This window comes from Megalops cyprinoides, chromosome 3 (genome assembly GCF_013368585.1).
Source record: "Megalops cyprinoides isolate fMegCyp1 chromosome 3, fMegCyp1.pri, whole genome shotgun sequence".
Lineage (NCBI taxonomy): Eukaryota > Metazoa > Chordata > Actinopteri > Elopiformes > Megalopidae > Megalops > Megalops cyprinoides.
In genome coordinates, this window is record NC_050585.1 from 28,362,712 (window position 1) to 28,426,605 (window position 63,894).

A 63,894-nucleotide genomic window follows, 5' to 3' on the forward strand; every position below is an offset into this window, starting at 1 on the left:
TATATCAGGCAATGTGCTGTATTACGAGGGGTCTTACCCTGCTCCAATTCAGAGATAGCTTAGGGATTTTCATTACATTTGCATTAGTTATTCTGATATCTTGGCCCAGACCAGGACTGGTCTCCTTCAGCTCAATTTCTGATTGGATGCTCACTGGGGCCAAAAGTGGGTCAAGTCAAAGTAGGCATGTTTGTTGTAATGTTTTTTTTTTTTTTTTTACACGCCTCCCATAAGTAAACAGTAACAAGTATAGAAACTTCATTCTTTTAATTTTATTTTGAGAAACATTGCAAACTTGTGGAGGAGATACTGAAAATGCATTTGATAACTGCTGTTTTATTAGTCCAGAGTTGTAATGCAATGAGTGGTGTTTTTGGGACCAGGGGAGAATGCAGAAAGCCCCTTAACTAGATGTCTTTGCATAGTTAGCTACAGATGCTAAATTAAACAACTGTGGGTGTACTGCTTTGGGGTCTGGACAAGAGCTCAGCAAGAAGCACACTGTGTGTTTTATTACTTAGCAAAGGGATGTGCATTATCATGTGGTTGGGGAAGTGTAATTCATTAAAGTAGTATTATTGATAATTGCCTACTGTTAAACCCTTAACTTCCTTAAATGAGGAGATTTAAACACATATGAAAGGAAATTGCCACTGTCAAACCATACTGAAATACTAAACTCTACATTTTATTGCTCCCACCTGAACAAATTTTGTTGACTATAATGGCAGGGGTAATCGACAAAGACAAAATACTGTTTGTAAATGTATGCTAAAATTACAAATAGGAGTAGTAGCATGATTATTGTGTCTCCTTCAGTTTACAAGTTGAATTTTTGAAATCAGCATCCATGTGGATATTGTCAAAAAAACTTCTGAAATTTGCAAGCACTACAGTGGTGTAGCCATTGGTCTGAAGTAACGGGTATAAGTGAATAAGGGGCTTCCAGTGTGTGACTTTGCTTGGATGGATCCAGAGTCAGGTTTTTCTGCAGAAATTCAACAAGGTCATCACTTTGAACTATTATGAACCAGCATGATCTGAGTACATCTCAATCTAGCCTTTGAAAAGAAGGCATCATAGTACAGTGGCACCTTCAGTTATGCTCCTTTTTTGTATTTGTTATTAATGATGTTATTAACAGGCATCAGACATACCACGTCCCTGGGATATGTACCAAAAGATAAGCATCAAGTATATAAACCACCTCCAGTGAAGGGTAGGTTGTTGTTGGAGGTTGTGTTAGTGGAGCAACTACTTGTCACTGCAGGGCTTTTCTCCCCCTCATAAAATAATAAACCCAAAGTGAATGCAATGGGGACACTGGGCTGTCAAAGGTGCTGTGTTTAATACAAAGCATTAAGCCCCACCTGGACACAGTGGGATAAGGGAAAAGAAGAACTGGTGTTAGTCTGTATGGCCTTTTCATACAGCTCCCAGCTCCCTCTTGGATGAAACAAACCTTTAAATCTGACCCCCAGTGACACTCTGCTGGACATCAATGTGAAACAGAAAACAGTTCTGAGCTGGCCATTCTAAGGGTATATGAGTCAAATGAACCAAGGGTAGACTTTCACACCAAGAGAGTTAATCAGGGTCCTTTTTAATGTGCAATTGCAGTAATGATATATTAATTTGTACTTGAAAAATGTTCCACTAGAGGGAGTGCCAAGCCCATGGTAAAGAAGGTGCTGCAAGTTCTGAGAAGAGTGATATTCAGAGCAAAACAGACTCTTAGTACTCCACACTGTACTTACAGAAACTGATGAGAGGGCATGCTGGGATTTCCTGCTCTCCCTGCCGGAGGAAGAGGAGAAGGGTGAGGGAAGAGAGAAGGAAGGAGAGGAGAGGACCGGCGAGGACTGCTTCATGTTTGAGTTCTCTGCCGAGCCCCTGTTACCCTGCTACCATATCCAAGTGTCACTAACCCAAGGGTGAGCAAGTTGTTATGGTTACAGCTAAAGTATAGGCTTCACCATTAATGTAATCAGTTTATATTTGGGTGCTAATTTTCAGTTACCACTGAATTGTATTAACACAGACAGAACATGTGTATTTTCAGCTTTGAAGTACTTGGTGTTGTATTTTTTTTAACACTTAGTATATCAGTGGGTAATCAGAGCACCAGTGTAGCATAGTGGTAAGGAGCTGGATTTGTAACCAGAAGATTGCTGGTTCCATTCCCCACTGGGGCACTGCTGCTGTACCCTTGGGAAAGATACTTAATCCAGAATTGCCTCAGTAAATATCCAGCTGTATAAATAGTAACATGTAAAAACTGTAACCTCTGTAAGTCGCTCTGGATAAGAGTGTCTGCTAAATGACAAAAATGTAATTGATAATTGTTGATTATTACAGTTATTATGCCACATGATGTACCATCCTTGTACTCCTTGAGGATCATAGGTTATTCACTTCATCACAGATGGGCCTCAGATTTGATTTTGCTTAAAAGAATAACACTACTACTGAGAGGCAGTGGCAGCATCTTTTTCAAAGACTGTCTGACCTTCATCTTTGCTAACATTACTGTTTTTTTCATGTGAGTAATCAAGTTTGTGGCAGTAGAGAATTATCATGACATACAAGTTAAACTGAGAAAGAGAAACAGACAATTCAATGGCATACCAATCAGGCTTTTTAATGTGACTTGTAATGTAACAATCATCTCTTCTTGCTTTCAGAATTTTCCTTACAATTTTTGTATATCCAAATGGTGGACTTCATATTATACACAGATGAGCCAAAACATTATGACCACACAGGTGAACCGAATAACGTTGATCATCTCCAAACAAGGGCACATGTCAAGGTCTGGGTAGATTAGATGGTAAGCGAACGATCAGTTCTCGTAGTCAACATGTTGGATGCGGGCAGGAGTAACGACCTGAGTGACTTTGACAAGGGCCAAATTGTTACGGCCAGACGACTGGGTCAGAGCATCTCTGAAACGGCAAGGCTTGTGGGGTGCTCCCGGTCAGCAGTGGTGAGTACCTACCAACAGTGGTCCAAGGAGGGACAAACCACAAACCGGCCACAGGGGGTTGGGCACCCAAGGCTCATCGATGCGTGAGCGCAATGAAGGCTATCCCATCTGGTCTGAACCGGCAGAAGGTCTACTGTGGCACAAGTCACAGAAAATTTTAATGATGGTTACGGGAGGAGTGTGTCATAACACACAGTGCATCGCACCCTACGTATGGGGCTGCATAGCCGCAGACTGGTCAGAGTGCCCATGATGACCCCTGTCCACCATTGAAAGTGCCTACAATGGGCACGCGAGCATCAGAACTGGACCTTGGAGCAGTGGAAGAAGGTTGCCTGGTCCGATGAGTCCTGTTTTCTTTTAGATCACGTGGATGGCCGTGGATGTGTGCACCATTTACCTGGGGAACTGATGGCACCAGGATGCACTGTGGGAAGATGACAAGCCAGTGGAGGGAGTGCGCAATGGAGGGCAATGTTCTGCTGGGAAACCCTGTGTCCAGCCATTCATGTGGACATCAATTGTAGAGTCTTGTAGAGTCCATACTTTGGCGGGTCAGTGCTGTTTTGGCGGCACACAGAGGACCAAGAGCATATTAGGCAGGTGGTCATAATGTTTTGGCTCATCGGTGTGTACTACCTGAAAAAGATACCAGGAACGGACACCTGGTTGGGTTTTCAGTTCTAAATCGCACACTGTGCTCACTCTCGCAGCTTCTGCAACTGGTTCCTCCTGTCTGATGTCCTGAGGCGCCTCAAGATGTCCGCTCGGATATTCAGGGCACGGTATCCACACTTCGAGGTGGTGGGAATCTCCTGCGCGGAGCTGTACCGGCAGGTGTCCGTCAGCCAGGTGACGCCGGTGCCCGGGGAGCTTCAGTCGGCCGACGAGGAGGGGGAGGGGACGGTGGAGCTGGTGCGCTGCGTCCCGGACTTGCAGGGACTGCTGGGCTCCAGCGTGCAGCTTCTGGAGGAGGAGCCGTTGTCAGACGCAGCCAGGCCTTGCAGCCGGTAGCTGCTAACCCCCCTCCACTAACTCCCCTTTCCCACCTTCTGCCACACCAATGTCAGTTCCCTGTCAGAACTCTGCCTCCCACAGTGGCAGATCAAAATGGGATGTCGCGTCCCATGCAAAACAAACAGAACCAGCAATTTGAATCCTAAGAAGGTACAGTGTTGTCTTTTCTGATTTGTAGGTACCCTCTTTTCCAGTGTTAAAAGTGTTTTTTAAGGTACACACCACACGAGCAACCTGTGGCTTCCACAGCATAAGTCTCTACTTAATTGCTTCACTCCTGAGAGGAACAGAAGCGGAAGTCTCTATGCGTGAACCCATGTGGGAACTCAGTAGTCCATGGTTCACTGTATTTGTTTTTCAATGTCAAGCAAATGCTCTATACAATTTAACATGCACATAAAAAAATCATGTGTTCATCTTAATATCTGGGTTAACTCAGCTGTTGTTGTAAGGGTGAGAGGAATGCATTTTGGTTTGCTTTCTGCTTTCCTTCTGCTACATACTTTGTGAGAGAAACAGTATTTGCAGGCAGAGATAATCCAAGGCTTTTGTGTGGTGTCTTGGTGAACTCTCCTGTGCAGCTAAGAGGCTTACACTGGACCAGACAGTTCTGCTAGCCAGTGAACCTCTATTGCAGAATACCCAGTGGCCTGGAGAGAACAGAGGCCTTGCCACTACCAGTTGGTCCCCCCCTCCCCCGTGCAACTGGTTGACAGAGGCAGTGTTCATCCACAGAAACCTCCTCTGTTACATTTTGAACAACAGTCAGTATTGTCCTTGATTATATGTGGGGTTTGGGTTTCTGTACACAGTGGGAAAGAAATATTATGTCTTTATCACCAAAATGTCATAGTTCATTGTTTCAGCCAGTCTAATGTTCTCAGTAATTTTCGCTCTGGTTGAGCTGAAAGCCTTCTTTTTATTGGTTCATTTTTCTCCTGCCCAGACACCCTGAACATGGAATACCCCAACAAATTTTACCCGCTTTATTTTACAAAACAGTTTCACTGAACTACCGGCGCTTTGTCCTGTTTGAGAGCTTCCAAACTGACATGCACTGACTGGAATGATCAGCATTTCCAGACACTTTACATGTGTAGGTTCTGGCCATAAAATATTTCATTCTTCTATCACAAGTTCCTGTTATGAACTGCACCCCACCCTCACCTTATCCTGTGGAAGTCCGAGTGCTTTGATTTAGAGAAACTAGGAAAGAAAAGTCCCTGAAGAAAATAATGTATTGGGTGTGACCTGGATCTTGACCCGGGGTATTCATGGGAAGAATTACAGACCTCACTGTCCTTCAATGAAGTAACCTGTCCCTTGTCCTTCTGATGTAACGAATTCCCCATTCCGTGTTTTATTTACCGTGTTTGATTTGCGTCCTTGCTTAATTTAATAGATGTTATGATTAATATATTTTATCTGGTGTATTTGGCAATGATTTAATAAGATTTCTTTGTATGGTTGGTGCTTTGTTTGAAAATGTTGTATATTCCTTTATTCTAAGAGTTAATGGTTTGTTTTCTCTCCTTGCATATTTTAATACGCCAAAGTACAGTTTTATTGTACTGGTGCTACACTAGATTTTTGTGTTTGACAATCACTGAAGTTTCGTTTGAAGTTTAAACCAATAAATTCTATTTAAAAAATAAGTTTCGGAAATGTAAAGAATGGGAAGTCGAATTTTTCTGCCCAAGATGTAATTATGTTGAGTACAACAAAATATATGTAGAGGACTTACGGAAGGTAACTTTTTTTTATTTAATTCATTTATAAGAAAAGCAAACCGAATAAAGCTTGATTGTCCTCCTTGTGTTCATCACGATGTCTCACTAATACAAATTAATTTGTTTATCACTGTTTTTGTGTTATATGACAGACGTTAGTGCTCAGGGATAATATCGCACATGAAATGAATATTTGCGTTGGCGTGTTATGGACTCTGCCCAACAGAGGGAGCCAGGAAGTCATACTGTAGCCTGCTAATCGGCCTGTCTCGACACAAAATCAAAACTGAACCTATGTAAGCCGAATGCATGACAGAGTTAAACATGAATGACTTTTACATTTGCTTCCACGTATGCTTTTTGTTTAAAACCCGTACATGTGCGTCAGTAGAACGCGCAACGACCTTTGATGCATAGGCAGTTCAATTTGTATGCAATATTTTCAGTCAAACCATTTTGTGCAATTCACACGAATCGAAGACAGTGCACAGCCTTTATATGGCTTCCTGAAACATAAGATGGCAAAGAATTAGAAGAGTGGCAATGGGATAATAAAACGTGTCCTTTGTGATACTGAGGAGATGGTAGATTTGACACCATCCGCGCTCAGTTATGCATCCATCTGAAAGACAGCGAAGTCCCCATGGACCGACAGGATGATCCGGGACACCGACCTGTGCTGCAATGAATTGTATGGAATACCACCTTCTCGGCACAAACCTGCTTTTAACCTGTAAACTTTTCCAACAGGTACTAATGATGTGTCATTTTTTTTACAATCCATACATGAATGACTCAGTATCCACTATATGTGTATAACCAGCCAGCATTTTCCATTTCCTTTCAGTAGTGTGTGAAAGGTTTTGCTTTTTAATTCATTATAATTAATATTGGGATACACAGTAAAACAGAAAAACGGCGCAATCTGAGATTTTAAAATGAAAGTGTTTATTGTTAAATACCGAAGGTAGTGTTTTCAGCGAAACACCTGTGAGAGTCAATTACTTAACCATGTGCTGATGCCAAATCCCCAGGAACTTTACTCAGTGATTGGTGCAAGGCATAAAACCGAGACGTCCCTCTTTGGCTCCTGGTACCTCCGTATGGTCGAGCGAAGCCTGCGATTGGATGACATGGGCACAGTGCGTGCCCGATTCCTGCAGCTCCGAGGGGTTACTGCAGTTCACCGGGGCCTGCCGAAACAGCGCTTCGCATTGACCGGCTACAGAGCTTCTAGATTTACGGATCTGTGAAAACCAGGGCTGCGCCTGGCTTTGTTTCAGCAATGCTGCTTACTCATCACTGCCAGCGCTATTGTGTTACGGGGAAGTTAACCCATTAACTAAAGTAGTCCCTAATTGTAAAATAGTCTCAAGTCATCTTGAAACCAAAAGTATAAACACGCTCGTTAATTATTTTGATTTTATTATTTAGAGTTTGTTAACAGTGGCATTTAATAAATACATGATTTCCTCTGCAAAACGTGTGAAAACATGGTTAGAACAAGAGAAACTGTATCGGATAAATTTGATTGTGGAAATATTTGCATTTATGTTGATACTGATGCAGGTATATGATACATGAAAGTCGTGTGTCAAGTTGCACATATGCACACGTGTATTAGTACGTACATTAACTACGTGAAAAATCCTGAATCTCGTACAGAGTTGTGTCCTTGTAAGGATCATAGTTCTCCACCCAACAATTCAGAATAGCCCTGGACATTTTTTCCGTTACAGTTACCAACAGTCCTGCGGTGACATAATCCCTGGATTCAGGTTTCAGGACTGCCCCCAGCACCAAGCCTCCAAATTTCTACTCTACCCATTGGCTCTTAGCTACGAAGAAGTCAATTTTGATTGGCGAAGAATGAGGGCTGGTCTCCACTGTTACTCTGTCTAATTTTTGATGAAGAGGGCAAGAAGTTGACTTTTCAGATGTCAACGTTTCAAACGTTTCTGCCTCTTACATGTTGTACTGTTGAGCGGTGAATTACGTCTGAAATTCCTGTGGAATCCAGATGAAAACGGGAAAGATGGTAACAGGTGATAAATCTTGAGAGCAATAAAGTGACAGCAGACAGCTTTATCTGTGAAATTGCACCATAAAGTGTGTGTGTGTGATACATTGACCTTAAGACTGTAGTCAATCAAAAGTGAGATGTTTATGGTGCACTAATTATTTAATTAAATTGTGCCATTATCAGACAATTTTATGGATCCTTCTCAATTGGTACTGACACCCAGTTCATTTATTTATTAAAATTGCCAGATACTTTCCATGCCACACACATTTTTCACATGTAGTTTATCTTGCTGTTGTTTGTCCATAGGAGCCTTAAATTTAATGACAGGCTTTGTTCTTGAACAACAACAAAAAAAAAAAATTTCAGAGACAACTTTCCCCCTTTCGAAACTGGTTCTCTTGAAGCAGCCCTTTACCGAATGAGCATCATAATCCCACTTTGTGTTTCTTCAGACGCTGCATTTAATCCCAGAGATGCAAATACCTTCTTAGCACCTGGACAAATCCCGGCTGGAGATTTGTTAACCTCATTTCACAATTGGAAACCCTGTGCAAGGTGCAAGAGCCAGACCTAAGGCTTCTGGGATTCATGAAAGGAAGACGAAAGGAGAGAGAAAAGTACCCTAACATTTGGGGGCCCTCCGGCCCCTTTCTCGGTACAGTTTTTTTTTTTTTTTTAATTTGCCTACAGGCAAATGTGCTAGGGGATTTGGACAGTTACGTAATGGCCTTGTTTTAAATGCAAGGAAAGGGAAGCTCTGGTGTGCTTTTTTTGGGTCCCACACTGTTCAGTTCAGACACTTCCTTTTCAAAGCTTTCCTATTCACCCGCCCTGCAGTTTCACTCTGTTGAACTGGACTGAAAGGAACATTGTAGCCCCCACATCCTGTGAGGATTTCTCAGCAGCAACTCTAAAGATGAAAAGTATTTGGTAGCACTTTGACCCCTCATCATACACAACAGAGGTTGCAGAAAATTTTCCCATGAGGATCTTGAAGCACTTTGTAAATGGCTGTACACCTTTCATATAATAGTTGTGTTTTAATCATAAAAGAAAGTTTTAGCTCATGAGGAAAAATAGGGATAGGAATGCTACGCATAGTAGTTTTTGGCTCAGAAAAAAATGGCAGTTTTCTTGAACTGATTGGGGCTTATTTAATCAACCTTATCGCACACAGGCAAGTTTATGTGTGGTATTAATATAACTATATCAAACAGTGCCCTACATCGTGAGCTATCCACAGATGTACCACAAAACACATTTTGCAATGAGCACTATATGCACGACTGTAATGTAGAAACAGTTTTAGAAACAGATCCTATTCTCTGCATAAAGAGTGTCATGACAGATTGCTCAAATTGAGTGATGTCCGCCATAACATCCAAACAATAAACAAAACATTAATCATCCTGAAATTAGGGCAGATTTTTTTAGCACCTGAGATATCAGGCAGCACTCCCGGTATCCTGCCCTTTCAGGTATCATTCTAAACAGACACGCACAACACAGGCAAAATGGCTTTGTCACCATCCAGTGTTGCTAAATTAACTTCTTCCACAGTATTTATAGCCTAGTCACTTTCAATAGCCTTTAACGCCATGTAATCTGTCCTCATTTCTACCAGTACTCTTGTGCCAGGGACAAATATTCCACGCTTCTGAAGGTTAAATATAGCAGGGGTTGAGGGTGACTGCCAGGCAGACACAGTCACGTCCTATGCTTGACTGATTTCAGCTAGACAGATGCAATCTATCATGCTTTCCTCTCGTGAAAACAGACTGAGGAAACATCTGACCCTGCTGGGGCATCTGGATCTGTGCAGAACCTCCCACCTGAAGCCACTGGCCTGGGTACCTCCAGTTAGGTTACCAGTACAGCTTTGCAATCTGTAGAAGTTCTCTTCCCTGCCAAATTGATCTTCTGAAAATTATGAGGGTAATTACAACTACCTTCTCGCACAGTTTGTATGCAGAGCTGTCCCCCTGCCTTTTCGCGCAATGCATTTCGAGCATATGCATCCAGTTTGGAGAGATGTAGCTCTCTCACAGTAAATGCCCATAGAGTACTGTTGCTGAGTTTCTGAGTGGTGCAAGTGGATGCTACTGGACTGAGCTGCCTTTGTCTGACAGATAAGATAAAGGGAGCTTGTGCTGTGGGGAACGAATGCAGGCAGTGGCCTGTGGAGACTCTGCCGCTTTCACCGGTGCTGTGTTACACGGAAAGCAGCGCTCCCATGTATTGGGGTCAGTAGGGTATCAAAGTGGGTGGTTACCCTCTACCTGATCCAACAGCTGTATGATGCTTCCTGAAAAAAAATCAGTCAGACTGAAGGAGAATGAATTTGGCCTTTGTATGGAGAAAACAATGGGAAAATGTCTGTGAGTGCACGCATTGGCCAGGGCCTTTAAGAGAAAATCAACCACCCAGACACTGAGATGATGAGCACAAACACTAATCGTTGAACTGTAAATGTTTGGGCAGGGGGAAAACAAAAAAGAAAGCCAGAATAATGATGTAGGAAAAGCAAATGTAGAATGACCTAAATCAATAAACGGTGGCAGGGGTCTGGCTTACCGTGTTCCAGCAAAGGCAGGCCATGCAGAGGGGGGGTGGGTGAGTACTGCCAGGGTGGGGCTGGGAACTAGAAACCCACTGAACTGCTCTCACCGCAGGCAGCCAGCAGCTCCAGCCGGCTTCCCCGCCCACTCTGCTGTTATGTAACCGATGCTGGAGAGAACATTCCTTGGCTATTCAGCATGTAGGAGCCATGCTGATCATGTATACATTGAATACAGAGCAAACCTGGGGGGGGGTTGGGCAGGCTGCAGGCCATGAGGGGCCACGGTGTGGAAAATGTGGGCTGTTGTGTGCAGGATGGCAAAGAGCTCTGCAGAGACCAGTGATTTTTGTGTCTTCACTCCAGATGGTGTTTAAATGGCTTATGGCATACATTCTGCAGAATGTCATCCCCCTTTAATAAGGAGATACAGATGCTTGAAATGTCCTTTTTTTCGAGGGGGGGGGGGGGGGGGGGGGGCTGTCCAAGGAAGACACTGCACAAGTTAGATGTGTGATGCCGCATGTTGGTTATTGCACTGATTACTTGTTATTACGCTGAACGTAAGTGTGAGATCCGTTCCGTCTTTACCTCACACTAGTCCCTCAGGCTCGCGCCAAGCATGAGGGGCGAACGGCAGCACTTCAGAGCAAAGGCGTGAGACATGTCTCTCTGCTGTGCACAGCTCCGCACAGGAGGGACAGAAAAGGGGGGGGGGGGGGGCGCCACAGGGGCCCCTTTAAGCGCTAGAATTCCGGTGGGGAAGGCATCTACAGACATGGGGAGGAACACAGTGTTCCAGCAAGACCGGAGACTTCCAGCAGAATCTGAGACAGATTTATGAGCAATCTGAGACACATATTTTGGAGCAGCTGTTTCCAAGTTCTTTTTCTGGAGGAAGAATAAAAGTGCATGGACATGACTACATGCATATTGTAATAAGTTTTGATTGTAATGTCTTTATTCCGCACCTTTAAGAAACTATGCACTGTTGTGAAAAAATTATTACCACCTTATCTTTGGGAACTGCAATATCACATGGTTACTTGCAGTTACCTACATAAATAAATAAATAAATACTGGTACTAATTAATTAATTAATAATACTGGTACAAATATGACACATGGCACACATGCTCATCATGTCCTGCCTAAAATGTTATGGTCAGAAGTGGACAGTTCAGGCAGTACAAATGTACGGTGGCTCAAACTACAGCAAACGGCATGAAAACTTGGCACAGCCCCTCTATCTAGTAGCAAGCTGACATGTTATGTAACAACAGAGGTATTCCATAACTGCAGAGGTATTCAAGTGAAGGCAGGGGGCAGATGAAAGAAGGCACACTTCAGCACTAGGCAACATTAGATGCTGTTGTTAGCAGGCTTGCTGATTAATTGACTGCAGCTCTGAAACAGAATTGCTGCATGAAGTTCGTTAAAGTATGTTGCATACATCTAAGTACATGCATAAGCCATTTTGTGCAGTCTTGTGCCTGAGTCCTGAAAGCTTTATATAAACATCAAGAAGGAAAGCCATCTTTGAGAGATGAAGGATAAGGAAATCTACTCTGTACTCCACTTTTAGAAGCTCAATGATGGCAATTGGGGAGGCCATAGAGGGTGTCTGACTTCATCCTGAGGTCTGTGAAACCACTCTTGAATGTGTTTAGCAGTGTGTGTAGGGGTGTTAATATCTTGGAACATGGGAACAGCTTGAAGAAACAATGTTTGCACCATAGGGAGGACCTGGTCACCTAAAATGTCTTAATATTCCTTGGCCGTAATTCTACCATGTGGAGTAATAATTATTGGATCCAATGACTTCCGTGAAGTGGCTGGCCACACCATAACAGATCCAACACCATTTCTAAGGCAGGCAGTGTTGGTTGAAAGAGCTTATTTTGTTTATTTTGGTGTGCATCATTGAGTTTCGAATTGAGACCACTGTTCCTCTTTCCCTGATACAGATTTTGCTTATTTGGAATTTTCAACACTGTTCCCCTCAACACAATAAAGTGACATTTCTGTGACAGATGCACCTGCAACTGGAACAACGACTAAAATATTGATTTTAAAACGCCCTAAATCCAAATCTCCTTTCATTAAATATCTAATTCAATGTTAAATTCAATGTCTAAGTTTTCATCAAGGTAAAGGCTGTTGTCAGTGAAACTACTTTTACTGTCAATCATACTCATGCACAGGCTTTGGTAGGCACACTCTTTTTGATAAAGAGACACATGGGTGGTCAGGTTTGGCCTCGATTTTGCTGCATCCTCCACTATATAAGTAATTTGTAACTTTGGCAAAATTAATTATCTTTAACAAAGCGCAATTCATTACTTTGTTAATATTATGTCCAAGTAGAGATCATAATCGAGGGCAATTTGCAATATAATCTAGCTGGAGGACTCACAATGCACAGCAAACTCAGACTCAAAACCATGAATCACAGTCGGGTATTTTAGGAACAATCTCTGAGTAACTTTCACAGCCGCCAGCATTACCTGACCTTTCCTACGTTGCCCAGCTCCCTTCTCAGATAAAGGTGATGTGCTACCATACACAATAAATCATTTGGAGAGTGGCACCAGACTTTATGGCTTTTCCGTGCATTCTCAAGGGCAGGTTATCTTAACAGTCAGGGCCTGCATCCAGACGAACTGCCTTCAACAGCAGGCTCCTTGAGAGGATAGAGAACTGTACATGTAAAACGTGTGACCTCAGTGGTGCTGCTGTTTTTGTCTTACATGAAGTGTGTGAAATATTTGTTCCTATTTCTGTATACCCCCACTGCTTCTGCTGAATTGGACCAAAAACAGGTTTGTGTAAAATTTGGGAGTCAAATGTTACATCCCACTTCTAGTCAAGAATAAAAGAAAACAAATCAGTAGGATACATCAAGTTATTCTTAGTTTCTGATTTGCCATTCATAAGTTGTCCCAGGAAAGATCAGTAATCACTTTACTGAGCATGTGGGCCTTGATTAGGTTATGCAGCCTGATGTGTGCGGGAAGAACTTGTGAGGCAGAACTAAGGAATGATCCTCCCTGCTTCTCTCCCCCAACAGATTGCGTGTTACCACCAGTAATCACTTACGGTCAGGCAGCCCTCATTATCAGAAACACACAAACTGCGCCACAGACTTGGTTAAACTCCTTATTGGAAACACGTCAAGCTTGCTACACATCCGAAATTTCTCACCGGGGCTCGTGCAATGTATTTTCGAAATAGTTCGCACTGATCGTTCTCCTTTCTGCTGACTCTTTTTTCTTTTCCTCCAAGAGGAGCTGGAAAGTGGTTAGAGGGTGCGCCCATTTCTTGCTGCAGTTCTCCTCCCATATATTCGCCCCTTATGCAATGAACATGACCCCTGGAACAGGGACACAGATCTTGTTTGGTGGGTTCAGCCACCGGGCCACCGTTCATCACATCGGCAGATTGCAGCATTTTGTCAGGAAGGCTTGTCTGGGCAGACCTGGCTTATGTGCACGCCAGCAAGACTGAGCCGCGACCGTTGAGCAATGCCCTACAGTATGTGCCAGTGAGGCGGACGGGAGGGAGGGGCTGGGCAAAGAGAGGGCAACTGGCTCAGGGCAAGCTGCAGGCAGAGGGGGAAGGCCCGCCAAGTGTCATATTAGCGATCATGCAGGCTGCCACGCTCCCTCTGCATGAAGCAGATACCCACATATCCAAATTTGGAATCTCTCCTCGCACCCATCCTCCGGAGGCTACCTACCCCAGCCTTGCCTTGTCTTCTCTCCCCCCTTTTTCTGCTCTCCCAATCCATTTTGCCAAGAAGAGAGCTGAAGCACGGGCTGTCACAAATGATGCCTTTTTCTAGTATTTTGTAATCATCTTTTTCGGGTTCACCCTGAAAGCTATCCAAACCCACACTGACTAGACGGAGTGCAGCCTGCTGAATGCCAGCAGTTCGACCTGTGGGCTGGCTGGCAGCAGAGCGAGCCGGCATCGGCATGGATCAGTGCAAAGAGCCGGGCTGCACCTCCTGTTTCCGATGCCGTTGGACGTCAGAGGCGTGTCTGGACACCTCTCTCTCCTTCTCTCTCTCTCTCTCTTTCTGAGACAACAGAGAAAGCTGTCTCACCGCATTCTTTGGCTGCGGTGTTTCTCAACATGTCTGAGGGGCCCGGTCCACAGGGCCCATGGGAAGGGTGGCAAAAAGCTGGGTGGAGCAGAGACTAATCCTGCTTGGGGTTGAGTTGGGGAGGGGAAAGATTCCTAGATGTGCTGCCTCTGAGGGAGCCCCCTATGCATTCTTATGACAGCTTCTATGGTTTCTCCCCAGCTCTTCACACACACCTCTTGGAAACACACTGCACTCAGCAGCTTTGTGTGTTTGTTCATATATGGCACAGGTAACCACTGCCCTGGTGTGTGCAATGAGCAGAGCTTACTGTCGTTTCAAAGGGCCGAGAGAGCTGTGCAAACAAGAGCAAGCATTCACACTGCCGCAAGGGCCGAGTGTACACAATAAGCACAATATCAACGGCTGCTCTGCAGACTTGCCTTTTGCTCACACTAATGGAAAATTCCCTGATTTGGATTTCACGCTCAAGTTCAAGATCAAGTTGAACTTTATTGGCCATGTCAAAAACATGAAATTTGACTTCGTGCTGCATAGCACAGACAGGAGAATGAAAGGCAGTAAGAAATATATACAGTACCAGTCAGAAGTTTGGACACACCTGATTAAGATAATGGGAAACATGCATTCAAAGACATTTGACCAAAAGACTTATACTTAAATTCTTGAAATTTGTTTCTTAGACAAACATAAGTAGTGAAGTTAATGCTTATGTATGAATTTCTTTCCAAAAAAAAAATTTTTCAAAAAATATTTTGGCTACTTTGAAGAATGTAAAATGTAAGGTAGTTTTGATTTAACACTTGTTTGGTCACTGCATAATTCCATTTCATAGTTTTTGTATGTTTACAATTATTCTAAAGTGTGGAAAATAGTAAAAATAAAGAAAACCCCTTCTATGAGTAGGTGTGTCCAAACTTTTGACTGGTACTGTACATGACATAAAACATGACGTAAAATGGGAACTGTAGCACTAAGCAATCAAAGACACCCTCTTCATTGCTAAATATGTCGCTAATAAGCGTACAATAATGGAATGGAAAAGCAGGAGTGCTGCTGGTTACTTATGCAGTTAATTCACCGTGGGGCTACTAATGGTTGACCACACCTCCTGGACAAGCACACAAGATAAAGCTGATTAGCATGCAAAGCAGTACTAGCAACAGGTTTCTCTGCTGTCTTGTGTAACTGTCAAACGCAGTTGTTGCTCCTGCCTGCAACCATACCGCATGCAGGCATAACTACATTAAGAAATGGGAATTTCGCAGCCATGTGAACAAGGCCTCGGTGTGGCACTTCACTATGTTCAGGGCCAGTGTACACCTTTTCAACAGCTGTCACAATTAGACTCCAATTAGCGCCCCGCAGCGACTGACCTAGTTTGCTTGAGCAGGCCGAAGTATCGATCGGCCCTGCTCTGCAGCTCTGTTGTGACAAGCTCCCTCAGTGAATATCTAAAAGTGGGAACAAAAGATGCGGAACTGTTTTTTCTGGGTTAAAGAAGCACTGCCAGCCCGACACGAGGGCGAGCACATGCCGCCTCTCTCTTGCTCGCCATGCGTGTCTGACGGCTGCGTTGTGTGTTGCTGCGGTGGAGACCACAGCACGGAGAGCCCTTCCCCTCCCTCCCTTGCCAGCTGGCTGGCCCCCAGCTGGCCCCCTCTTTCAGCTACATTTCTGCTAGAGGCGCTCCGCCACTCTTCAACCCCCTGATATTGTTGCCTTTGTACTGCTGTCCCATTGGCTGCTGCCCAGGAGCTGTTGCTATGGGGAAGGGTGGAGAGTGCAGTTTGAGGGAAGAAGTCTGTATAATGCAAGTGGCTTTGGCAGGTGGCTATGGCTATTGTTTGTGTTTTTGTCTGACACATTTACTCCATATGAACTATTACATATGTATGTATACTTCCTGTATTATTCTGTAAGGTTGGTTGCACCAGCATTCTGCAAATAGCTTTGATGACATAATTTATTATTAGTAGCTATGGCCTCTTGGGAAAACTATGCGGAATCAATGCACTTCCACAACCATGTCTCACTGCAGTCCCGTGCCAGCCTACTTCAGTATATCTCTGGTTTCTTTTTAGTAAGCTATTCTGTGTGATCGAAGAGGCAGTGAGAAAAATACCTGATGGATGTTTCGCAGTTGCAGCACTTGCTAATTAACAGTATGGCTTATTTCCCTAAATAAGCACAGAGCTGTGAGGGAGGATAGAGTCTGTGGAATCAGGTGATAAAACAAGGAGCATGCTTGGTTTGGGCCAAATTGGTTAAAATGACTATTTCTTTATCTAGTGCTGAACTGCAGTTCTTCCTTTTTTTTCCATGCATGCACCTTGACTACGTGTGGCACAGTTCACATCTCTATTGTGAAGTTTAACTCAACCCCAGGGTTATACGCACATTGATCTTGTAAAGTGAATCATTAAGCTGATAATAAGGAAGAAGAAAGATGCACAAGTTGAAAGATTTAAGCCATTATTGTACTGTAAAGCAGTCGAGCATGTGCTTTCCCTCGCTTTCAGTGTAAAATGAGCACCAGTAAAAATCCCCTGCCATTTGTCGGGGAACCCCCCCGTTGGGGATCAGTCTGGACCTTGTACAGAACCTGTATTCAGATCAGCTGTGTTTTTTCTTTGTCTTGCATATCTCGTACCGAGCATATTTCAGTATTTCCTCCCCAACTAAACATTAGATCTTCATTTTACAAGGCCCTTCAAGCAGCTGGTTCTGGGAGCATCACTTCCATCTTTGTACTGATTTTACATACAGTGTTGGATTACATGCTGCCAGTAGCTTTTGCCGTTTCACCACAAGCATATTTGTTTCTTCAAAACAAACGATGATGCCTGGAGGCTCTCATAGGTCATCGGCATGTGACACTGTAGGCCGCCTTACGCAAGCCACAGAAAACCCAACGACCCCCCTTGTCAACCGCAGATGCCGCCTTCCCCATCTGCTTGCAAGGATGTCAGGACAACACATCCAAGCACGAGAACGTCGGGAAGCACAAACAGGACTCGTGATTGGCTTGAGGTGGCGTGAGGATCATTAAGTAGATGAAAAAGAGCAATGAAGTCAGCAACCTGCGTGTGTTCCCACAGCTTTGGAATCCTCCACAGTCCACTGCAAATTCCAAGACTCATTAGCAAAGAGCTAAGTGGGAGGCAACACTGAGCTCTGTGTATTCTAGGTAAATAGGGAGCCCTGCTTTCGCCAGGCAACGTTACCAGCTAAATTACATTTTGGAGAAGACTCTAAAACAATTAAAGCCCAGCTTTTTCTGTCTGAGCACAAGTTGTTCCTGGTTTTAAAGAAATTCAGTCTGCAGAATTTGTCAACTGACAACTAAAACTTAAACCAAAGTGTTTTTGACAAACATGGTTGTGTCCTCACAACTTTTTACAAAAGGGACAGCACTAACTAGGTTAAATATTCCCACTGTGTGTAGATTCACTAGTTAACACAGTCTCCAGAAGTTCATTTTAAGGAAATTTTCTGTGTATGCAATAATGCATATGATCTCCAGACATCATATAATTCTGGTCTGTAAGAAACACAGAGGAAAAACATGTTAAAAGCAAAATGTTTTCTCTCTATGCATTGCTTGGAAACATAAACGTTCATACAAATTTCTTTCACGGCATGCATTCTTGTGTAAACTTAAAACATCACACACCTGAAGGTTTAGGATTTATTAAACATACCAAACTGACAATGCATTACAGCAGTCAAATACAAAAAGTCATTTTTGTTGTTACCAAGGCCAAAACTGTAACAGAGAGCCACAACATTGTGGCAGAGCAGTTGTCCAAGTTGACTCCTCATACCAATTTAGGGGTTCAGGTAGACAGACATCAAAAAGAAAGGTTTTTTGACTGTGGGAAGATGAAACAATGCCACAACGTGTTTACCATGTTGATCTATAAACCCAAAAAGGTGTTTGAACACAGTATGAAGGCAGGCTCTCATACCTTTTAATCAGCCTCACTATTGTGCAAAAAAAATATACAGAGGCCATAGAACTCCCTGCACATGTGGAGCAGCAGTGATCTTTAGGAGTGGTTTCATTCTCAAACAAAAAGAGGTGTACAGTTTATTTATGCTTGTTAATTGAAAGGCGCTAATAACTCAGTCCGTAACTGACTATCAGAGTGGAGCTGGAAGTATGCAGAAACCAGACAAGCAAGACGTAAAGTGATCATCATTAGAACCAGTCGACCCTCAGAGAAGTGAAACTATCCTTATGAGGGTTTCATTAGTGTTCAGTTAGGCTGCACAACAAAGCTAAAGTCATGTAGGCCCACCAAACCTGCATGCTGTGATCAGCTCTTGCAGACACCCCCAAATGTGCACACCAATACCAGAGAGAGGCACAGAATTACATGGACCTTGAAAGAAATACAAATGAACATGCGTGAATCAGTCTGACTTCGTGTTTATTTTTGTGTCTTTGACAGCATTACTCTGGAGCGTTTCACAGCTGCCTTGGGGAGAACCAAACACCCCATTGCCAGAAGAACCAAAGGCATGCCAATCATCACCGTCATCACGTACACATATAATGACAGTATTGAAATGACTAGCCTCCCACCTCTCCAAAAATCTCTTATAATTGGCATGTCAGCATGTCAGATCATTGGTGGGTCTAAAGTAAACTGCGGAACCTGTGAGGCACCACAGCTTTGTGCCAAGTGCAATGGCCTGACTGAAAGAGGAGCCTCTAGTCTCAAGTGAAATTCACAATCCTTTGAAACTAAATTTCCCCATCTTCTTGTGCCAACAGCATGTGCCTTTTAATAGTTAATCCGATGTGAGTCATGAAACCGAGAAACAACTTGATTACAAATCAAAACTCAGTCAGGCCATTGGGCAACATTTCTCTGGTTCTGCTTTTTACTTCCATAGCCCTCTGACAGAAGGCTTACAGCTCTGATATGGAGGGCGTGGCCGTTTGAGCTGGGGCTGTGGCCTACCAGGGCAGGATTGGTCGGATGCGTTTGACGTGTTAGTTGCTCTATTCGGTTCGTGGCCCTTTGCATGTATTGAAGGAGGGAAGCGAGAGGCCTGTCGCAACAGCCCACTTCAGCGCACAGCAAAACCTTGCCAGTGCAGAACAGTGGAAACATACGGGCACAAGTTCATGTTTGACAGGAGGGAAGGGGGAGGGGGGACGCACACCTCCCCTATCTCATGAAGTTGCCGCCCCCGATCTCTCTCTTGTAGCGGTTGGTGAGGTGGTCTGCTTGCAGGGTGAGCTTGGACAGGACCCCGAACAGCCCGCGCAGGTGATAGTGGAACTGGCTCTCCAGGTCTGAGGTGTCCTCAGCGGGCACCCCGCCGCCCCCCTTCGGCTCATCCTCCTCCTGCTTGACGGCCATCTCGAGGAAGCTGGGCCCCCCGTTCACCTCCCTCTTCAGCAGGCCCCACTCCATGTCGTTCTTGATGGACTTGAGCAGCAGGTAGTGCTCGTACATGTCCCTCTGCTTGCCAGAGTAGGAGTCGTCGATGTTGTTGTTGTTGAGTGCCGGTGCCTGACTGTCCTGGTCCTCCAAGGGGACGTCACGCAAAAGGCTGGGCACCATGATGGTCTCGTCCATGTTGTTGGCGGCAGCCAGGAAGCGGTTCATTACATTGAGGAGGGAGTGCTTGTGGCCAGAGAACTCACTGTTGATCTGCATCATGGTGGATTTTCAGGTAGACTTGGCTAGGCTGGGAACTTGATGTCAGGACAGATGGCTTCAAAAAAGGTTGACTGTTGGAGACCTGCAGAGTTAAGGGGAATGGGATGTGGGTTTAATCTACCATCTTTGTAGAAATGCCACATGTTCTAGATTAGGGAAACTGGTGTCTTGTTTCAATGCATGACTAGAGTTCAGGAGAACAAGAGAAATGTCAGGCTTTCAGCTTGCATGGTAGGCAAAGCGCTCCATCAGCGACTGATACAAGAAGATTGCAACTAGGAACTATACAAGCCCTTTGTCACCTGTACTTGGCTGGATTCTACGAATACAGAAATATATATTTAATAAAATAAAATATATTATATAACAATCTGTCTATAAAAATCATTTCAGTACTAAAGTATACTGAGTGTGCATTTTAGACAACCGCTTGGGTATGAAAGAGTCTACGATTTTACGGTTGGTTTTAGTTTTAAGACCAAACGCACAAATAAGGCCATGATTTCAAATCGCAATTCATACAATGAATAAAGCAGAGAGGACAACTCAAAGCTGCGACCAAGGATGCCGCTTTCAAATTATCGACAGGGCTTAAACGCTTATCTTACCGATACGTCATTCGGCTTATCCGTCGTACGCCCTCGAATTAGTGAGTCAAATAGTCATGACAGACAATGAAAGAGAAGTACATTTTATTTCACTTCATATCATGACGTCGCAATCTCCCAAAAAGTAAATGCCTTAGTCACACCGAGCTGCTGATTTGAACCGGCATAGGTGGGACCCGAATCTGGAAGCTGATAACTCGCTTCCTAGCAACAATAGCCTCTTTATTACACGTTATTCTATTTCCTGGTCAGACAGGCAGCGGTGAAACAGAGAACACGTACCAACGACGATACGGTTGCTTTTAACAGCTCATCGCAAGAGAAGTTACTAACCTTAATGCGTCTAGGATTCACGCAAAATTGCTCCAAGACAATCCCAAAGGAAACAGGCGGATTTTGTGCTGTGTCCGCTCCTACACCCCACACATGCTACAACAGCTCCCAGCAAATGTCTGCAGGAGACACTCTGGTATTTATACAGGACGTCGGGTGCAAAAAAAGACCCGCCCACTCTGAAATTCTCCCCAGCTTCCGAAACCCTAACGCCGGCACACCGCCCTCGTTTGATTGGATTGAGCGCGATGGCGACCAATTACAGAACAGTCGGTCCTCCGGTCGAATGACATACTAATACTTCAGAGGTCTGTCCGCATGAACACCGCCCTTACTCCTTTGGAATGAATTAATGTCACGCTTTTGTTACTAGTTTTGAGAAACACTTATATTCTTCTGGCGCGCAAACAAATGCTAGTGTGTTTCGACTATCAAATCTTGACAGTTGGTTAGCCTATAGCTGTAGTTCACAAAATTTGTCCATTCATCTTGTTGCAATGCAACACCGAACTGTCCATAATTATCATGTAGGCTAGTGTAGTCAAACTGGCTAACACACATCACACTTTCTTATGCAAGCCTTACCTGATGATTAATGATGCACAAAAGTCGCACGCGTCGTAGCGACGCTAAGAGGTACTTTACAATTCTGGTTGTCTGCGTCGGGAAGCTAAATGTGAATTACGAACATGCAAACAGACAGTTTATGTTGGTTATTTATTTATTTATTTATTTTTACAGCGCTGATATGTCTGTTTCAGGGCCAAATGATTCTGTCAGCGCTAAAACTGAAAAAGATTCTCCTCTCTTCTCGCTAAAACCGATTACATCAAAGGTCATTTGCACCATTGGATGTGGTCCACACCCGCGTTGGTTCTCTCCGACAGCAAGCCAGCTGGCAGTAGGCTACTATCCTGTATTGCGACAAACTGCCTAATTGTTTGTAGGGACTGTTCTCCTTTGGGAACTAGTAACAGTTACAATTGACTTTTTGCTTACCAGGCTGCAGCGCTGTAGAACTCCTTTTGTGATAATCCATTTGAAAACAACCACTATGGAAGTAATTTATGTTGCTGCGCAAAGCGAGCACGCATAGGGGTTGTTAATAATTGATAGACTAGTGCCACCTGGTGGAGAGTTGTCACGGTCTCTGGAGCGGCCTCTTCCGGTGTTACAGCTGGAATAGCGGAGGAGTTAGGCTGGTTTGAAGATGCTTCAGGACTTTCACGGTTTAAGATTTAGTGTCGTTTATCCACCTCCAGCCTAGCAAATAATAACGTTGTTTAAAGAAATATTGTGTACATATTGTATTATGTCAGCAGTTGCAAGGTTGTGTCATATGGGCTTCCTTTTGTGTGGCTTTGTATTTATGAGATGAGATCTCAGCCTGATCCCCCACCATTAATTGTTTCGTCCTCTAGAGACTGGCTATTTGTTTTTTTTTGTTTGGTTTTTTTTCCCCAAGAACGGAAAATCTGAGTCTGACCTTTAGAACAGTAATGGAACATTGGAGGACCGTAAAGGCTGTAGGCATTTCTTTTGCTAAGAAATGGCCTTGCTGTCTTTTACAGAACACTTTGGATTCTAATTAAATGAGTGAAATGAATGTGTTACTGCTTACTTAGGCATGCGGAGTCAATTGTGATGAGCCAGTTTAATTTCACTACTCTCGTGTGTTTAATACGATCTATTCAAATACGTCTCAACTGGTCCTTCTGTTGCACTGTATGTGCTTTTGAAGGCAGCAATTATCCGTTGTGTTTCGCAAAGACCGTTGCACCAGTGCTTTTCACATGGTTTCACGGGGAAACCAGCATTGCCGTTATTAGCGACCCTGTACACCAACACCTTTATCTAGTACCGTACCCTCTACACTGGTACCTGTACCTAGTAATCCTGCGCAACAAACCAAACAAACATATTTTATGAGTTTTTCCATTCGGCCCTTCACCATTTCTGTAAGGAAGCAGGCTTTGATTTTGGAGTCTCGTTTGGCTTTCTCCTGTTGAACGATTGTGCGCCCTTGACTTCTGCACGAGTGCACAAATAGGCAACAAATGCGTTGCATTTATTCAGCTGATTTCAGCTATTTCAAGAGGATGCATCTTGCTGCAGAATTCATTTCAAAACTTTATACGTTAAAGGGCCACTTTCTATCCTGATGTGAGGTATGGTTAATGCACAACACATTGAATAATGTTAAAGCAAATTGGCAACCGCACAATTCAAATTCTTCTAAAAGGAGAGAGATTACTTTCAACCTTTCAACCCTACTTTCAACCAAGTCTGGTTAGTTACTGCCAAGGCAGCCAGGTGCAATGAATGATACGTCAGCAGAATTCTTCTTGGCAGAGCAACCAAGTGTTACACCAGTCCTTGATTATCTTACATTCCATTTATGACCATGCTCTGTCTCTTTCCCTCCTATATTCCCCCGGGTACTGCACGCCCAGCCTAGCCTCCAGGTACCAAGAGGTTAGCATGAACAGCTCTCAAGAGTTTCTATTCTCCTGTTTTCTTTTCCACTTTTTCTGGAGCACTTGAGAACTTCCTTTTGCTTGGATCAAGGAGTAAGTTTCCTGCCTTTCCAGGTTGGCCTGAGTTTCCTCATTTTTCAGTTCCTTCTGGAAAACAGACTCCGTCCAGGGCTTTGTGGCAATAAAACCATAGAAACTATGCTATAAAAAATACATTTATTTTAACGTAGGTCTGCTGTCAGGATGATCAGTTTTAATCACACCAGTTTCCATGGCTGAGCCTCCTGTCTCAATAACTATCTTGGTGTGAATTATCATGGTTTCCTCATGGCAGCTGCAATTTTCTACCCACTGCTTCGGTGCCTTGGTAAGAGTACAATGTGTGCTTAATTTAGCACAATACAACACCAGAAAACACTGAATAAATAAGAATGAAGTCTGGTAGATAGAGAATAGGCATATGGCAAAAGACATGAAACTCTACTACAAATACGGTTTTAAAACTTGCAATTTGTCTTTAACATTGGACCAGAATTGACTTAAGTCTTATGTGCATCTTCCATGCTTTAGATTTTTTTGAGCTGTACCCTTACAGTACATAAGTTTAATTTGGTGATCATCTACATTATCCATCTTGTGTCTGTGCATTGATAGGAAAATCATTGATTAGTCTTGTTGCTGATGCCTTAATATTAAGGAATAACACATATTGCTCCATTATAGTGGCTGTTGGATAACAAAAAGTAACCTACAGGCAATTACTGGCCATAATATTAGCATTATTTCCAGTGAATCAGGTGCTCTTGAAATTGTCATGCATTATAGTACTATGACAAAACCTTTGCAACACTATACTGTGCTGTACTGTGAGTACCAAGTTATTTGTTTATTATATAATTATTTCATAATGCATTGAATGTGTCATAATTAAAGTTGAGAATTTTCTGGATCTGTTACCAAATTGCAAAAGAATGCACTCTGTGGTGCAAACACTTCATTAATACCACTGCGGAGCCATTTTAAACACCAAATTTTCTTGAGCTGGGAATATAGCCAAAGAACTGTCTGAACCATTCTTGACATGTTCCGGTTACCACTACTGTGTCCAGCTCGTCTAATCACAAATATGGAGTGGGATAAGCCCGTTTCTGAAAGCAGAGCTAGCTCTGGAACAGAATCAATACAAAAACCACCGAGGCCACTTAGCGTAGTGTGAAACAGCTGCAGTGCAGCTCTGAAGCTGGGGCAGAGATGCTGGAGCCAGTCTGAGGATGCAGCAAGGTGCACCTCTCTGCTCTCGAACCAGGAACTCCCAGATTAAGAAACAGAAAGCCAAGAGCCCTGCTGCTGGCAAATGCACAAAACACCCAAGATAAAAACAACAAAAAACCCCACAGCAAACAAATTAAATGCAGAGATTTCTATAATTGTAAGTTTTATTCCCCCACAAGTATTCTACATGCTGTTTCTGTAAATGAACAAGCTGTTCTAACACTGATCAGTTAAATTTTCCTTTACAGAAACACAAAATGAAAACAGTTTTGGTACAGAGTTGCACGCGCTCTGTTATATTCTCACGTTCAAAGGTACATCAGCATTCACATAAAGATAAAAAAGGAACGTATTACATGGGCATGAGTCCTTTTTCTTCTGCCTGGAAATTCCACGGCCTAGCACGGCAAGGCCCTTCAAGACTTACGCGTTTTGTCTATAAGTACTGAACTTACAAAAGAAAGCTTTCCATTCTACATCTAGATCCTATAATGGAAAATGGCTTCAATAAAAATGTATATTTTGCCCTGTGTAGAGGAGGGAGCTGGGTCTGTGGATCTTTAATGTGGTTTTCCTTTAAGGTATTTGCTAATGGTGGAACACTTCAGGTAGATTAACTGGCACCTTAGCTGAGAGCAATATAGCTTATTAACACTTCTGAAAAACAAGGCCAAAAGAAAGTATTTCAATGCAAAAATGTGACAAAATGAAACTACAGAACGTTGTGGCAGTGATTTGTGAAATTAAAGCAAAGGTGACAGCCATTCTGAAAATACTCCCAGTGACAGCACTCACTCTGACTTATGATTTAGACTGGAGCCAAGAAAGCTGGGGTGAAATATAAATGGCAAGATGATTCATATCAGACAGTGAGACTTCTAGAATGCTGCGAGACTGGCTTAATGGAAAAAAGCCAATAATACAACATAATGGTACCAACATTAAATATAGTGTATGCAAACCCTGGTTCCAACCAGGATCATCTGGGGTCTCTCAAAACTTTGAAAGGTCTGTATTCATTATATTCAGCTGTTTGTTTGATTTCTCCATTTGAGTCTTTTAAAACAATACCAAATTTCTAAGTAATACACACTACAGAATAAAACTGGACCTCTTATTGTGTGTATTGTCACATGTTTTTCTCTCCCTAAGAAAAGTATGTCTTACAAGGCAGCTGTGGAGTTTTCTACATAAAACACCTAAAAACGTATATTAAAGAAAAAACAACTACAAGTCTGGGTTCCCTTTAATCCACCTTCCATTAGGAGCATGCCGCAAAATCCATCTGTATTCTGCAGAAATGGAAAATGGCATTACATTACAAAGCTGGTCTTAAAATAAGCCATACCTAATAAGGACATTTAAAAGTCAATCTCTATAGCATATGCAAATCCATATAAAGCATTGGCATTCTAACCCATAATGCTTGGGCTTTCTTTGGATAACAGTGTGCATTTAGATGAATACATTTCCATCCATAGTTATAATATAGTCTTAGAAAAATCTAAACTACCTCTGACCAAATCTGGTTATCTTACCGCTAAGGCCATCATGAGGTGATACCTACGTCAGCACCACTAGACCATCTCATACTGGTTATTGGTGATGTGCCGGGACAAACAGCAGGCCAGGAAAACTCCAATGAGCTGAGCAGGAAATTTAACAGTTCAGGATTTTTTTTGTTATAATAAGAATCACATTCATGACATGTCATCTTAGTTTAACGATCTCCTCCTTAATGTGAATTTCCCCAATCCACCATTATTCCTTGCATTTTGAATTTTTCAGTAGTGCTTTACTTAAATTGTCATTTGTCATTATGATCCTTCACAAAGCTTTGCTTCTAAAGAGGATCCTAGCCTTTTACCCAATACTCTGCCACATTTTGCTCTTTTTTACCTGGAAGAAAGCTATTCCAAAGGAGATGCCAGCAATGATTCCTAGATTGGACTCCATCACGGAAGTCACCAGGGAGAAGCAGCCCTGGAATATGAATTAGGAATATGAAAGGAAACATGAATTAAATCAAATCCAATCTCCCAGATTTGAAAGCAGCATTATCATTACATTAACTGTGTGGGATGTTTCTCAATTACATTTTTAGATTTTTGGGCATTGTAATTATGGCAACGGAAGGAAATTATGGAAACAGGAGGAAAAGCAATGCAGTACATGTACTGCACTTTTCTACATGTTAAATTACCACTCTGTATTCAATGCTATTTGCACTGGGGAGGGAGGAGGGGGATGACTGTTTCCACACTGGTTGGGGAGAGGGTTTAGGGATACAGCAACTAAATTCTGAATTTTGGCTATTTTACAAAAAATTAAAATAAAAAAAAGAATAGAGTAGTAAAGTACTAGTGTAGATTCATGCATTAAGTGTTAACAACATTACAGCCAACTTGACATTGTTTCATATTTAGTACCAACATACATTGGTCATTTTATTTACACATCTTAGTTCCTGTGCTGAGGTCGTGCACAGACACATTTGCTGAAGAAAGCATTCCAATCCCACCTGTCTTTCAACTGAAGGACCTGTGCTTGAGGTAATTCTACCAAATAATGATACAGAAATCCAGCATGTTGAATATTAATTTGTAAATGTATATTACTTGTAAATTTAATTCTATTTTTTTCTTCACATAAGCAGATTAAACACTACATAATCCATTACCTTTATTGTCTGGTTTACTTTATCAATGTCTGCTTGACTGACTGAACACTAACTAGCTGCTCAGGACACACAAGCCAGCAGTGCACACCTTAACCAGCACCACCTCTTTGCCAAAACAAAAACCCAGAAAGAATGGACAGAAAGTAAACCCAATTTTGAGAGACTGGAGATCGGGATGTCAAGTAAAACATTCTGTGGATGCTACAACAGCTGTGTGAACAGGTGTTCAGCCATACTCAGTCCTGACGTGACAGACTTACCACATTGTACACCTCTTTGCCAGCTTTGTCCAGGTCTTTCAGGACTTGGGTGGTGCAGTTGGCGTTTTCCTTGCAGCAGCTTGCGGGGATGCCATTCTCTTTGAAGTAGTCTGTGCTCGACCACTCTGTGTAGTTCCTCATACCACAGCACTTTAGCTGTACACGACGTGACACATACAGCATTTACACATATTATCAGAAGGTGGCACACTTTTCAACAGAATGGAGTTGTTTTAGTCATCAGTTACTCCATTAATGAGCTTTGGGACTCACATGATTGTGCTTGACAAGCCACAGAGGTGGAGCAACTGACACATGAACCGAGCTCTCTCTGAATGCTTGTGCATACCGGAACATTCTTTAACTATACATTTTTAATCAAACCTGTAAGCCAGTTGAAGGTTACACAGAGCGCATGGTCTGTTCCTTGTTCATACAGCTGTGTTATAGCAGAACCTTTCTGACAGCAGCCAAACAGCTGATGCAATGTTATTTTTGAAGATCAACTTCAACTCTGATTTTCTAACTGGAAATGTGAAAAAAATCTTTCTGGTATGGGTGTAGGATGCAATAAGCAATATGTTTGCAACAAATAAAATAGTAAAGAAATAGACTGCCTTTTTCCCTACTCCTACAGAAAAGCTAAAATTTTAAGGGAATTTCAGTCCATTTTAATATTTGAATCCCCTCCTCAAAACAAACCCCTTGCAATGAAGTAAATGCAAAAAGTTCAATGCTTTATTATTTATTAATAATGGTAATACCATCATTACTACTAATTATAATGAAAATATCAGACTAAAAAATGTACAATTTAGTGCAAAGATGTAAGATAAACATCATACATACTAAACCGTCATGCATATAAAATTATTTTTCAGAAAACAGCATTTTCAGGGCATACTGTCACTTGTCTGAACTAACACATAAAGGGAATGCCACAAGGCAGCAATGCATTCCAAGGCAAGACAGCAAATATAAATCACTTACAGTTCTCTGGATGGCGTCCACTGCTTGGCTCCTGGTGCTGGTGCCATTGTAGGTCTGAATAGCATCTTGGTAGGTGTCAGCCAATATGGCCTTTATCTGAAAGGCAATAAGACAGTCCATTAAGTCAGCTTAATCATGACTAAATCCACTTAATGGTGTGATTTAAATACAAAACACAACATTCAGAACAGCAATGTTAAAAGGAACAAGTCAAAATGACATTTTTGAAATGCTTATACCTCGTGTCGGAAGAGGAAGCCGGAGATGCCTGCCACAAGTTCAGCTAGAAACACCAGGGTCAGGAACATTGCATACTGGAAAAAGCAAATGAGGATACTTTCAGAGCTGCACATTTGCTGGGCTCTTGATACCATCCATTAGGAACTCAGAGTTTGGGCCCCTATCAATTCAGAGATAGCATCCTGGTAGAGTGGTAAGAAACAGAGCTTGTTACTCAAAGGTTTGAGTCCTGCTGTTGTGTACCCCTGGGGAAAGTACTTAACCTGAACTAATTCAGTGAATATCCAGCTGCATAAATGGATAAACATGCAAAAGTTGTAAATGATGTGGCTCTGGATAAGAGCATCTGCTAAGCAAATACAATGACAGAATCCATATACTGACGTAAATGCATTTTTTACTCTTTAAAACTGTATTTAATTACTTATTTTCATAACATGACAAAGGCCGAAAATTCGTCTGGCCAAACAGTATAAGTGAGCTCCGTGTTTGTATGTTAAGGAGAAAGCAACATACTGCATAGGTATCTGTCGACTAACCATCTTGAGCATCCAGGGGCTTCCGCGACAGGTAGCGAAGCACCCGAACAGGCCGAAGATGACGATGATAGCGCCGGTTCCGATGAGGACGTAAGGCGCATTGGTGTTCTTTTCTGTTGCTACTGAAAAGTAGGCCTCCAGGTTCACCTTTCCCCATACTCCAACCGCTAGCAGAATGACTCCTGTTAACTGGGTGGAAACAGCACTGGACCCATCACCACAACGTTATCCAAGGCTTCGTCATAAAGAACCTGAAATCTCCAAACTTGTTTCAGCTGCGAACACACTTTTGACTAGTTAGCTGTATGCAGTTCGGAAAACCGTTCAGACGATTCGCTATGCAGCAACATACCGTCATTTTAAAATGTCAGGGTGAGGGCTCTTCCAACAATACTTTACAGATTATCTATTAGTTCTAGCAGTTGCATATGTCACGCCATCTGCAACCTAATGCAAGAATGACTCCGACCTGCCCGAAAGCCATAAACGGCAGAGACGTGAATAATTAGCGACTGCACTGGGGTTTTATCACCACAGACCACATTCCCGTTGACAAACAGTGGGAGAAATAGACTACCTAAGTACAAGAATGCTTGGGAATTTAAAAGTGAAACATTACAGATTGATAGTTAGCAAAACTTACGTTTAAATTTTGTGAATTTTCCACATCAACTGCCTTTTCAAATGCAGTAAACATTATTTACAAACATTTACTTTGAAATGTAGCAAGCTAATTAAACAATATTCCACGCAGATACCTTTCCAATAGCCTCTCTTTAGTGATAACCTTAGCTATTTCATGAGGTAGTTAGCCATTTGTGTATAATCAAGCAAGTAAAATTTTGCTCTTCCTTGGCAAAAATTAAACACCGGTTACCTAGTTCGCTATCAATGATAAACGTTAAATGCATACATGATGCAAAAAATACCCTGCATGTTGCAACCCCAATTTTACAGGCAAAATTTTAATAGCCACCTAGCATGCTAATTTTCTTCAGTGGTTTTTCTGCTAGCCCTTTGTTTCCACGTAGCCAGCTAGCTAGTTTCCAATATATTATGTGACCGCAGACTTACCCAAAATATAAGACTGTACGAAATAAGAAAAGTCTTAAGACACGTTATCACAGGTTTGGTCTGTAGCCTTCTGGAAGGGGAAGGCATCCTGGCGTATTTTTGCGGAGCGTTTATGCGAATTTTCCTTTTCAATAACGTTGGCTAGCTAGGTCCCCTCAACTTTTCAAACAGGTCCTCTAGAAAACTTTTGCAGAGATTAGAGGAGAAAGGAAATTTCGTCACACACTCCCGGTTCACCTTCCGGTGAAAAAATGGGCAAATGCTGATGTGTCCCCAAATGCCCTGGGGATGTCTGCGTAACCTGTAATCACAAGCGCTGATTTTGGACGAACTAACGTAACCTGAATCTTCATCCCACCCCAACCATTTTGTGGATATATCTTAAACGGATTCAGGTTTTTTGTTCAGGCTTAAAAAGGGTCAACTCAGGGTGATCCTAGAAGTATTAGGAGTATTAGTATTAGAATTTACGTATCAACTCATTCCAAGCGCTTCTCCTTGCTACCTTATTTTGATTACGGACCTATGACCATAACAGAGTTGGGCAGCATTACCGTGTGTATCGCTCCAGGGTCGTTATTGGGTTTACCATCCACCAATAAATCCAGACAAGAAGAAGCGTTTTGTAGGGCAATAGACAGAATTAATCTAGGATGCAGCCGCTATGTGAGATGCAAATGCTTTCGGTAAAAAAGTAAAACAAAACAAAATTAGATTAAGACAATAAGAGAAAGTTATACTACTTAGCAGCTTCCAAACTGATACACAGTTAACTGTAGACACGTAGCCTAGCTCTGTATCTAATAGGCTGCAGCGTCTAGCCTACGTAATTATCTATCCATTGACATGGAAAAAATGCAGTCCATTTTAGCAATTGCTTTAAGTTAGTCTGTGTTACAAAATGATGCTAGTCAGCTATCCAAAAATCAAAATAAAGACATCACAAACAACAAAAAGTTAAAACCTGCAATTTCGACCTATCGTAGTGTATTCTATATATTAGGCCTATATTATTATTATGTAATATATATTTTGTCTTTTATTTGTACATAATGTCAAAGTTGTTAATGCTTATAAACAGTACCATAGAGCCTAATCTACTGGAAATAATCAAATATTTGATATTAAACATAACTGAGCGCAAATGAAATTAAATTAGGCTACCTGATGCTGCAAATAAGATGAAACTTTTAATGATTCCAAATATTCTACATAGTCCCTAAATGAGTTAATTCCTTAAAAAGTACCTACCCAGTGAATTTTGGCTGACCGCGACGATGTTGCGACTGACAAATTGCTTAAAGAAAATCTTGGAATACTTGGAGAGATTATAGGCCTATCCCAGTATGTTTTATCCCAGAAAAATATTTTAACCAGGTTCATTTAGGTGACATAAACGTCAACATTTGTGTGAGTAGGCCTACATCTTGGCCAGTATTGATTCATAATATGAGAAAATAGGTAGGCTATTACATTGGACCAGATACGTCATGCCGTAGCCTAAAGAAGTTTTAAAATGACCATTAACCGACCCGAGATGTGATTACAAGGACGCTAACTCCACTGAAATCACTTAATGAATTACCACTGTCCTTGACTGTTGCTGAGACAAGTAGGCCTATGCGTCTTGATTACAAAGAATCACTGTTTCTTTAAAGACGAATGAGTCGCAACAGTCATACTTGGCTGTGATTTGTTCCGCCGCACGAAGTGGAACGAGAGCTTCCCATTTAGACCGCCAGAGCTCAAACATCTAACCAAACGAAGAGGTAGGCTACATTCATAATCGGGGATGTGTAGTGAATTGCTCTGATGCAGTAGGCTGATGATCTGACACATCGTCTTAACTGTAGCCTACGCGACGGTAAACTGCTTCGTAGTCTTATATATTGTGTTCTACTTTAGACTCTGTAGTAGTGTACATCGCATCTTCAGAATAATTTTGGAAGGTCCTATTCAAAAATGGAACTTTTTGTATTAATAATACCGTGCCTTCGTTTCCTGAAACACCTCAGTTTAATCTCTTTCTTATATTAGCAGAGACGCTCCCAGGAAGAAAGGATTAAGATGTCAAGCCTGTATTTTCTTTTACTACTTCAAGTTTATCCTGTGGCCATGGTTCTTGGACAGAATGAAGGTAGGGCGTACAGTGAATAAACAATTTAAATGAAATGGCGGTTTTACAGTATTATTACGGCTTAGTATATCGTTAAACGTAATATGGTCTCATTTTATCACGTCTGTTAAGCCTCTGACGTTTTAGCAATTAAGATCATTAAAGGGTGTTTAAGTTTCATGATCCCATCAGACTTTAGTTTACGCTTCAAGGCTGCTGATCATACACAGACTTACGAGGGAACCGTGCTCGCAGTTCGTGTAGTTGCAGTGTAGTTTAATGTAGCCCATAGTTCCAAATAATTTCCCTTTCACTCACTCTTGTACACTAATGCCTGCATCCCATGCAGCTGAGTCAGTTTTCGAATGGGGGAATTAAATACCGCCTTCACCAGAGCTCAAAGTTTTCCTATTAGAAACAGCTGTAGTGTTTTATTTCTTTCCCTCAAACCCAGAGACGAGACCACATCTGCAAGAGCACGTGGTTTAAGGTTCGGTTGTGCATTTAGATAAGATGCTCAATATTCCCTCCCCGTAAGAAAAGTTTTTAGCTGCCTAACTCGTCTGTTACAGTTAGAGCTGCTCTGCATTAACGAGATTTTATCTTGATTACGTTTTCAATGACACAGGTATGGAGGGTGATTTATGTAGCTTACATTTTAAATTATCCGTTTATTCTGTTGAATATTTACTGAAGTAAGCGCAAAACACTATAGTCTCATAATCTTCAGGTCTGGTTTCATACTCACTACACCACACTGACACAACATACCTTGTTTGTCGCTGCCTCCACAAGTTATGTGTAGAATTAACTTAATTTCCCTGCCTTCATGAGATATTGAATGACCCATTACAGTTAAAGTGGACTGTCCTTGCTCTATCAAACAAGTTACACAAGTTTGCTCCCTCTCTATCTTAAAATAATGCATGTTCTGAATTTCATAATGCTCCACGATTGGAATGGATGCAAAACTGCAAATCTGCCAGACATGTCATTACAAGTACCATCTTACTGTTTTGTGCTTAAAGTGTAATAACCACTGCATATTTGTATTATGAGTCAGAGTTGTGTATATTCTAAGTGCATGCATTCTGTTGTGCTTTGCTCGTTGTGTTGTTCCCACCACTCTCTAATTATTGATAATATAATTGACGTGGTTCTTTTATTGTACAATAAATAATTGTAATATGTACAATAAATAATTGCAATATAGCAGGTATAAATCTGTTACTTGCAATGATGAGTAATTCTCTGAAATTGCACATCAGGGCTTACTTTTCCAATCAGTAGTTGTCAATGGCAAAAGCTGATTAGAATCTTCAGCATGATGTGACTTAATAATAACTTTAGTTCCAGTATATATCTTTTGTATACAATATTTCAGATGATGTATTTTTATGATTTAACACTTCAGAAGTGACTTTACAGTTCTCTGCAGCAACCTTGTAAGCTTTTTGGTTTGACTATGAAATTCAAGTTTGAATGCCTTAAAACCCTGTAAATTGACTCAACTGAGGCATTATTCTAAAATTCAGGCTACAACAAAGGCTTTTTCAGGAGTTCTTTCATGGATAAGATAGTTGAATTTGCACCCTTCTTTACTGAAACTAATTTCTGTGACAACACTGGAAGCTATACGTTCTCTGAATCTGTGAGCAGCGGTGGTACCCGAACCAGTGAGCTCTGAGTTGAGCCTTTGGGGAAGAATGTGGATGACAATTGAATTGCAATATGATACCGCTGCAAAGATAATTTATCATTGGGTAATGGAAGTTATGGGTGTACCATAGTCTGTCTCAGACGGAAACTATAAATCTCTTCTTCATGTTGAAGTTTACATCTGCATTTAATCACTGTTCTGGACCCTTTTGCATATGGGTCTGTTGGTCATGAAAATTGTAGAAGTCAGGACATCCACTAGATTGTATTTATGTAGGTTAATGGACAAAATAGGCATTCTGATTAAATGAAACAGAGAAATGGTGAAATCTCTAAAAGGTGCTCCTGAATATAGAGGGTCACATATAGAAAAGAAAAGGGATCAAAAATTGCAGAAGGAGAAACAGAGAAAATAGGTAAACTGCCCCGATTTCAATGGGAAAAATTGAGATGTGTCAATTAGTGCCCATTAAAATAAAGGCATTTTATATATTTTCTTGGGCTGAGTGCCCTGTTTTTGGAATCAATTTTGCAATCTTTGATCCGTTTTCTTTCCTAGGTATATTGATTATTTATTGAGCACATTTGATGTGTTGCCAGCTGCTTCTGACCTGTAAAGCAAACTGATGTATTGAGATTTGTCAGTTTTAAGAGGGCCAGTTGTATTGCCATCCAGGTTCCAGAAATTTTGGTGAAGGGACAGTCCAGCTCTGTTACAATGTAAACTGTTGTGCTTTGAGCCTTGCCATTCTCAACATCATTATATCATCATGGTTTGCAATGTCATTGTCATGTGTTTATACTAGAAATACAAAACTATTCAGGGAAGATGAGTGAGCAGATACAATTATTGGCTAACATGCTGTTGTCTTTGTGTTTTGAGACGTCTTTTGATGTTGTCATTCCCTCTCAGAGGAGTGCAATTAAAGTTCCGCAGTAGCTTTAATGACATGTTAATTACCAGGTTTCTGCACGCCAGCTGTGGAAAGGCCTTTGTTTGACCTGTTGAACTGACTCAGCTCCTTGTAACCACCCAGACTAGTGTCCAAAACCAATGCCTTAATGCTGACAGTTCATAGAGAAACTGTAAAATGAAAAAGAAACTAAGGTTGCTTTGGCTTTCTGTTTTTCTTATTGCCAACACATCATTGTTTTTTTTATTATACTTTAAATAATAATTTCATATTTTAAGGTTACCCTTAAAGCCGATAATTCTGCAGTCATATGTGCTGTGTGAATAAAAACACCTCTAAAGGAGAGATTGGAATGCTCCAAATCACTATGCTGTATATCATAGTACATCAATCCAACAGAATCAGAGAGATAGAAAATACTTTATATAAAGACGTAAATGACTCTTTGAGTCATTTACATCTTTATGACTAAATGATTTTGACGTACCCTCAAAACGCATCACAATTGAAATTAACCGATTGAAGTCTCGAAAACCCTTTTATAAGGCCCAGGAAGATCGCTTCGAAATAAAAACAGCATGGAGAGAATACCGGAAGGAACACTTAGCAATGGGGGGAGTGGTAGTGTCGGACCCCACTCAGCCACTACAGGGCTTCAGTAATGCAACTCGCATACAATGGGTAACAGCAAACAGATTCAGGTGCAAACAGGCTAGAACAGGCCTAAGTTTGTACTGATGGGGGCTGCGTGAGTCACCATCCTGCCCAGTGCAAGACACTGACCACTTAGTAATGGAGTGCCTAGTCACGAATGTCACAGACGGATATAACAACATAAATGAATGTGGGGAACCATTGAGGACATGGATCAAGGATCTAGAATTGGAGGTGTGAAAACCATACGATGACAATGACTATGCTGTCCATATTTACAAAGTAAATTTTTGGTTTTTGGTGATAGGCAAGACAGTCTGTCTGTCATACACATGGACTAACACCTGGATTGATTCTGAACAGCGGTCATAAATTGCTGTGTTGTGCATTGTTTATTCACGCTAACACGAGCAGGAAATGTTCTCATAGCAACTGTACCCAAACATGACAGCCAGCAAGCCTTGGGAGTCATAGCTCTCACTTGGAAAGTGGTGAATACACATGGGCAAAGTGAAAATGTTTGAGTACAAGCAGCAGACAAGACTCATTTTAGAGCCCATTTCTAGCCATTGTGTCACAGTCTTGGTATTTTACAATCCCGTCCTTGACCACAGCAATTGGCTGCACAGTCTATATCACTAGATGCCTATGTGGGTTCATCCATTGTGGTAAAAGGTTTTAGTTTGTGTGAGTGGATGACATGTAAAACTGTTGAAAATATGTTTAGTTGAAAGTGAATTAACCTAACTCGTTATACACAGATTCCTCAATCTGGCTTTGAATCTGTGATATATCACCCTCGTTACACTGTTTTTCCTGGCTTGCTGACCGTCTCTGTGGTCGCAATCTTTGGTGGTCAGTTGTTTGTGTTCCGGCCCTGTGTTTAAGCCTGTCTGGTGGAGTTTCAGTGCATCAAAATAAACCTCTGGTTTAGTTGTGTTTGAACCCTGTGGACATGAGAAATGCTGAGGAAGCATGACTTTGTACATTGTGAACAGTGGCGGCTGGTGAGCTGGAAACAGGGGTGGCTGAAACATTACCTTTAAATCTATAATTACTTTCATAATGATGCGATAAACGCCATCCTTGTTAATTAACCTCATGCTGTAGCTTTCGCAATAGCGCGCAAACTACAATCTGCGCTGTTTCGCGAGCATAATCATTTACTCCATTTACGCGATTGGTGTCAATTATTCTGTGAATTATTTGTTTTATTGTTAATCAAGGAGGATAAAGGGGAACAGGTTGAAAGTGATTATAGATTTAAAGGTAATGTTTCAGCCTCCCCTGTTTCCAGCTCACCAGCCACCACTCATTGTGAAGGAACACTACCGATTAAAGAATGAAAGTGCACAGAACAGAAGAGGACATGGCAGGATTTTGCTCTTGTACCTGTGTCTTCCGTTCTGTTAGGGCCATCTAAAGTAACACGTGTAGCCAGTGTATTTGAAGCAGACTTCACAGTCTCATAGCAGCACTAAGTTTTACCTAGCGATATGAAAAACTTTTACTGAATTAAGCGGATGATACTTAGCAACAAGGACGCATCAGGACCCATCATGGATGTTGCACAAAGAGAAATGTTCAAGACATATGAAGCAACAGCACTAGGTGATCATTACATAATTTTAGATTTTTTTGTAGATATTTCCCTAACAATTGACTAAATATCTAACATGGTGTTGGATCCTCCTTTGGGTCAGGCTTCAGAAAGCAGGATGATATTTAGTTTCTGGAAATAACACTACCGCATAGTGATGATGAAGTTAAAAAGGGGGAAATTCAATATGTGGCTGTGTGGGCCCTGAGTCATGTTCTCCTCAGGGAAGCAGCCATTTCTAGTCTTGCCACAGCAGCTGCTAGGCAGTGAATTATCATGATGAAAGCCCATAGTGTCTCTGATTGCTCTTATTTCCCTGGACACATATTTCCGTGTTCCATTATCCTGGAGAATTGACACTAAGATTCCAACAGTCCCTTAGAGCTCTCTAATGGCATAAACAGGTGTGTTCTTATGTGATGCATTTTGCACGATCATGTCAGAAAAGGCCTGGCTCAAATCCGAGACTTGGAAAACCCGGGAGGGAATGGAATGTAATAGGAGACACTGTGCGAAAGCCATGGAATACTCACTGACATCTAGGGTGACATCATTAATATTCCATAATATATTCCAGCTACCCCTGTTTTTTATGTTCATTGAGTCAAAACACAAGGACAAAAGAATGGCAGTAATGCAGCAATTGCTAGGTTTACCACATGTTGTGCTCTCGGGCCCCTGGCCATAGAAATGCTGGTAAAGTTCAGATTTGATTCTGCCAGTAATCTGTGCTTTATTTCAGGCTCAGGCCACTTTCTGCTAAGCAGCTACAATGAGGTTGTGCCAGAGGTGACCTACTACACCCCCCAGCTGGACTACAGGAGTAAGTGAAGGGAGGCAGGAATGCTCACCCACCTTGGAACCCAATCAGCATGGTCACTCATTGCAAAACTGCAGGGTCGTAGAGTACTATGGAGATCCGTGGTCTTCATCACAAGTCTGGTCTTACTTACTTAACTGCCGCAATTGATTAGATGGAAATTTGAGATGCCTCTTCCAGGAATCAGTCAAGCACTGATCGAAAGTATCTCTTTAAAACCTCACGACCAAGGATCTCCGATATTCGAAGATGACACTAATTATCAGGAAGTCTACAGATGGTACATTTTTGTATTCATCACCTTGATGCTATTGCAGCTGGAGTCTGTCATGTAACGTTGTAAGGGGGCATGTTAGGGTTTGATGGCCTCGGGACTCAGCAGTGTTAATTAGATGAGCCCTGTGTGCCCCTCGGTGGCAGATCCGCGTTGGTGTCACACCCTGAGCTTGTCGAACGGGGAGGCCACCTGCTTCTCCCCCCGTGGGGGGCACCACCGGAGCACCTTGGGGACGCGCTGCCAGCTGTCCTGCGACCACGGCTACCGGCTGCTGGGACGAGCGTCCGTGCAGTGCATGGCCAACCGCCGCTGGTCAGGGACTGCCCATTGTCGCCGTGAGTAACCCTGTGGAATGTCAGTCTAGAATAACGCCCCATTGATTTTATGGAGGGACACAGCACCTGAAGCTGGTCAGCAAGCTTTATTGAGGTCTTCACACACATAGGCACATGGTAACTAAAAGTGAAGCTTTTATATTAACATTGCAGTCATGCATTCTGTCAGCATTGTATGAAGTATTAACACCCTTCTAGTTATTAATGAAAATAAATGCTTAGGTTAGTATGTCCTTTATCACTCTTGGTGTCCTGATCTTAAAGGTGTTGGGTTTGCCACAGTATGTCTCTTTGATGCAGTAATGAAATCTTTCCACTAGAGGTCGAGGTTTCATCAAAGGGGTACGGGCCTACAGTTTAGCTTTGTTTTGAAACTGCATCTCATCATCTGTATAGCTTTTGTATTAATAACAACCTACCCAGGAGTGGAGGCTGTCACTCCAAAAATGACTACATCAGAGGTGGTTGCTTTTTTTTTTTTAACTCTACAGAATTCCTCAGGTTTCTGTTTCCTCTAATGATATCTGTGCCCTCTCAGGCAGAAACACTGATGGGAGTAAGAATAAGCTCCTGTCTCTGTTTGCAGAGGTCCGCTGTCACGTCCTGCCCCTGATCGATCGGGGGACTTACAGCTGCACTGAGGGTGTGACCGTCGACTCCAGGTGTGACTACACCTGTGACCCCGGCCACCACCTGGAGGGGGACCGCACCCGTACCTGCTTGGAGGGGGGCGTGTGGAGTGGCACAGAGCCCACCTGCACAGGTAGCACAGCAGCTCTCCAGTCCAAGGAGAAAAAGGAGGCCTAGGACATGTTATAAGCAGAAGAGAAAAGTTTAGCCGGTCTCTTGAAACATTCACATCAGACAAAAAAGCCAATATGTGTCATATATAGGAAAACACTTAGTCAATTATTTGTTTTTTAGGCTTTTTTAAGCTTTCTAAAGATTTCCGAAGCCCTCTGGGCCCATTGACTTCAGCATTACTCAGATTTTCCAGCGTTCATAATGCAGCACTCTAAGAGTCGCACTGTGTCTACACCACTCACTTCCCTTTCTATGTTGGCTCAACCCCAGGCCCACAAAGGCACATTCTTAAACTTCAGACACCTTTTAAAGCAGCTGAAGCAATAAGCTGAGGCCAGGAGGGGAAGTTTGCACTTTGCTCAGCCAATACCTTTCCCCAAACAGCAGGCACCAGAAACACAGCACAACTCTGTCTGTGGTAACGTTCACTCTTGCAGATATCGACCCTCCGACGATCAAGTGCCCCCCATCCCGAGTGAGGGTTGCAGCACCAGGGAAGCTGACCGCAAAGGTGTCCTGGGAGCCCCCTGTGGTCAAAGACAGTGCCGATGCCATGCTGACAGAGTACGAAAATTGTTCTCCTTTTATTTGTCCTCAGACAGGTCATGTTTTTTTTCCATGGGGAATGTGTAAATGATTTGCTTTTTCCCCTACAGTGTGAAGCTGACGGGCCAGGAGCCGGGCTCAGACTTTAAAGAAGGGATCCACGTTATCCGCTACAAGGTGTACGATCAGGCCAGGAACAAGGCGGCCTGCAAGTTCATTGTCCGTGTGGAGGGTATGGAGTTAGGACTGTGGCCAGAGCATGTGGGAGTGATGGGGCAGCCCTTGATACACAGGATACATTAGCATTATTTTCTCTGTTTCAAAGACTGAGAAACCAAAGAGTGAGGTTAGGAAAAAACCAAACAAATACAACCAGCAACAAGGTTGTGGTTTTATTTGGACTTAAAAGGTGCTTAAAACAGAACACCTAGTCTGTGTGACTTAGAATGTGTGTGCTTGTCTGTTCTGTGTTTGCCTATAGTCAGGAGGTGCCCAGCTCTCAAGGCCCCATTGCATGGGTACCTCACCTGTTCCTCGGACAGGAACAACTACGGGGCAGTGTGCGAGTACCACTGTGATGGGGGCTACGAACGAAGGGGTACCCAAACTAGAGTGTGCCAGTTCAACCGCAGCTGGAGTGGGATAGCTCCGGTCTGTGTCAGTGAGTACCTACTGCCAGAGCAGATCCAACATTCTAACATTGCTGAAGTACCCAGACATTCTGACTTACACTTTGGGGGAACATCAACTCACTTAGCCCAGACAGGGGCTGAATGAGCCTTTTAATCTTGCAGAGATGAATTTGTGCACCGCACTCTTTCTGACCTTCAGTAATACCAATCCATTTCCATTAGACTTCTGGGTTCGCCCAGGAGTCTGTCTGTTTGAAAGATTCTGCTCTGTATTGTATGGAGCAGTGGGGTAGCAGCTCCGTGCAGTTTAGCCAATATGCAAGGCCCAAGCAGGCTGACCAGTGTCCCTGTGTTCACAGCCATGGAGATAAACACAGACGTGAAGACGGCTGCTGCCCTGCTGGACCAGTTCTATGAGAAGAGGAGACTGCTCATTGTCTCCACCCCCGACAATGCCAACCAGTACTACAAGCTGCAGAACATCATGTTGCAGGTGTGCTGGTCCCGCCTGGCCAGGACTAAGTTTTATGACGGGTAACAAATGGTCATGCTGTCGGACTTGCATGGATGTGATGGCTGCTGTTGTCATGCAGAGGGCTGGGTGCGGTCTGGACCTGCGACAGGTGACAGTGATCGAGCTCCTGGGGTTGCCTCCTCGTGAAGTGGGCCGCATCAAGGATCGATTCTTGGACTCTCAGGTCATCGAGGGGCTCAGGTAATGCAGGACCCCCACTGTAACACGTGGAGCTAAACTGTCACACAGCTCCTTTCAAGGACAGGCTGGAGGAAAAAACATGATGTGGGCGTGTGTGTGTGAGAGAGAGGGAGGGAAGGAGGGAAAGAGGGAGAGAGGGAGGCAATCCACTATACCAAACAATTCAAGTCCTTGGAAAGTAGAGGCCTCATTTTAGTTGCCGCCAGTGAAATCTTAAGGGACTTTGTTAGACCTGGTTCTGTAGGCCTGTAGTACCATCTAACCTTGTTAAAATCAAAATCCGCATTTAACTGGATCAGCTATTAGGCCTGTGGTATGTGTCCAAGTCTGAGCTGTTCTGCAGCGCTCTGAATATGCATGGAGCACTTAACACTGAGATGCCTGCAGGTAGGTGGCTTTCAAGGACAGAGGAGGCCAGGGCAGACCGTGTGAGTGTAGTGGCATGTCCTGTGTCCCATGTGTGCATCTGTCCTGCAGGCAGGCCCTGAGGATTTCCAGAGTGTACTTCTCCATGGTGCTGCTGGACAAGCACGGCATCGACCGCGATCGCTTCGTCGTGCCTACAACCTCGGAGGAGCTGTACTCACTCATTGACACGTACCTGATGGAGGAGGAGGAACGTGAGCGCCTCGAGAAAAACAAGGATTACTGCATCTGAGCACCTGACCGCTAGCTCTGCCGATTCGTGCACCCCGCCCCTTGAGGGGGGGCAAGGAAATGGCGGAGGGACTGACTCCAGGAGCAATTCACAGTCCTGAAAATGCAATGACTCAGATTGTATTTGGACCTTCAGTGGGTACCAGTGCAACCTTTTTAATCAGCTGAATGCTTCTCTCAGATGAAAAAGGCAAATGTGTGACAAGCAGGGAATTCAGGAAGACTACCTGGCATTGCATCATGGTAAACTGGAGGTGCACCCTATGCAAACAAGTCTTTTCAGCACTGAAATTGCAGGGATTGTATTATTGTTCAGGCAGTTGCATAGGTTCACAGTGGATGTGTTAAAGATAACCTGCACCTTGGAGATGAGGAATACAAACTTTCTTAGCACGCCATAGTACTGTCAGTAACACTTCAAAATACAGGACTGGAAAAAAGGGCATTAAATGCAATTCATAATTAAAAACATTTATTACTTAAAATAATTATATACAGCTTTCATAAAACCAATGTTAGAACTTCCTACTGCAACCTGGAATGCAGATTTTCTTTGAAGTCACACAACACAGAAATATACAATATTTATTCTTAGTTTAGAGAATAAATGTATATATGTAATATTTGTCCTTAGGAAGAGAAGATGGCCTATAGTGTCTTTTACGTGTTTAAGTTTGTAAACATTTCAGGTACTAAAGAAATTAGACAACAGTGATGTGAATGTTACAAAAAGTTTCAGAAAGTACACACGTGAAATTTGTGCAGTAAGGTTTAGGGGCCATTTGAAGGTAAAGGGGTCAGATATACAGGTTAATTTTTTTAACTTGAAAATGGCAACATTTCATTGGGCATTGTATTGTTGTTGATCCCTTTCATCACGTAAGTATTTATCTTGTCATTTTCATTTTTAAAATAAACACTTAGTACTATCCAATAAAAGTGCTGCATTTGATTTTGGAAAACATTTTCAAATAAAAACCCTTTGAGGCGTACAGGAATTTTTCGTGGTTATATGAGAATTCCAGATATTCGCCGCTTACCACTAATGGTTGAGACTTGGCCACAGAGTAATAAAAAGGTCTTTACAGACAAATGTTCATTTAAAACTGCCAGAATTAGAGAAATTATGCCAGTGAATGTAATCAAGTTAAAATGTGTGAATTAATCCTCTGTGCCTGGAGCCTGGTCCTTTCCTTCTGTGCCACTGAAGTGTAGCAGGTAATTTGATGTCCTCACTTGCTGTAGCCCATGGAGGAACACAGTGAAAGACTGCCCTCTGCCCATGAGCCAGGGTACTGCATCATCTTCTGCCATAGACACACCTCCTCCTCAGTGGAGCCTGACCACTCTGGCCCCTCCCCCTTCATCATCCCTTAAAGGACAGCAAAATGCATCACCCACATGCAAATAACCACCTACTCCACAGGTAACATGCTGAAATAAACCAATCTTTAGCTGGCAAGCAGTGGTCTATATGCGTGTGTGTGTGTAGCATAGTTTAACGAGACTGATTGCTCTGTTGATACTCATGTGGAGTTTCATTTACAGCAGACACTACTGGAGCTCTCAAAGCCCCAGGTTTCTATGTCCACATCTTATCCAGGTGCTGTGTTATGGAACAAACTGGATTATGGCAGCTGGGACAGAGGACCCTTACCTTCCTTTCAATAGTGTTTAGTATGCGTTTATAGATGGGATTTGAATAGTGGGCGATTGTAGCCTATCCCTGCGGGTGCAGATGTGTCACTGTATCCTTGGATTGAGTCTCACCTGGCCCAGAGGTCAGCCGGACACCCCCCAGGAAGTTGTTGCTGGACGTGTCCTCATGGTCCCACACGGTCAGCTCCAGGCACATGCCCTTCAGCTGCTCCAGACTCACGTCCTTGTAGACAAAGGTGTGGTCGTAATGCGGGTTCGAGCTCATCCTCAACACTGGAGTCTTCCTCTTGGCAGCCTTGGTTTTGGCTGGCAGCAAGTGCCTAAGGCAACAGAGCACGGGGGAGGGGACATGAGGGTAGGGCCTCTGACAGTTCTGAGCAGAAACATTGTGGGCTGAATTTGGCTGAAGACAGGGCAGCCTCTCTCACCCTTTTACGAAGGAATCTGGTGAACCTCCCCCTTTTGCTGCTCGCAGGTCCCTGGCCTCTTTGATCAGGACGTGCAGCTCCCCCTGTTCCTCGTTCCTTTTCTTCTTCTGGAAAGTAAAAACTGCCACACGGACATCTGCATCTTAGTTTTAGATGACAGTACAGGGCACACCAATTCCACTTTCACCACAACCACACCCCCCTCACCTTTACACTTGTCTTTGGGTGGCATGTCGGCAGCTACATACTTCAGGGAAATCACCAGCTGGCCTCTTTGCTGAGCGAAGGCAGACGACTGGGTTGGCACCAACACCGTCAGCAAAGGGACAACTCAGATTAGTGACCAGCATCACACTGGGGCACACCACAGTGGTGTCGTCTATACCAAACCCAAGACGGCAGCTCCTCACCTTTCCCCTGAGGGCCACGCACTCCTCGTGGGTGGACCCCAAGTCCCTGCAGTCCAGCGGGAGCTCCACCTCCCCCAGAAAAGCATTGCGGCCGAAGGGGTCATAGTGCCAGACAGAGAGCTGCAGCGTTCGCATGAGCAGCTGGGAATGGCTGATCAAGAACTGTTAGCACAGGGACCAGGCACAGTAATTACTGGCTAGAGTCCACCGGATGCAGTCCTTCAGTTTAGCAGCATTTACACTTGATTAACAATACGTGAGCAGAAATCAGCCTTGGCCGTCATTCATGCTAGACATTTATGTACTAATCTTGAATGTCAAGATCAATTTAATCGATTTACTCAAATTGAAGCAATAGGTCTAACCTACTGTAACTGCTTTTCCCCCCCATTCTGCCAACCTACCACCACAACTGCTCAGTAACAGTGTTGCAACAAAAGGCCTTGCCTTGAGAGTCTCATTATAGGTGGGACTGACGGTGCTGCGCTTGGTGGTGGTTTTCCGCTTGCTTTGCCGAGACTTATCTGGGAGTAGGTAGCATTTGACATAGCTGCAAAGAGAAACAGTAGGTTCTGTAGTAGTTGCAGTAGGTGTGGAGTCCCTGTGGACTGACCAGGGTTGATTGGTTCTGTGTGTACAAATGATTCAGATGATCACCACATCATCTGTAAGCAGGAAGCCAAAAACAATCCTTTTTTGGTATACACAAAAGCTTCCTTTTGACATTGTAGTGCTGCTGATACATGCCAAGAACAGAGCACCTGGAGTTATAAGGTACTGTGTAAACAAAATCCAATATAAAATTCTAGTATAAAACAAGGCCTGCCAGGTATAGTCAGTGCTTTCCAGTGGACTGACATGCAGAGACAGGCTAGCCCGAGGTCCAGCTGGACCTTCACCTCAAGGGGGTGGCAGACTCACGGGTTGGAGCGCATTCTGGCCGTGTCCCCGTAGGCCAGATTGTGGCACTCTTTGATGAGGACAGACAAGGTCTGGGTGCGCTCATCATAGCTAAGGGAGAACACAATGTCCCCGCTGACCTCCACACAGTTGTAATCCCCCATCTCGCTGTACAAGCTTGTCATACTTCCCAGCGTGCTCTGTGAACACACAATCACAAACATCAGCCTATCAGGAGCAACTGAGAAGTGCCATATAATTCTCATAAAACAAAACAGGATTTTTCCTGCTCATTGAAATGATCGATCTGTGTAGGACTGGACGGGGCAGGTAGATCAGAGAGAAAAACTGAGGATTTCAGATTTCAAGAGGCTTACCTTGGAGATGGAGCTGTGCAGACTAAAATTGCTGCCATGTGTTGCCTCTCTGTGGAACTTCACCAGATTATCTATGTCTTCTTCTTCCTCTTCCTCCTGTTTATAGACCTGTCCCAGAACAATGTGGTTAGTGGCCACCAATGGAACCTCCCCTACACAATCAATCCTTCTGCGTTGCAGTTTGTCCTTAACTTTCACAAATTTATGACAGTTTCTTTTAAATCTTTACACAACATGAGTTTTGAGTGTTCTGAGATTAAGCAAATATAATAGGGACTCTCATAATCTACAGACCAGTTGGTCTGAAAAAGCCCTTGACCTGTTACAGTAAAACTACGGGCAAATGTCAATTTATGGCTCAGTAGGCCATGTAGTCTGTCTGTTATGCATCAGTCATACTTGACTTTTTTTAACTTTTTACTTTTATTAAGGAAACATAAACAAGAATGCTTACATGAACAGAATGAAAAGAGAGAAGGGAAAAAGAAAAGAAATAGAAACTAAAATAAATGAAGGGCAGCACATTAACAGTAATCCAGCATGCTAAATTACCCAATATACAGAATACGGATCATTTCTTAGTTAAAAACTTCCTGGCAAAAAAGTCTGATGGTTGAAGACATCTCTTCCCATGCCTGCACCGTTGAAGCTTTAGCTCTGTTAAATTCTGCAGTACTGTATTCCAGATTGACTATTATCTATCTATACATCAGTCATACTTCTGAGGTGACAGAACCAAAGCAGAGATGCGGTCATTACAAAAAATGCTGGAATAGTACATCAAAATATAATAGATACAAACATTTAAATTTGCCTTCCATTAACTCATTGTTTTTTACCAGATTGCTTTCCATTCTTGGCTCCCCAACAGAGGGTAACATTTGACATTTGCCATCACATGGCTTCAGCAGACCTCCACAATACCACCCTTTTTCCACTACCATGCAATAGTGTACCCAGGCAATTCCAAGGTGAGGGGAAGCCAGCAGCCTGGAACCTCACCGTTTAGCACTTACTTGTGTTTTCACAATAGGACAGAGGAGTAATTATTACCTACTGAAATGACAACATGGAAGTGCCCGGCGTTTCTGGCATCACCAGAAAACTGAGTGAACAATGGTCAATAATGTTAACATTTAGGGCTTGGGAGTATTTCCCTGCATTCTGAATTCACACTTTGTGAGAAACACTGCTGCTTCCTCACATCAGTGCTGGGATTGCAGAGATTTCCATGTGGAAAAGGTTCTGATGGCTGCCCCATGTTGTCTAGTAACAAGCAGATTCTGCTGGTATATTTTGGAAAATCAGAAGATGAGGGAGGAGTTTTGAATCCCCCCAAAATGCCCACCCTGCAACTAAGGGTGGGAATTTTGACAAATACGACAAATACGTCGTAACTTGGGGGGGGGGGGGGGGGGGGGGGTTCAAGGATGCCAAAGTTCATTTTATTTGTGTAGCCGTTTATCAATATTAAAGAAAGAAATTCACAACTACAGTGACCTGCATCTGGCCACTGTGTGATAGTGTCATTAAGTCATATGCAGGAGTATGTGGAGATGGAGTATTCCTTTCTCCATCTCGATCCATGGTCTTGGTCCTGGTTATGCTACCAGGAAAGATATGCCAAAGTTGCCTCCTACTAAGCAGAGCAGCAGTGGAGATGCAGATCGACAGACCTTTTCTGAGTGTCGTGGTAGCACACATGAACACGCAAGGGGGAAGCAGGTATAATTTAGCAACACTGTGTGATGTGGGATTACCTGCATGTTGAGGCCTGGTACAGACTTGCTGCGATTCCCCATGGACCCTCCTGAGACCTCTGCACTGCCATCATGCAGGTCCAGCATTGAGGGGGGCCTACCATTTCCTGAACATTGACACAGACAGCAAACAGTTATGCACCACATGCACGCCAACTACGTCTGGGTTGGCCAAGCGCTAGATTACAGAAATGCGAGTATAACATTCGAATGTAGTGCCAGACTTGTGGCTCACCTGCAGGCTTCTGTGTTCTTTTGGTGCTCATCTTAAACAGACCTTCATCCTCAAACAAGATGACCCCTGAGCAGGGGAGGACACGTTGTACTAAAGGGACCTGAGGTTCAATGAGAGCAAAGGGGAGATGAACGTTAGGCTGCTGACACCCAGCCAGTAGAGAGGGTTTAAATGTAGAATTAAGCAGAGGGTATTGTCATCTCACCGGTTTAGAGGCGAAGCCGTGGGAGGGGCTTGCTTGGGAAGGGGCGGCTTGGGCAGACACTTTGGAGCCTGTAGGACTGGACCGACCTGTTGTGTCCCCCTCTGGCTTGTCCCTCCTGCAAGATGAGCACAAGGTCAGGCACCCACACAATACAAACGTGTGCTAGAAGCCGGCTTGTCATGACTGCCGTCTTACCTCGTTAGGCTTGAGGATTGGCAGGAGGAGTCCATTTCGGTCCTAAAGCTATTTGGGCTGGCAACTGATTCGGCACTGTCATGCTCCTGCTCCCTCTCCTCTGTGGAATCAGAGGCCTCTGGGTCCGCCCTGAAATTAAGCCAAAATCCAGAGGTCAACATGGAGCACCACCAGGTAAGGGAACCTTGCAGTTGTGCTACATGCACATGGTCCCCCAGCCTTTCTTCAGTGGAGTCAGCACATGTACCTTGTTTTGAGTGGTGCTGGTTTCTTCAGTCTGGGTTGGGGGAAGGGGGCAGCCTGTCTGGGCGTCATCTCTGAGCTCTGAAGGAGCACCTCACCAACGGTCTCTCGCTTCTTCACTGCAAACAGAACGGAGCCCAACTGTCAGTGGTGGAGAGGCCTGGATACACCTAGCAGCAATAGGCCACCCACTGCTCCTGGTCTCTTTCTTGCATGCATTTCAAACACGCTACCCATGAGAAGCCAAATGCTGCCACTCAAAGACAAAACACAAGTTTCATTTCCAATGACATTTCCTTTGAGGTTTAGTAAGTGAACTGAGACTCAATTCTTGTATGTATGTAATATAATGTAGTATTGCATTTTATTTCTAGCCAACACAATTACCACTATCATGAAAATTGGCTTAAACATACAACTTTTTAAGCTACTAATGAGAAGATAAAATGTCATATTTAACAGCAAAAGTTTTTTAAAATATAGTGTTTCCATTTGGTGTAGCCCCTTTGAGCTGTATACATATTTTTTATCAAAGACATTAAATTGTATAGCTATGAGAAAATAAATCTATATAATTCATGTGTAGCTTCTCTTCCTGGAGTACCAACAAACCAGACCAATCTCCTCCCCCCCAAATAAAAACAGGTACATACTTTGAGGTCTCTTTCTCAGGGATGCCTTCACTATGGTATGTCCAGGAGAATTCATGAAGCGATTGACCCTCTGGTCATAGAACCAATCTCCTGTGCTCTTTTTCACTTCTCTGGAGAAGAAGAGTAAATACATGAGACTGCAGAGCATTTTAATCACACGCCCTTGAAATGCCATATATTTCACTACCAGTTTGACAAGGTGACCGTTCACAGACGGTGTTCATTCATTACAAGATTAATGGAACATGAATGACAGTTCCCAATCCACTGTGGCCAAGAGGAATGACATAGGAACTCCCTTCACAGGAGCACTCATGGTTCCCCTGGGCTATTACTAATGGATACTCACGCCTCCTTGGCACACACGCTGCACACCCAGAATCCATTGGGGCGGACCGCTCTGCATTTGCAGCACACTTGGTGATTGCAGCTATTGCATTGGCTGGCACCCAATGGGCTAAGCGGCTCCTGGCAGCGGCCGCAGCTGCGATCGCTGTAGTTCCTGCTGCCACGCTTGGCTCCTTTCTTTTTGATGTCCAGCAGCTCTGCCTTCAGCCTCCTGCAGTGTGAGGAGACCACAAGAGGTCAGGAGATGTCATGTCTCCATGCTGGTACAATGTGTCTGATCTCGCTGTTCTCGTGAAGTGTGTCTGATCTCTCTGTGATGGTGCAGTGTCTCTCTGTGATAGTGCAGTGTGTCTGATCTCTCTGTGCTGGTGAAGTGTGTTTGATCTCTCTGTGCTGGTGAAGTGTGTCTGATCTCTCTGTGATGGTGCAGTGTGTCTGATCTCTCTGTGATGGTGCAGTGTGTCTGATCTCTCTGTGTCTGATCTCCCTGTGCTGGTGCAGTGTGTCTGATCTCTCTGTGCTGGTGCAGTGTGTCTGATCTCCCTGTGCTGGTGCAGTGTGTCTGATCTCCCTGTGCTGGTGCAGTGTGTCTGATCTCTCTGTGCTGGTGCAGTGTCTGATCTCCCTGTGCTGCTCTCACCGCACACGGCACTCCTCCGCTCGCCTCAGCTCTTCATCCCGCTGGAGCACTGCCAGGATAAGCTCCCGCTCCGTGTCTGTTAGGAAGGCCAAACTGATCATCTCCTTGCCTGGCAGCATCCTCTCTTCTCAGAAGGTAGTTTGGCTCCCCCTGCAAGAGTCTTTGGTGTTCCAGTTTATCAATAAATATAATTAACTGAAATAATAGTAAATCTACACAATTCAGAATTGATTAATCCAATCTGTGCCAGATCTTAAAAAAAAAAAAAAAGACAGAAGCGCTGCTGTGTCAGAAAGCGAATGTGGCCCTCTGAGTGCTGTATCAGGCTTCACTTCTCCATTCTTCTGTGACCTCTCTCCCTCTCCCCTCTCACTCTCTTCTGGCCAGAGTCCTGTGAGAAACAAGAACACATCAGCCCACCTCACAGAGCACTCCCTCCCCAGCAGACAGGGAGAGACCTGCAATAAACCACCCCTATTCTAGTCACAGTCTATAGAGAAGCAGCAGATGAAAACGTTGAGAGATGCTGTACACAGGAGATCACAAGTGAGACACACGTCCTGACTACCTTATTTGGTTGCAGGTATTCACTCTGTACTGTGTGTACCAATTTCAGACAGAGTCAATAGTGGCGATGAGAAGAAATGAAACAGGGTTTACAGTTTGTACAGAAAATAGGTGCTCTATTCTGAGAAAGAGAAGTGAAAGAGGAGCTCACAAATTTGTAAATGAAGCATATGTTAATGGAACAGTTGCCTGATTTTCATCATTTCTGTGCAGGTGCAGTCATCTCCTAATTAATCACAATATTTCACTTGCATACACATTTGGCCATAGGCCAGTCTCACATGTGTTCTAAGCATATCACACGAACAGCTCATTTTATCCACTGTGCCCGCAATATCAGTCAAAATGCTATAAAGAAAAGTGAATCTAAACAGAATATGAACGGCATTTCAAAAAGCTCAGCAACAGCAAGGAGGTAAGAGTCTCTGCTTTGAAGGGGAAGGACACAGAGAGGTGGTAGAAATGCCAGGACTGACAAGACCCTTGATGCATGTTTTGACCTTTCCCTTTGCTCTTCTGTGGGGCTCTTTGAGAATTATTAAGAAGGGGTCAGAGGGCAAAAAATAAACCATTGATCAAGAAGGATAGGGGAAAAGGAGGGCATGAGATGGTTACCATGATTGAATCCCACGGCTCCACAGACACAGTCGCATACAAAACAGAGACTGGCGGCTGATTCTGACCACTCGGCTCTCAAGCCCTCACTTTCCAGAAGCTCTGGGAACCTTCACAAACCCGTGCCCTCCAACTACAGTTAATGAGGGAGTCACTTGGTGATGTCATCCTTCTACCGGGCTGAAAGGTCAGTCAGTGAATGTCACTTACTGGATGGAAAATTCAGAGTGCAGTGGCTCTTGGCTCAGTGTACACGAGGGCTTTCACCCTTACGTGCCCCTTGATCTGAAGTACGGAGACTCATCAGTTTGTTCAGTCTTGACATTCATGTATTTGTCAGCCCTAAACCAGACACTGCACATCAGCTTCTGGTGTGTTGGCACTCATTTTGTTACAACAAATCATGCAGAGGCCAACAGTGTGAAATGCACTTAGTAAAATGTGTTAGGATTGGTCATTTTAATAACCACAAAAATGTCTTATCTGTAAAGAAACTACCATGATACCTAGAATTTTTGTATTCCTCCTCATGTGTCCCATGTGTCCTCGGGACAGAATGCAAAGTGTAGCCAATAAGCCAATTTCTGTATGCAATTAAGGTACAAGAATAATGGACCATGTTGCAGTTAGGACCATGCAACTGTAAATATTGTACCTAGCAAACAGTTTAAAGAAAGGGCATGGTGTGCTGTTGGATCCAGGCAATAAATAATCATCATAATTCTGCCATTACTGTCAAGTGGTCCACCGGTTACAAAACATAGGTGTCCCCATGTGTATCCAGAAACTCTTAACTGCCACACTGACTGTTGATGAATCAATGACGCTAACTCACATTGTGTCCACATCTAACAGTTTCTACAAACGTTTCCCCATGGCTTGAAAGTATGGACATAAATGACGTGGTGAAGAAGTGGAGACCAGTATTTCAGCATACTTTCAGTAAACCTTAACACCTTCCTTATGAAAGATAAAAAAGCTATTCACAAGAGGCTAAAGGAAGTGAGTTTAACTGAATGTCAGGATAAATTACATTTCAAATTTTGCTATTTGCATAGTCATACAGCATTTCAACCTTTATCTGCAATACTTGCAATGCTCTCAAAATTACCTGATAATGATTTAAGTTTGTTTTTACATTAAAGGATGGCACCAGGTTAAAGTATGGATGATCCCTATGAGCAACTTATCTGACATACACTGTAACCTGGGGGGTAGAATAGAAGATGATTGTTTTGTTTTGGAAATCATCAATTACAGTTAATTATTTTGTCATACATAACCTTTGGTTTATTAACTGTAAGGTTAAACGTAAGTCTAAAACGTATTTAACCAAAGATCTTGTCAAAAATAAGCGGCGATACCGAACAGGCAACATTTCCCTCACCTAGGATGACAGCTTTCCTCATGAAGTATTGCTGCTCTTTTCTCCCACTTGCCTAGTGAATTTACCGATTTCCAGATTTGAACAGTACCATATCCTGACAGACCCGCAAACGTTTGCTTTGAGGACTAGATGGGTTATTAAGGAGCCGCAAGCCACCTGAGACACAAATGTATGCAGTCATGCACTTCCTTATTCCTCCTAAACCCAAACTGTTCGCCCACATTCCACTCACATTCACTCTTCATTTCCTCAATCAAAGCAAGTCCACTATGAACGCAGACGTTATTTAATAACGTACTAATTTAGCACATTAAACAGACGTTTTAAAGTATCTGACGTTTACAAAAACACAGAAGACGCTTAGGCCAAAATGCATTCTCCATTCAAAGGTTAACAGCACCAAAGCCTAAAATATCCAAATAGCCCAATTTAAAGTCAAATGTGAGGTTCGCAGAAATTCATTAAAATTAGCCAAAACATTTTTGGGGTATGTGTCATTAAAACGGTCTCGATGTACAACTTTTTCATTCTACTTACATCGGTTACTGTGCACGACGGATCATGCATTTTTTCCGAATTTGTTGTAAATTCCCTGTTGCATCGCTGAGTATGGTCGTTCGAAATCCACAGTGAGGCAAACTCGTGCACGACAGATTTCGCAATTCAGTACTCGCAGTTATTCGACAGTACTAACAGACCCTATAACAAATTTCTCGTTGGCCACAATCCTTCACTCACCTGCTGACTTACAGCCTCCAAACTGATTAGTGATCAAAACGTGATGGCTACAGTTAGCTACGGTAACACGTATTGATACGAAACGGGAAGTGCATAAGTTAATTAAGCCGAGCCACCTTGCTCACTCACAGGTGTGCAAACGTGCGTGTTTTACAATTAACGACAAAGTGCAAGGTAGTGAGGTAGAAGTCGATCATTTAAAACTAGTGAGTTCGGGCTTATTCAAACAATGGAATGCACCTCCGTCTCCAGCGTTTGATCCCTAGAATATATTAGTCTATTTTCAACTATTTATAAATAATATGACAGTTCTGTAATGCATTAGATTTACGATTTTGTAGAATGCATTAAACAATTTGGTGTAGTGAGCCTCATTTGGTAGGGAGCCTTAAATTCTCTTTCCCTGTTCGAATCTGTATTATAATGTGCAACTTTCAGCAGGTAGAGAAACTGGTAATTTACAGCGACTGTTGTATTGGGGGTATTGAATTAGGTAGACTTTATGGCGGGTGTATATTCATTTCCCTCTTGGGATCATTTATTTGTATTACAGAAACCCAAGTGAGGAAAAAACAACTTTCAGACTAATAGTCAGCGTAGCTGTTTTTTCCCCACACACGTCAGTTATGGATTTATATTCCGGATAAGAAACATAAATTTCTTCATTTTATAATACTGTGGAATGTGCGGTGTAATTCATCCCGACTATACCCGAGACTCCTGAGTCAAACTGACATCATCCTTGCAGGCAGCAAATTATCGAAGGAAGAACGGTGGTCTCTGGTTGGCTAGAATCGGACACTAAAAATGTTAACAGTGTGAAGGAGAACATATAGGCTGTCGGAACATACAGGCTAATCTGGAAACGAACCGCTCAAAAATGGCTTCAAATTGCCCAAGTGAGTTGATAAATCACCCATACGGTGATGTTTGTCCTTCTATGCAATAGGGAACGACAAGAGGATACGCTTAAAAAGCACACCTGTATTTGCCTTAGCTTCATGCATCTAATATTCTCCAGATGTCGCTCGTGAATCGTCTCCAAAAGAAGCGTCTTCCACAGATAACTATAATACGATACTCCATTTCTGCTGCAGTTAATTGGCGGAAGCGCCTGATAACAGAGGAAAACAAGAGCACAGGACGTCTGTATCCTGTAGATGGATTAGAAATCTCCTTGGTGTTCGCCATCGTACCTGTATTTTCTCCAGAAAAAAAATAAACAAGTGTGTTGTGGTTGAAATGTTTCGATATAAAATCAACAGAATTCTGGTCTTCGCGTGACAGCAGGTAATGGGTGGAGTAAACAGACATACTTAAAGTCGCTTGGAAATAAATTCAGGTTCGCTTGAAATAAAGTAAATGCATTATCTCAAATAAACAACTAAACCAATACATACGTAGAAAACTCTAAAGGTAGACCAGAAGTGCCATTATAAACACATACGATTTGAGGTGTTCCATGCTGGTCCTTCAAGGCCGTTCAAGAATGTCACCCAGCAGAGCGGTAGCAGAATGGAATGTGTTATCAGCCCATTGCCTCCAACCGTGGCTGTGCTCTGCTCTTTTGTGTCATTCACCCAGGTGCTGCTGCCTGTTGGGTGTTATGCAGTGGGCTGACCGTAGGTCCCTATCATCAGGCTTCAACAAGTCTTCATAGGTTAAACATCTATTTTAGTATAAGCCATTGATTTGGATTTACACTTAGTAACCTTTAAGGTTGCGGTAGTGCAACCCTGTATGTAGATGAAATCCTTACAAAGAATGTATACATTGTAGCATGATTAATGGTGAAATCCATATTCTTGTACCGTTGTTACTAATTTTTATACCATTTACATACTTGGGAAAACAAGAGGAAGTTCATGTTTAAGTTTTAAGCAATGGTTATATCTTATTGAATTGATAAATGTTAAGTTCTTAACATGAAAAACAAAGTTTATTTCAATGTGCAGCATGTTCCACAGTCTGTAATAAAATAAAAAAAATAATGATACTGCCCTTAAACATGACCATGGTGCAAATAGTTGCTGCCACTGCTTTGCTTTCATGTTTTGAATTTTTGAATTTCTGTCATGTTCTTCGATTTATTTATTCAAGATATGTGACAGTTTACATAATGGCCAGTAACTCAAAAGCATGCCTTTGGTGGATCTATGGTGGAAGGTTAGAGATGGTTGAAGACTCGATGAAGCATAATTTTTCATTACCAGAAAGTGTCTTTCTTTTTGGGTACATTGACTTGACTACCATCCAGAGATTTAGCTAAACTTTATTCTCAGAATACTTATGTGCCAAGTCATTAATTCTGGCTGAAAGATTCATTGCATCTAAAGTCTGAAAGGTTTTTTATTTTTTCCATTTATCATGCAGCATTGCACTTAATTGAGTGTTGTATTACTATGTGGATGTAAGCTCAAAATGATTCTTCTAAGCAGACTGCTTGACCCCTTGGTTCAAGGGTGGAATATTGCAACAGCATTAATACAGAAATTATTAATTCCCACTATTTTTTTAATGCACACTTGATTCTTACATCACAAATTGTTATTTGACAATGTAAGGCAGAAAACATGATGATCTGATTCAATTTTGTGACCTTGTGATGGATCTTTTATGTACAGGGAGAGCAACAGGGCTTATATCAGTACATCTGAAACAAGTATGAATAATGAGAAATTCTAAAATTACTCTGGACTTTGATACATACTGTATGTGCAAAAATAAGTAACTGACAAATTCTTCTGCCTGTATAAAAGGCAATTTACCATTGTGTTGTCCTTGCAGTAAAATGATATGAGCCTGGGATTGTCTCTAATGTTTCCAAATACATTTGGTCACATCAAGCTCCTGTTTGTCACATTGATATGTCTTACCTCATCACTTTTATCCTTCACTCAGCTCCTTCATAAAGTAATAATTCTCCTTTATATCAAGACCATCTCTCCATTCAGGTAAATTCCATTACCTCTTGTGGTATGTGACTTATATATTCTGCAGGACACTAAAGCTTCACTAGCACATATGCTGAGGTTCTTAATCTTAAACTGTACAAACCTGTGACCTACACATAATATCTACACTACAGCACCTATTTTAACCTGTGTCACAGCGCATGTATGTATTAAATTCATGTGCGTTAGGGTGTGTTTATTTCTCTTTCACATGTGAAATGCGATGTCCTGTAGGTGATGTTTCTTATGGGGCAACATACAGTATTAGTCCACAACTGTATTGCCCTAGCATAGCTAGTACTAATGCTGTCAGAAGCTGTATTGTAGCAAGCGCCAAGACCTTACTGCTAGCTGAAATACAAGTAGTAGTGAAGCAAAAGTCATAAATTGTGCTAGTCAAGGGTAAAATTTCATCGCTTCCTTAAATCAGTCACTTGTTAGCTCAGCTCAGAAATCCTTGAGACCCCCTTCCCTCTCCACACACATACACTTACACCCTCTCAGTCAAGAAGCAACTGGTGCAAGACACACTATAGAGGAAGAGATATGCATTCCAACTGTGAATTAAAATTGCTGCTTCAATCAGTACTAAGTCATGCCAGGGTGGTTATGTTTAATAATCAATGGGTTAGCAATATCACCAGTGCCTGATTCCTCAAAAGGCTGCATTGTGCCTCTTGGATACATGATAGCCAGAGAATCCACATTTTCAGGGCTTGCCATTTTATATTTATAGAAAGCCCATCCACTCCTTTGAAGTACAAGAAGCAGCAGTTCTCTGCTATCCCACTTCACAGAAGGGCATGAAACATCCTTCTTATTGATCATTGTATTGATTACTAAGCTATTCAACATTGCTCATCTCTGAAAAGGAACATATATGTGCGTCATTTGTACCGCAGTATCTCAGTTTTCACAATTCCATGGTCCAATGGAATAGTTTACCTGTTTTTAAGAATAAACTAAGATAGATGACATAAATGTGCTATTAATTTGTCCAAATCCTGGAATACATATGTGTGTAGTCCTCAATCACCTTCAGCAATATGTATGGCAAGCATATGCTCAGAGGATTGAGAGGAGAGAATGAGCTTGGTTTAGAAAATTAAAATGTGTTTTGACATACAAACTATGAACTTGTCAGACTTGTGCAATTTAACCATGATAGGAGGTCATGTTGACCATACTGTGAAATCTGATTTTGACAATTTATGGTTATAGTGTAGAAAACATAGTCACATAGGCCTACATATATGAGATAATAGTAGTATGCATATGAGAGTATAGTAAAACAGTTTTAGATGGAAGGTAACCATGACTGCACCATATAGACTGTTTCATCTTTCCATCTGCAATAGACTATAATTACGCTACATTGTGTATTTTCTCTTATTGATCCACTACAACGTCCTAGAAAGAAATTAAATCACAGCAGAGTAAAACGTCGTTCAACTGCCTATGTATTTAATAATCAGCTCTTGCAGACTAGTGGGACTACATTAAAGCCATTTTAATTCAGTTTACTTCATTTGAAAGCACTGACCGAGGTGATGTTATCTCTACGATAGTTCTCTGCATTCAAAAGACCTCCGCTGTAGTGGCATATCATAGTCGCTGTGTGGAGCCAGACAGACTGAATCCATTTTTGTCGCATCATTCTGGCCAAAAGGTGTCATTTCAAATTGGCCATTACCGATTACAGACAACAATATACGATAGTGTATCATATGCGAGCGGCTGCTGGTGACCTTGACTTGGGGGTGGCTGTCTTCACACAGTTTTGTGTGTTTTATTTGATTACCAAGCACACAAATTTCCTCAACGATCTGAAAATATTGGCACGTAATAGTTACTTCCCTTTTTCTTAAAGGTCTTACGTTACACTATATTTTAAGGTAGTTGTTATCGCTTACATTATTTTTAAATCATAACAGTAAGTTTCATTTAGTAATTAGTAAAGGAAACACTCCTGTGGTCGTATGTTGTCCAAGTTTTGGGGACGAAATGCAGCAACAGCTAATGAATTATGAACTAAAAAAACTGCATTTTCAGTGTTTGTGTAAACTTATTGATTTAAAGTCCTCAATCCGCTCAGTCTGGGCGGCTGCATTTTATTCACGTGGTGAACCCAGTGGTTATGTGCAAACTCCACCTTGTTTCTGCCACTTTTCACGATGAAGCGAAAGAAAATGAAAAGTGAAATGAATTATTTACAAAGCAAACGAAAACAAGACGTCGCTACCTTCAGCTATCTTCATTTTGGTATTTATAATCATTATTATTTGATAAACTATCGGAATGGCCACGTCCTTGCCTTGTCAAAATTCTATATGATATTTACGTGGATCACACAATCTGAACGGAAAGAATCACTGTTGTACGACTAACATCCTTAGAAACATAAAAGTGGTGTATGATGTTTATCAATAATAATACAATATTTTTGCAACTACACAGCTAAAGTAGAATGGGATGGGCACAATGGAATAATGTGGCTTTAACCTCATCCTTGGTAGTAATACCCACAATCCTTTGCAAAAGGTTGCCATGAAAGGTGTGGTTAAGGGCAGAAGATAACAAAAGGGGATATTCAGACAGGACGGGTAAATGGAAAGAAAAAGGTCATGGAGGGTTTGTGATGATGAAATGCAGCAGGACATTTAAGAGAGACCAAGCAGGAGATAGCGAAGACAACTCATGTGTTCCGAATTTGCCTATGTTTCAAGCTGTTTCTGAATTCTGAGAGGAGTCAGACCTCAGAGTCATGTTGAATTTTAGGACACCCTACAAGGACTTGTATAGTTATTTTTGTATAGCATTGTATAGTTATGGGTCATGCCCTGCCAACCAACGTGGCTGCCATTTCAGTATTTAAAGGCGTTCATATCAATCACAATGCATACACTGACTCAAAACAAGATGTTGATGTACAGAGGCAAACTATCCCTCAGGGTACATAAAAACATTAAAGTTATTCAAATTGAGATAAAGCTGCTTTCTGTGGTGTCACACAACTAACAATGATACTCTGAAGCAGGGATATGAATAGACGTGTTTGGCATCCTTCTGTCTTGAGCCAGAAAATATATAACATTGTCAAGAGTTATTTTACAATTAAATAAAAACAACAACAAAACAAAACCATAAAGACAGAGGAAAAGTTGCCACCTTAATATAATAAAAATAAATGTTCTCCTTCTCTAAATGCATTCTGTAACAGTTTTGATGCTTGTGATTTTAAAATATATATTGATATATAATGATCATTCCCATTTTTTCATAGAACAAAAACATTTTGTAGCCATCAGTTATGCCACTTCCAGCTTGCAGAAATGCCAGCAGAAGTTCAAACGCATCAGTCTGAGAATATTTTATCCCAAACCTCAAGGTACGAAACAGCACCACCCAAAATCCAATTAAAGCTACTTTGTCAGGAATGATGCACTAGTAAAAATTGACTTCACGCCAATCGCTGTTCATCCAGATCCAGTTCCAGCTCTGTATCTCCCTGTTGTATGAGACAAACAGGATGAAATAACTTATGTAAGTGCCATTGGCAAACAGCAAAAGACAAACTGAGGACAAGTAGGTCTCAAGTGAGTTTATATTTTACAGTATAGGGCATATTCATCATACACATGATTGGTATTAGGGACAAAAGCCAACTATGCATACTGTTTTATTTAAACCTAACATCACTGCAAATCATTTGATTAATTTCTAAGGAATACAATGACTTGTAAACATGTCTGTTATTAACGGTGATTAAAATATCCTTACTATCATGCCTTACTCTTGATTGTATTTGCATTATACTGTACACAACATGAGAAGCAGCACTTAATTAAACGTCACTCCATGCACATATTCTAACAGACAGAGATGTGAAACAAAGCCCCTGTAAAAACAGCTATTTAGCCATATTTCGCAGTAAAACTCTTGTAGCTCAAATGAATTAAATTGGAAATGTAGCCAAACTGGATCACAAACAGCCCCTTAATATGCAATTCTGTGTATTGTAAGGCCGCTAATGATGCAAATCTCAATTTCCAGCATGAGAAACAGGATAATCATTGCAGACACCCCAGAGATGTGTAGTTCTGCAATAAAATTTAATCATTCATTTTATGGGGTGTAAGTCTAGACTTCCATAATTTCAAAGGAGTCCCTCATTGTTTCAAAAGGTTGTGGTTAGAGGGGCCCTGAGTCTTGAATATGGCTAATCAGACATGTTATATGATTAAAAACAGGGGTTATCCTTATTCCACAGAAATGTTTTCCATGACCCACATGTGATTCATTAAATGCTCCCAATGGGCCCTGTAATTAAACACATTAAAACTTGTCAATCACTATCAATAGTCTGATGTGCAAATTTTGTACAAATTTGAACTTGAAATAGCAAAAACCCAAAATTAGAACAAACTGGCTCAATTTGTCCTATCAAGATATGGACCAGCTACACAATAGTGTAGGCTCCCTCACAGATTTTCAGCATGCTCTGATCACCTCAATATAGACATGCAAGTGCAAAGAATAAATTTCTTTTGACTGCAGCAATATTTTCAACATCAAGTCGTGTTAGTTGGAACTAGAAATAGATGTTTCCATTGTCAGAGCAACATAACGCAAGATGCTATTGTTTAGTTTCTCAGATGTATAATGTGTAATTCAGAGCCCTGGAGGAAAGAGACGTGTAAACTAATCATAAACTTGCAGTTTAACAGCCTGGCCCTGGCAGACTCTGATGGATCATAAATAACCAATGGCCATCCAGAGTATATTTAACTAGACAGAATCCCTGATGATGAGTGGCTCTGGCCTCACACATTACTGCTTGAAAAAGAAAAAGGGGGAAAAGATTTCATTTGAAACAGGGCTTTTTTCAAAGGAGGCAAAATCTATGAAATCCAACCTAGCCGAGACTTTAATCAGAAATGAATCACCACTTTCTCCAATATATGCAAATCAGTCATAATTATTAAAAGTAAAAAAAGTTCAGTCATTTATTTTATGATTGGATCTCACACTGGCACATGATGTACAACAACAGTACCCTACACAACAGTACAAATACTAGACATTTCAGATATTAATTAAATGTCTTGATACAATATCATGATGATGGTCTTTAGGAGAGATAACTGTCTACCATTTGCCTGGAGTATTTCTGAAGGAAATGGACATTTTTTACAGGATCAGTAATAATTGCATAGACTCCAGAATAGAAACTATTTGCTTTGCCATGACCCACTTGCTCAATAATGCATAGTTTTCTTTGACATAAAGAAGAAATTTCAGACCATTGAAATTCACATATTTTTGTTTTTATCAAGACCCATTTTTAAGTCCAATTCACAGTACCATGATTCATAGCATTCCAAACGTCTCTATTTTATAGTTATGCAACTCTTGCAATCACATATAAATAACACTGTCACAATGCAAGAATAAACTACAGTGGCTCCTTTGTTTGTAGCCAGGCAGAGTCTAGGTCTGTGATACCTAGTCATCAATCCAAGGTTACTATGGAGCTGTCACAACATTCCCCTGAGATGGGGGTTGGGTGTATGTTTAGGAGGCAGAGGGGAAAAAAGAACACATCTTATGTTATGTTGCAAGAGAAATACAGTACTGAAATCACAATTTCAGTCTAGTACTCAAGAAGAAAATGTCAGGTTTTGATTTATTTTCCATCTGAAAATAATCCAGGAGTTTTTTTAACAATAGGTGTCAAGCATGTGTGATTTTGTTAAATTGGGGAGAAAACATGCAAATGCATTTAAGTTTCAGGTAGTAGTTTTGTAAGGCCGTTGGAAGGAAGGAAGTATTATTGCATTACTGTCATTTTCAGCAGACACTTTTATCCAGAACAACTTATAGACAGATTACAATTTTTACATTATATATATTTATACAACTGGAGTGCTCCAGAACGGAGCTGAACCTGCAACCTTTCAGTCACAAGCCCTGCTCCTTACCATTACGCTGCACAGCTGCCCCAGTTATAGGAAGTGTTATGGATATGTGACTAAAAGGTTTCCCATTCAAGTTCCTGGCAGCATTTTTCTTGTACCTTTGCATGGTCGGCTTCAACTCTGTGATTAAATTCAAAGTTGTGTAAAAGGGGGGTCCTATGCTAATTGTTAGACATGCACAGTTCACTCAATAGGATAAATAGGAACAAAAGAAAACGTGAACACATTTCTCCTGCATATAATGAATGATAAACTTTAATCTAAACATATTTTGGTACAGAGAAAAGCTATATTTTTCCCTAAATAATAACTGCTCCACAAAACGTGAGAGTCACGTTTACTCACACCCCTGTAGTTAGAATTTTTGCTAAATCTGCCTCTGGCATGGTAAGATGGTTCCTATAGGTTTTTATAGTGTAGGATGGATCTGGCACTTCTTTGAGGGGATTTTTGTCTACTCATCTCAGCAGAAACGCTTTGGGTTCATCAGATCCTTTGGTTCTCATTTATGAACAGATTTCTTGAGGTTGAACCACAAATGCTTGATTGGTCTTAGGTCTGGCAAGTAAGATGATCAGTTGAGAACATTTATTTTGTGCTCATTTAAACATTTACTTGTAGATTTGAATAAATACTTTGGATAATTGTCATGATGGAATGTTCATATTCCATATGCCCCAATGTCACTGTGTGCATGGGTTGTTTCTGAGCTTAGGCTTCACTGTTTATCCTGAACACAAAGCTTATGAATACGTCCATTTAATGCACATTTGATTTCATCTGACCCAGAGTACACATACTCCCATTTGTCATTCAGATGTAGTCAGGCAAATTCAAGTTGCCTCTCTCTGTGGCTTTCCCTCAAAAAAAAAAAAAAAAAAAAAAAGGCTTCTTCCCTGCAGCCCCTCCATGATACCATCCATGCTGAAAAATAACCCATGCTGACCATGAAATATGGTGGGAGTTTATTAAATTTTTGGGTTGTTTTTCATCCATGGATCCTGGGGTCCTTCTTAAAATAGAGAGAGTAATAAACTCCCTGAAGGCTGAGTAACTTAGAGTAAATCTGCCAAGAGGAATAGACAACAATTCCCCCCTTAGAAGGGTCAGAACCTAATAAAACTCTACATCAAGCAAGTGAGTGTAATCTATTACAGTGGACAATTTATGCTAATTCAGTGCTGTGTGTTTTCTGGCATTAAAATGGTATATATATATATATATATATATATATGGGAGCAACATTAATAACTGTGTATGGGTATATATAACATTTTAACAGAAAAATATATTTA

At 42.1% G+C, this 63,894-nt stretch overlaps 5 protein-coding genes across 6 annotated transcripts in view; 2 read left to right on the forward strand and 3 right to left on the reverse strand.

Annotated features, from left to right (window-relative positions):
* Positions 1-4,453, forward strand: part of LOC118774451 (BCL-6 corepressor-like protein 1) — a 15,559-nt gene extending 11,106 nt beyond the window's left edge. The window contains exons 12-13 of the mRNA XM_036523795.1: positions 1,760-1,934; positions 3,700-4,453. Of these exons, the coding sequence (XP_036379688.1) occupies positions 1,760-1,934; positions 3,700-4,000 (476 nt within the window). The 3' untranslated portion in view covers positions 4,001-4,453. The remainder of the gene's footprint in view (positions 1-1,759; positions 1,935-3,699) is intronic.
* Positions 4,454-18,843: 14,390 nt separating this feature from the next.
* Positions 18,844-21,153, reverse strand: LOC118774752 (mid1-interacting protein 1-like). The gene is made up of 2 exons (XM_036524225.1): positions 21,047-21,153; positions 18,844-20,187 (listed from the first exon to the last, which is right to left on the reverse strand). Exon 2 carries the CDS (start codon positions 20,103-20,105, stop codon positions 19,608-19,610), a length of 498 nt encoding a protein of 165 aa, XP_036380118.1. The 5' UTR covers positions 20,106-20,187; positions 21,047-21,153; the 3' UTR covers positions 18,844-19,607.
* A 3,815-nt stretch (positions 21,154-24,968) lies between these two features.
* LOC118775059 (tetraspanin-7-like) lies at positions 24,969-30,761 on the reverse strand. 2 transcript variants are annotated; one of them, XM_036524762.1, is made up of 8 exons: positions 30,579-30,761; positions 29,505-29,693; positions 28,965-29,039; positions 28,726-28,821; positions 27,736-27,891; positions 26,695-26,778; positions 26,363-26,441; positions 24,969-26,087 (listed from the first exon to the last, which is right to left on the reverse strand). In XM_036524762.1, exons 1-7 carry the CDS (start codon positions 30,663-30,665, stop codon positions 26,373-26,375), a joined length of 756 nt encoding a protein of 251 aa, XP_036380655.1. In that variant the 5' UTR covers positions 30,666-30,761; the 3' UTR covers positions 24,969-26,087; positions 26,363-26,372. The 2 variants fall into 2 exon arrangements, with proteins under 2 accessions (XP_036380655.1, XP_036380654.1); XM_036524761.1 differs by having other exon boundaries at positions 26,334-26,441.
* Positions 30,762-32,306: 1,545 nt separating this feature from the next.
* On the forward strand, positions 32,307-42,308 carry LOC118774454 (sushi repeat-containing protein SRPX2-like). The gene is made up of 11 exons (XM_036523796.1): positions 32,307-32,347; positions 32,616-32,715; positions 38,264-38,344; positions 38,762-38,953; positions 39,540-39,716; positions 40,195-40,321; positions 40,414-40,535; positions 40,785-40,964; positions 41,295-41,428; positions 41,529-41,650; positions 42,128-42,308. The coding sequence occupies exons 2-11, from the start codon at positions 32,646-32,648 to the stop codon at positions 42,306-42,308; spliced, it is 1,386 nt and encodes a 461-aa protein (XP_036379689.1). The 5' UTR covers positions 32,307-32,347; positions 32,616-32,645.
* A 1,163-nt stretch (positions 42,309-43,471) lies between these two features.
* On the reverse strand, positions 43,472-50,591 carry LOC118775563 (synaptotagmin-like protein 4). The gene is made up of 16 exons (XM_036525544.1): positions 50,361-50,591; positions 49,722-49,931; positions 49,373-49,482; positions 48,724-48,838; positions 48,477-48,605; positions 48,282-48,396; positions 48,077-48,176; positions 47,842-47,948; positions 46,082-46,189; positions 45,726-45,904; positions 45,252-45,354; positions 44,805-44,966; positions 44,591-44,689; positions 44,395-44,498; positions 44,078-44,286; positions 43,472-43,679 (listed from the first exon to the last, which is right to left on the reverse strand). The coding sequence occupies exons 1-16, from the start codon at positions 50,477-50,479 to the stop codon at positions 43,540-43,542; spliced, it is 2,109 nt and encodes a 702-aa protein (XP_036381437.1). The 5' UTR covers positions 50,480-50,591; the 3' UTR covers positions 43,472-43,539.
* Positions 50,592-63,894: the final 13,303 nt, after the last annotated feature.

What these genes read in the sequence shown, in the direction of transcription:
- LOC118774752 (XM_036524225.1), bottom strand. Translation starts at nt 20,105, where the DNA reads ATGATGCAGATCAACAGTGAGTTCTCTGGCCACAAGCACTCCCTCCTC.
- LOC118775059 (XM_036524762.1), bottom strand. Translation starts at nt 30,665, where the DNA reads ATGCCTTCCCCTTCCAGAAGGCTACAGACCAAACCTGTGATAACGTGT. An exon ending in GCCCCTGGATGCTCAAGATG is followed by an intron (nt 29,040 to 29,504) that starts GTTAGTCGACAG and finishes TGCTTTTTCCAG; the next exon opens with TATGCAATGTTCCTGACCCT. An exon ending in GCTTCCTCTTCCGACACGAG is followed by an intron (nt 28,822 to 28,964) that starts GTATAAGCATTT and finishes ATTGCCTTTCAG; the next exon opens with ATAAAGGCCATATTGGCTGA.
- LOC118774454 (XM_036523796.1), top strand. Translation starts at nt 32,646, where the DNA reads ATGTCAAGCCTGTATTTTCTTTTACTACTTCAAGTTTATCCTGTGGCC. An exon ending in CACAGAGCCCACCTGCACAG is followed by an intron (nt 39,717 to 40,194) that starts GTAGCACAGCAG and finishes TCACTCTTGCAG; the next exon opens with ATATCGACCCTCCGACGATC. An exon ending in CAGGTCATCGAGGGGCTCAG is followed by an intron (nt 41,651 to 42,127) that starts GTAATGCAGGAC and finishes TCTGTCCTGCAG; the next exon opens with GCAGGCCCTGAGGATTTCCA.
- LOC118775563 (XM_036525544.1), bottom strand. Translation starts at nt 50,479, where the DNA reads ATGCTGCCAGGCAAGGAGATGATCAGTTTGGCCTTCCTAACAGACACG. An exon ending in AAGAACACAGAAGCCTGCAG is followed by an intron (nt 47,949 to 48,076) that starts GTGAGCCACAAG and finishes GTCAATGTTCAG; the next exon opens with GAAATGGTAGGCCCCCCTCA. An exon ending in CCAGATTCCTTCGTAAAAGG is followed by an intron (nt 44,287 to 44,394) that starts GTGAGAGAGGCT and finishes CTGTTGCCTTAG; the next exon opens with GCACTTGCTGCCAGCCAAAA.